The sequence below is a fragment of the Equus quagga genome, chromosome 21 (genome assembly GCF_021613505.1).
Source record: "Equus quagga isolate Etosha38 chromosome 21, UCLA_HA_Equagga_1.0, whole genome shotgun sequence".
In the NCBI taxonomy this organism is placed as follows: domain Eukaryota; kingdom Metazoa; phylum Chordata; class Mammalia; order Perissodactyla; family Equidae; genus Equus; species Equus quagga.
The window spans coordinates 29,434,589-29,496,215 of NC_060287.1; the positions used below are offsets into that span (position 1 = coordinate 29,434,589).

Below are 61,627 nucleotides of genomic sequence, written 5' to 3' on the forward strand. Positions count from 1 at the left end.
ATGGCCCACTAGATACAATGCAATCACAGGAAAACCACAGAGATCGCATTAGAAGAGTCAGCGAAAGGAGTACAAGAAGAAACAGAATAATCATCGAAGGTACCGTGAGAAGAACATCAAAATTATTTATAAAGGATTGGTTCTCAAAGTGTGCTCCCTGAACAATAGTAATCACCTGAAAAGTTATTAGAAATGCAAATTATCTGGTCCCACCCCAGACCCACTGGATCAGAAACTCTAAAGGTGATGCCTGTCTTTTCATCTGCTTTATTTTGGGTTTTCTTTTTGAGGAAGATTAGCCCTGAGCTAACATCTGCTGCCAATCCTCCTCTTTTTGCTGAGGAAGGCTGGCCCTGAGTTGACATTCGTGCCCATCTTCCTCTACTTTATATGTGGGATGCCTCCCACAGCATAGCTTGCCAAGCGGTGCCATGTCCACACCCGGGATCCGAACCGGCGACCCCCGGGCCCCTGAAGCGGAACGTGCAAACTTAACCGCTGCACCACCGGGCCGGCTCCTCATCTGTGTTTCAACAAGTCCTCTGATACACACTAAAGTTTGAGAACCACTGCCTTAAATGACACACAAGTTGTTAACTGAGAACAAAATTTGCAGATTTCTGTGTTACTGTGACTTTCTATTTTTGCAGGAGTAGGAAAGGACCCTATTGCGGGGGAGATAAACGGATATGAAACCCCAACATCAGCAGAAGAGATTCTTTATGACAGCTGGAGCTTACATCCCAACTGGTCTTGCAGGTTTGTGTTCGTTGTGGTTTAACAGTCTCAGAAACAAATCTGCCACATTCAGGGTGCCTGAATTCTTCCTGCCATAAGTAGGGTCAAACACAGTCTAGGAAGCACAAGAGTGGAAATTGGCCCCTCTTCACCAGACTCTCTTAATGAACTTTGGGAGAGGGAAGCGTGGGGCTTTTGGCATAAAGAGGTATGAGAAGGGTGTCAACTTTTGGCCCACATTACTACCTGTCTTAACTGGATTGCCCCCAGAAGGAGATCCAGCGGTGACAATTGAGAGCACATAGTTTTTCTGGGAGGTACAAGGACAGCACCAGAGGAGAGGGGAGATTATACAAGGAAGGGAAGACTTCCAATAAGCCAACTATCAAAGTGGGTGAGTAAATCTTAATCCCAGGGAAAAGCTCAAGAAAATGGTGTAGATCTCATTCCTCGGAAGTATTCTGGCCAAGGGCTGAAGGGGGCTGGGGCATTTATACCCCCACACATCCTTTCCAAGAACTTCTGGCCTGCATCCAGCAAAGGCACAGGTACTTGCCATTAGAAGGGGCAGGCTGACGTACACAGACAAGTAAAAGGGATCCTAGGGGTCACGGATGGATCACGAATAGCACTGGTACATGCAGTCAGATAATAATGTCTAGTCCGGATCCTAGGATTAGAAAATGAGGACTCAGTCCCTGCTTAGGATGGGGTTTTATTTTGGTTTATTTCAGGAGCATCGAATAAGCTTTGCAAATGAGTAAAATGAGAATAAGAAACAGGTGGGTACACCTGGCTCTCCACAGCCTCTCTTAAGCCTCACATCCACAATCCGTGGTCACAGCAGTTGTACTGAGAAGAGGGGCCTACTAGTGTGTGTTCATCACCTTTTATTATCTCCAACCCAGAAAGAACTTATACTACTAAGTAAGACATCAGTTATGATGCTCAAGAATCATTTTAGGGGCTTTTTGAGAAAAAAACCAAACTTTTGATCTTTTAAATATAAATGGATACCCAAGAATGACCAGAAAATGAGAAAATCTAGCAGCATAAAAGAGAAAGACAAACACAACAAATTGATTCTTGAAGAAATAGAATATTGGAACAGAAGAGAATGTTACAAAAATCCAAATCCTAAAAGATTTGAGACGGTAGTGCATCCATAAAACAAGAATAGGATGCTATTTTGGGGCTGGCCTGGTGGCGCAGTGGTTAAAGTTTGCACTTTCCATTTTGGCAGCCTGGGGTTCGCTGGTTCGGATCCTGGGTGCGGACAGGACACTGCTTGGCAAGCCATGCTGTGGCAGGCGTCCCACATAGAAAGTAGAGGAAGCTCAGGGCCAGTCTTCCTCAGCAAAAAGAGGAGGATTGGCAGCAGATGCCAGCTCAGGGCTAATATTCCTCAAAAAAAAAAAAAAAAGAATAGGATGCTATTTTTTAAAAAGAAAAGAATAAGAAAGTGCTTTTGAAAATTAAACGCATAATTGCAGAAATAAAAATTTCATTAGAAGTCAAGTAAATCCTCCAGAACTAAGGGCAAAAATACAGAGAGATAAAAACTGGAGAGAACAGATTGAGAGACATCAAGGGTCATCAAGGAAATACAACTTTCTACTAACAAGGAGAGAGCAGAGAAAATTGAGAGGAGAAAGGATCTAAAAAGTAGTACAATGATGGGAATTCTACTTCTGGAAGAATATATGTATCTAGATTTAGACAAGAGGAAGCTCAGGACAATGATCCCTGAGAGAAGAGAAACAAATGATAAAGGCTCTGGAATTGCCCAAGTTGACTTGCTGGAGAGAATTGCCAGACCTCAGCACAGAGAGGAGGAATCCAGAGCCCTGTGGGTTGAGGAGATGGAACAAGGAGTCCAAGAAGACTGAGGCAGCTGGACTTCACAGGGCAGAGTACTAGGGAGGAGAATGCTGTACAAAGAGAGAAAGCTCTGGAGATCTGTAAAGGGTCACCCTCAAGTATTTGGCTAAATACTGATAAAAGTGTGTGTTGCAAGGAAACTTGAGGCCAGGGAAAGAATCACACACAAAGAAACAAGGGATCAATACTACAGCTCATAATGGGCTGAATGGAAAACCTCATAGTTCATGGAGCATCAGGTAGAGTACTCATATGACCTCAATACTGGGGCAAATTTAGCCACACATTAAACACTTCTCGGGTCCCATCTAACAAAAGCAAGCCTCAGAAGGACCAAAGTATTTCCAAGTAACTTAACCACATCCCAGAACAAACTCAAGCATATTTATAGGAATACAAAAACATCCAGCACCCGACAATGTGAAATTTGCAATGTCTAGCATCCAATCAAAAATTGCCAGGCATGCAAAGAGGCAGGAAAACACAATCCATAAGGAGAAGAAAAATAAATCAATAGAAACCATAGCTAGAATAGCAGATTGGAACACTAAAATCATATTTCTTATGTTCAAGACAGTAGAGGAAAGTATTAGTACGTTAAAGAGAGACATGAAAGATATTTTTAAAAGGACCCAAATCAAACTTCTAGAGGTGAAAAATACAATGTCTGAGATAAAAATATACTCAATTAAGATTGACAGGAGATTAGACACTGAAGAAGAAAAGATCAGTGAACTCGATGACATAGCAATAGAAAGTATCAAAAAATGATAGCCAGAGAGTTTTCTCTTTTTTTAAAGACTGGAAAAAAAAAAAACGAAAAGACTATCAGTAAGCTACAGCTAACTTAAAGCATCCTAATATATGTGTATTTGGAAAGAGAGGGTAGGAAAGAAAAAAATATTTGAAGAAATAATGCTAAATAATTTTCCAAACTTGATAAAAACCATAAACACAGATGCAGGAAACTCAACAAGCCCCATTTCCTTCAGCTGAAGAGAGACACCTGTTTCAAATGGGAAGGTTCTGCTGGATGATATCAAGCAACCCAGGGTGTAGGTAGTCCATCAGGACAAGGGCCAAATGGAAATTAACAAGCAAGCCTTCATTCATTGACTGCCACGGGGCAAGCAAAAGAGGCACTGGCTCCCTTTTCCCCACAGAACTGCTCAGGAGACTCAGGTAGATGCAGCACAGATGGGGAACAATATCTCACCCAAGGGTCCCTGAATAAAAGCCTCCTGAACAAAAGGAGGGTGGGGGGAGAGAGAAAGACTAGGAGTGGAAAAGTATTGAATCAAAGTAGAGCAAAATGCCTCAGCTGAGGCATCTGAATGGAGGTGCCCAGCATGCAGATGTGCATCTGAGCACAGCTGGCCTGGGGGAGCCCAAGCCCTTGACTACAACTCCCTCCGGAAAACTGCAGTGCCCTGCTGAGTGCCCAGGCTGGTGTGGGGAGGGCAGCTTCCTCCCAGGAGGCCTGCCAGATAAAGCTTTGTTATTGCCTGTGGTCCAGACTAAAACATCACACATAGGATTTTGGCCTGGAACTGGACTCCTCAAATGGGGGGCAGGGTAATTGGGGACTATTTCCAATATGCTGACAAGTTTAAAAGCCAGATCTCAGGAGAGAGATCTGGGCTGAAGACAGTTTGAGGAGCCATCAGCATAAATGACAGCCAATGAAGTCACAGAGGGGAAGAGACCATGAGGGGAGATCTACTTAAAATGAGAAGAAGGGGGGACTAGGACAAAGCAGAGAGGGACATCAATATTTAAATGACCAGCAGTGAGTGGGTTTGCAATGCAGATTGAGAAGAATGGCTAGAGAGACAGAAGGAACAGCAAATCAGTGTGAAGTCATGAGACCCTGAGAAGATGCTAATACCAAATGCTATTGAGAAGGCAAGTAAGATAAAGGCTGTAAAGAGTCTAATGAGATTGAATACAAGAAACCGGCTGGTGATCCTGGCAAGAACAGGGTAAGAACTATGGTCAGGACAGAAAACCAGACTTAGTGGGCTGAGGAGCACACGAGAAGTGAGAAAATGAAGATGGGTGTGGACAAATGTAGCTAAATTTGGTTATGGATGGTAGAGGAAAGGACTGATTCTGGGGGGGGGAGGGTAAAAGATATGCCTAATTAAAATGGGAGAGGCTTGAGAATGTTTAATTATTGATGAGAAGGAGGCAAAGTGAGAAGACGAAGCCATGAGGGAAAGGAAAAATAATCAATGGAAAGCCATCTCTACAGAGAGGCTGCTTACAGAACCAGATGGAGAGAGTATCATTCAACTGAGGGGAGCATGTCTTCCAAATACCAGAGGGAAAGAAAGGACGGCTGCAGGTTCAGGTGCGTTTGAGGTTTTGGTGGTGGGAAGCTGAGGTCTGATCTGTTGATTGCTTGAATTTTCCCAGAAAGGGGGAGTGCGGTGGGAGAGCACCTGTTGAAAATGAGAAGTGGTGGGGCAGAGATTTGTAATGAGTGCAGAAGGTTTTAAATTTCAGCCCAGCTGAGGTTGGAGAATGAAGTTTTGCTCGTTGGGCCACGTGATCCTTCAGGTTTTCTCTAGCAGAACCAGCTCTTCCCCCTGAGCCTTTCTGAAGTAGAAAAAACAATAACCGCAATGGTCACGGGAGAAAACAGCCAATATTTATTGAGCATCATATGCCAGATACTGGACTAAACTCTTTACATGCATTAATTAATTTAATCCTCACCACGCCACTATGATGTGCATACTCTGATGGTCCCCACAAGGAAACAAGATTAAATAACTTGCCCAAGGTCTCAGAGTGATGGAGCTGGGATACCCGCCCAGGCCAAGTCAACTTTCGAGCTCATACTCTTAACCAGCAGCCCAGTGGTCTGTTTCAGAGATGCTTAGCTACCAGTTGGGAAGGGCCGTGGCTGTCCTCCATGGTATCATATAGAACCAGATATCTTTCTCTCCCTGTACGCAGTCAGCCTGCAGCCTGCCTCACTCTTTCCTCCAGCTGCACTGAACACAGGCCTTCAGATATGATGTTCCCTTTGCTTGGAACACTGTTCCCCTATTCTTTTCCTAACCATCTCCTACTTAGAATCTTGGTGTCCACTTAAACACCTCTTTCTCCAGGTCGCCTGCCGAAATCCATACCTCTTGCCACCAAACCAATTGAGTGTTCATACTGTTTGCTTTCTTGCTATTTTTTACTTAATTGCCTGCCTGCTGGGATGAGGACAGGAATAAGATGGTAAAGCCCCAAGGTCAAAGGCAATTCTGGAGATTCCTGAGCAGAGCTGGTCAGGTTCTCCTCCCCGAGCATCCTGAGCTAGTGTTTGTACACCCTAAAAGTTTGCTCCACTGGGCTGCTGCTCAGCTGGTGACTCTGAGCTTTCCTCTACCAACCTCCCTGCCCCAAAAGAAGCAAATTAATTCTTCTGGAAGGTTCTAGAACAGGGTTTCTCTACTGAGGACACCCATTCTGGGGTTTGTATTGAAATAAAGGGTCCACCAGGATGCAATGAAATTCACTTTGCGTGGTTAAATAAGAAATCCATTAAGCTTCACCAATATTTGATATTCTTCACTTCTGGAGCTTGTTTAGCTGTTTACTTGGCCAGATCAAGCATGTTTACAGATTACAGAGCCATTTGTAACTAAACTAATGCTCAGGAAACAGATGTAACAAGTATTCCTGCAAATAAACTGGGAATTAAAGATAATGCTATTAACAGAAGCGAATTAGACAATGTCAGAACGGACCCTTCTGTTGCTGGTATGAACTTTTTGTTGCGCCACCTTATGATATAAAAACAATCACAATCGGATTAGAGCCTTCAAGAAGACTATCTGTGAAATGTTTTCACATTCATTGTCATTAACCATTCATCTTCCCCTAAATGATATTGAGCCTTGAGATATTAGCTGCTGACAGTATGAAGCCAGCACGTTAGGAAGACCGTAAAAGCAAAGCTCTACAGGGGCTGGCCCCGTGGCCGAGTGGTTAAGTTCGCGCGCTCCGCTGCAGGCGGCCCAGTGTTTCGTTGGTTCGAATCCTGGGCGCGGACATGGCACTGCTCATCAGACCACGCTGAGGCAGCGTCCCACATGCCACAACTAGAAGGACCCACAACGAAGAATATACAACTATGTACTGGGGGGCTTTGGGGAGAAAAAGGAAAAAATAAAATCTTTAAAAAAAAAGCAAAGCTCTACAAGAGTATTTCAAGAGTGTTTAAGTCATGTGACACGTACTCACTCCAGTTCTTTACAAAATTTCACTACAATCGATGACAGTATTTAAAAGCTGCTTTTGATGCTCGTAAACCTAATGGTGAAAAACAAAAAGCCACATGTCATGGGGAAACACTTGTTCTTCTTGCCACTATACAACGATAAACTAAAGCATACTCCTTTTCCAGCAAAAACTATTGGAAGATGTATAGAAAATATGGCAGAAGATTTGAAGCAACAAGAGTTAAATTTCAGTGTGGGAAGTTTGACATGTAACTACACGGCAACGCGCCATAAAGGCAGCTGTTTCTAACAAGTCCTTTTCAAAAATGAAATACACACAGAACTTTGTCAGCCACCAAGGAACAGACAAGAAACTCCGTTAGCCACCGAGGAACAGACAAGATATACGCACAACATGCATTTACTTCTTTAATTCAAACGAAAAGTTTTAGTACCCAGATCTTGGTTTCTAAATACCATTCCTCCCTAAAAGAAACCAGGGCTGCTTGGAGAAACAGCTGATTTCAGAGCTGGGGCAGGAAAAAACTGAACTGAACCTGGAACATCTATGCCAGGAGGTAAAAGAAGTGCTCAAAAAAAAAAAAAAAAAAGACAGAACTTATCAAAAGGAACAGGAGCCAGCTCAAAATGGCTCCCACTGGCCAAAACTGGGACAATTTGAGCATTCAAACAAATAAAGTGGATGAATAGATGGCGTACAGGGGATTTTTAGAATGGTAAAACTATTCTGTATGATACTGTAATGGTGGATACACGGCATTATGCTTTTGGCAAAACTGATAGAATGTGCAACACAAGGAGTGAACCGTAAATTATGGACTTTAGTTAATAACGTATCAATATAGGATCATTAATTGTAATAAGCGTACCACATCAATGCAAGATGTTAACAATAGGGGAAACTGGGCGGGGTGGGGGACGGGGAGATAAAAGCGGGTATATGGGAACTCTTGGTACTTTCTGCTCAATTTTTCTCTAAACCTAAAACTGCTCTAAAACTGCCGAAATCCATACCCCTTGCCACCAAACTAGTTGAGTGTTCACATTTTCAGGGTGTCTCTCCACAGACTAGTTGCAAGGGGAAAAACAGTAACTATACGGTGGAGAAATCGGATACCACTTCGACCATGCGATCAAAATTAGCATCACCACTGAGGGGCTCTCGAACACAGCGTGCCTGCAGATGAGCTACCTGGGGACACCCTGCAATTTATGCAGCATTCCAGCCAGGAATACATAATCTGAACCTAATCATGAGGAAATATTAGATAAGCCCAAACCGAGAAGCATTCCATAAACTAATTGGCTTATATGAAAAAAAAACAGCCAGTGTTATGAAAAACCAAGGCCAGGTAATTGTTCCAGATTAAAGAAAGCTAAACAAGTTCAGGGAAACTATATACATGTATATATATATATATATAATGTGCGTTTGTATGTATATCTGTGTGTGTATATACACACAGAGACAGAGCACAAGTGTGGCAAAATATTAGCCATTTGGTGAATCTGGGCAAAGGGTATGCAGGAGTTCTCTTACTAGTTTTGCAACTCTTCTGTTAAGTTTGAAATTATTTCAAAATAAAAAGTTAAAAAGAACATGTTTTACGGAAAAACTGCAAGTGGGACCTCTGATGGGTCATTTTGACTTGAATAGAGGGGGTTGGGGAGGGGGGAGGTTCTGGGTTAAGGTTACAGAGCTAGCAACACACAGGAAATTAATTCATGCTTCATCCATAAACAAACTGTTACAGCAAATAATTTGCAAGTGAAATGCATAAAGTGATACCGGGTGTCACATCTACAGTAAATTTTATTAAAACACAATAGAAGTTTATTGAAATACAATCCAATCTGTACAATATATTGTATTAAGATGGGGAAAGACCATGAAAATCTTCTGTGCCCTGCAAATGCTGTCAACTTAGAGATAAATTACATATTTTTTTACAAAAGATATTTAGTGACCCTTTCTTTAACAAGTGGATAACGTTAGCATGTTATATAGCAATACTGAAAAACCAAACCATTGAAGCCCTTATAAAACTGCTCTTATTGTAAGCAAGTAAAAATCAAAAGAAACTATACAGGTACATATTATATACATAACTCTCGCTTTTTTTTTTTTTCATGTGAGGAAGATTGGCCCTGAGCTAACATCTCTGCCAATCTTCCTCTATTTTTTGTGGGATGACAGCACAGAGTGGCTTGATGAGCAGTGCTAGGTTGGTGCCTGGGATCCGAACCTGTGAACCCCAGCTACCCAAGCAGAGCATGAGAACTTAACCAATAGCCACCAGACCAGCCCATAACTCTTGCATTTTTAAATATACTTGGGAATATTTCCATTTGTTTCTGATTTTTGTTGCCTGAAATGTTGCGTGCGTCTACAAAAATTCTAGGTACCCACTAAAGAAAGCGGGGGGGGGGGGGGGGGGGGGGGGAATTGCCAACATATTAAAAAATCTTTCAAGTGAAATGTTTCCGTTTGGAGCCCATTGTTCTAAATATAGAACAGTTTGCAAGAACAACTTGTGGACAGCAGGAAATGAAATTTTAATAAAAACTTTACTCAAAGAATCATTGGAAAGGCTTTCAACACGAGTATGATTGCCACCAGGAATTTCCTTCTTCCATTTGGATCCACATATCCATTCGTGACGTCCTTGAAACAAAACACTGACACACTCGAAATCAAACCTAAAAATAGTCGCAAGGCGATAATCCAAAGTTTTTAAAAATGAGGCCTAACAACTGGGTAGATTGACTAAAACATCACCGCTCACTTAAAAAGGGTGAATTTCATAATATGTAAATTATACCTCAAAGTTGTTTCTAAGGCATAGTCAATTGCGTTGTTCTCTACAAAGATTCATTTTACCATAAAATTGATAATACTACATTGCTTAGTTGTTATAATTAATAGCTAAGCATTTGATGGCTTATTCCGTCTCTCATCCTGCTTATTTTCACAATGTCCATAATCTATTACTAAGGTATTTAAATCACCATTTGGATGGTGGGCTCAAATTGTTTACTCATAAAGGTCGGCGATCACAGCTTAGAGGCCGCCGATCTGGAGCCCACCCCGAGCCCGGCGGCCTCCCGATTCTCCGCCCGGGGCCCGTGCGCCCCCGGCCCAGCCGCCCGGAAAACAAGCGCTCGACGCGTCCTGGTTTGACTCTGGACACCGCCGTCCTTCGCGGCAGCGCTCTGCACGCAGGACTCGGCCGGCCCCGGGCGGAGCTTCCTCATTCCAGCCTCCCTCGCTGCCCCCGCCGCCGCCACCCCTCTTTCCCAAGCCCCCGGGGGCCGCGGCCCGGGCGGGAGAGGGCGACGCCGAGCTCGCGGCAGCGCCGGGGGCCACAGGCAACAGGAAGGGCGGAGGGCCTCCAGAGCCGCGCGGCCTGCGCAGGCGCACTGGCAGCGCACCGAGTGCCTGCCAGGGTCAAGGCCTCCACGTAGGCGCGGTCTTAGGGAATACGAGGGCGGACCGCGAGCTGGCAGTCACTGGCCAGAAGGAGGGGTACCGACGAGGCGGCGCGGCGGCGCTCTGTCGCCCACGCCGCAGGCCCAACACTCGCCAGGCTCGCGGTGCAGCGCGTGCGCGGAGGGGCGGGGCGAGCGAGGGGGAGGGGGAGAGAGCGAAGGGGCGGGGCGAGCGTGGAGGGGCGGGACGAGCGCAGAGGCAGGGAGAGCGGAGGGGCGGGGCGAACTCCGAGGGGCGGGGCGAGCGCGGAGGCTGGGAGAGCGGAGGGGCGGGGCGAACTCCGAGGGGCGGGGCGAGCGCGGAGGTAGGGAGAGCGGAGGGGCGGGGCGAACTCCGAGGGGCGGGGCGAGCGAGGAGGCAGGGAGAGCGGAGGGGCAGGGGCGGGGGCGGGGGCGGGGGCGGAGGCGGAGGGGCGGGGAGAGGCGGCCTGCGAGAAGTGGCTTCTCTCGCGCAGCTGAGCGCTCGCCGGTCGGGGTAGCCGAGGATGTGACTGGCGGAGCCAGCGGCGGTCCGCAGATGATGCTCGCCGTCCTGGGCGCGACGACCCTGGTGCTGGTCGCCGGGGCGCCGTGGGTGTTGCCCGCAGCCGCAGGTGAGAGACGAGGGGTCCCGGCGCAGGCTCGGGCGCGCGAGGCTGGGCGGCGGCGGCGTGGAAGCCTGGGCCCCGGGAGGTGGGTGGGAAGGACAGACGTCCCCTCTGGGAGACCGCCAGTCGTCCGTGGTCGCGGCGTTCAGGTTGAACTGACGGGATCGAAAATCAAACAAGAGAGAGTGGTGTTCGCGTTCTTTGTAGGCCGCTTGCTTGGGGGCCAGTGTAGCGGTCCCCCGGCCGGAGACGCCGTCCTCGCCGCCCCTCCCGCCCTCCCTCCGGCCGCGCCCCGGGCTCCCACCCTCGCGCTGCTGGGTGTGCGAGGGCCTTCGCGTCGGGTTGGTTTGTTTCCGAATAATCCCGCGGCGCGGCTGGGCACGATTGATAACGAACAGGGCTTTAGCTACGAACTGTGTTGCTGTTTCTGAAACGTATTTCCTGAGTTTGGTAAACACTTACTCAGACCCACTTGGGAAGAGGATGAGCATTGCAAGAATTCCTCTGCCCTCAGGATTCGTACAGTCTAATAAAAAGTAATAATAAAAGAAAAGTACACCGGCAAAATACAAAGGCTAGCGGCCATCAGGCGGCTTTGCTGCCTTTTTTAATGCTTAGCCGGGATGCCTCGGGGGAATGGCAACTATTAGAAGGCTGACTTTGTAGTGAGGAGGGGTACCCACAGAGAAACGGGGCCTAGCGACCGAGGGCAGGAATCCCGGAGGTCCCTGCGGCCGCCTGGTGGGTTCAAAATACTTAGCTGTTAGTTTAGAAAACTGTGCCTCGATGTGATACACTGTGTCCTATTTCTCCAACGCTTCCACAGATGTAGTGTGTGGGATGTGGGTTCTAGGGTCCTACTGGAACCCGGTGTCGTTTCTTTGAAATCTTTTGTTCATGAAAATTCTGCATTAAACTCATGTTTGCTTTAACATAAAAAGAATTTTCCGAGAATTTTCAGGTAGAATTGACATTCCAGGAGGATGTACGGGAAGATCCCAATTTTAACCTAGGTTAGAGGAGAGCAGCTAAAATTAAGTTTATGCACACCTGGCATTTATGGCGCTCTTAACTGCCAGGCACTGCTCTAAGTGTTTTGAAGGTATAAATTCCTGTAGCTTTCAGAACAAAGCCAGGCACTGTTATCTTCGTTTTACAGATGAGCTGAAGCCCTGAAAGATTGAGTAGCTTGTCTAAGACTATACAGCTAGCCAGTGCTTGAGTGGGAATCAAACCCTGGGAATCCAGGGACTGGCCTGGTGGCTAAGTTCACGGCCTTTGCTGCAGGCGGCCCAGTGTTTTGTTGGTTTGAATCCTGGGCGCGGACATAGCACTGCTCATCAAACCACGCTGAGGCAGCATCCCACATGCCACAACTAGAAGGACCCACAACGAAGAATATACAACTATGTACTGGGGGGCTTTGGGGAGAAAAAGGAAAAAAATAAAATCTTTAAAACCCTAGGAATCCAGCATGAGAGCCCTGGGCTTTAGACTGGACTGTTTGCCTAAGGGCCAAGCAGTTTAAGTTAGTATCCACCTGTAGTTAAGGGCCCAGTTATCTTTCAATTATCTCATTCATTTTCTTCTCAAAGGAGTAGTAATGTTCAAAACTAAATGAAATGTTAATCCTAACTTGAGATCGTTACATTGATCTATCTTTCAAATTCATAAAAAATATTCATAGTTTTAAACCTAATAAATGCAGTTCTGGGACCCTCGCCTAAGAAAACTAGCCAAAATATGGGAGGAAATTCATATTTGTGTGGATGTAGGTGTTTGAATTTCTGTCGGACTTAAAAAGATAGTAAACCATGTCTGGTCATCAATATGAGTGTGAAAGATTGGAAGCAACCAATTATATAAACAGAAGGATTGGATTAAGTGCCTGTTTATGTATTTTGCATATTAAAAGGGTGAAATGCACTATTATCAAAAGGATGTTGCTAATACTGTAACCAAACTCAGTAGGTCCATCTCTTGGTGAATGCAGAGCCCAAAAGCACAACTAAGGCTGAAGTGAGTGAAGAAAAAACGTTTATTGCTTGCACAAGTAATGGAGGATAGCTCCCACCGCAGTGCGCCCCCACCCCTACCCCCAGCTTGGTGTGGGTGGAGATTTTATACATCAGAGTGCGGAGGATAGGTTGCAACTGCGTAACAACTGGGCCTAATCAGGGTGCATGTGCAGGCGGTTACATACTGAGTTCTATGCCATTACATACGGAGCTCAGTGGGATATGCCAGTACATAACAGGTCCCAGGTAACTTTTGGACGCTTGGAGCTGGAGCAGTTTGCCGGGTCCTGCTGCTACCATGTGAGTTTCACTGTAGGATGGCAAAATCTGCAAAAAGGAGGACACCAGCTTCTGAAAAACAGTACATTTAGTTTTCTCCTTGTCTGTGACAAATAAAAATGGCAAGCAATAGGATATATTGGAGTATATGAGGAAGACATTTGGTGTAAACCTAATTCGGCCTGACTTTGTTTTTTCCAGAAGGGCCTGACTGTGGCTGTTGAGCACGCTTTGTGTATCTGCTTAGACATTTCCTATGGCCGGAACAAAGGCCCTTGAGATAAAGGTGCAACTTCCCCCCTCATTGGCATTTCCTTAGGGATATGCATCTTTCCTTAGGCTAGGAACTGATTGCTGCACTCACCTTTGACCACCCAGCTCACCTGTGACCGCTCAGCTGGAGACAACAGACTGCCACCCTGCAGCGTTCACTGAGACAGAAGACCTGCCTGCTGTGTCCATCAATGGCTGTGCCGATAGAGCAGTCTCACGACTATTGTAAAAGGGACATTTCAGTCCTATGTGAAACATCCTCTCTGGGGGTATATAACCACTCTGTACATCCCACTTCTTTGGTGCCCTTTCTTCCTTTGGGAAGAAAGGCCTCGGGTTATAATCCTCAGATTTCAGCTCAGAATAAACTCACCCAAATTTTCATTTATAGATTGGTTGTGGATTATTTTCATCGACATCTGGAAAACGTTTGATAGACTCTATTTACTTATGGATCAGATTTTCATTAACCCTTTCCTTGCCTGGTTTCTAGTCACAATACTAATAGAACAAAATCTATGAAATCTGCAATCCTGGTTAATAACTGTATTTCCGAGTCCCTGTCCGTTTACCAGCCAGGTGTTTGTTGCTCTCCCATGTGCCGAGATGCCTCTGACTCCAGGATCTCCTTCCTTTAGCAGCAGCAGGATTGCATCCCTGAGGAGGTCCCTGGCTCTACTCCATCAGGTTTCGTCTTCCTAAATCAAGGCCCAGAATTACTGAAATATTCTGGACTGGAGACTACAAATGCCATCAGATCTTCTGTTAACCCCTGTAAACCCCAATCACTGCCCTTTGCCTGCATAGAATCTTATAAAATTCCAAGAAATGGGATGGAAACTAAGTTTCGAAGAGTGGGATAAGAGGAAGTATTCTATTCATTGATGAAGTCTTGGAGAATCTGAGTGTAAAACGGAAAATTGAGAGTGGGGACACTTGATGAGTACCTCCCCAAATTTTAAAAAAAATTCAGAAAATGTTTTCTCAGATGTCTCCCCTTTTGCCTCTATACCATAATATCGCTAACTGGAAAGTAGAAGCGATCCCAGTAAAGAAAGTTCTACGCAAGGACCCTTATGGCAGGAAGTCTACAAGGACGTAACATGTTTGCCCTGAGGGAGAAGGAAAGGCTAGAAATATTGTAGCAACAGGGAATAAATGGAAAAGCTGATCTCTTAAAAACTGTAGCTTACCATAGTGAAAGAAAAGCGCTTTGTAATGAAGTTCTGTGACCCCAACATTACACTGATTATTCTGTAATGAAGTAAAACGAAGATTAAGCGTGAACGTATATAGACCCAGCCCTTCAGGAACTTGTAATCTGGTTGGAGATTTGTGTTTAACATAAAGAAGCAATTTTTTTTAAAGACGTTTTCATTCAACGAGTTTTGAGCGCCCACTAGATGTTAGTACAATGTTAGTGCTGAGGACGTCGACTGTAGCGTGAAACTGAGCAGTACAGATTCATGTGGCAACATGGAAAGGAAGAGCAAGGACAGCACGAGCTGCAGTATTTGAGGAAGTTTTTCTATAAGGGCTCGAACTGGAACTGGTCTAGGAGGATTCAGGTGGTCAGAGAGGAAGAGAAACGCAAATTGGAGGGACCAGAAAGGAAAAATGAGAAGACATCCAAAGGGCGGAAGATTTTACTAGAAGTATAAGAGAGAGAGTAGGTCTCTAGAAAATAAACATAAACATAAATATAAAATAAACATATATAAATACATGTAAATATAAAAATAAAATAAACATAAAAATAAACAGAAGGGTTCAGACTTGATATGCTCAGCAGCCAAGACCTTTGCAGGTTCCGGTCGGGCTTGGCTGACGTGATAAACATTGATAATTCTGTCTACCTCTGAATGTAGAATGTGAAACCAAACTGAGGCTGTAAAACCATTGAACCTTGTGTTCTTTACGTCAGTATCACTTCCAAGACCAAAGAAAAATTCTGTTTTTATACAGACTCTTTTTTTTCCAGTTGAAAGACAGTGCTTACTTTTTTTCTTTATTTTTTTCCAGCTTTACTGAGATATAGTTGACATATAGCACTCACTTTTTATAGGTTAAAAAAACTCGACCCTTTCCCAGCTCTCTCAAATGCAGATATAATTAGCAGTCTCCTTGTGCTGAGAGCAGTCATAGGTTTTTAAAATTTTTTTTATATATTTAATCTTGTTATATTTAAATATTCTTTAATTGTGACGTGAAGGGACAAATATCGTTTTTAAAAATAACTGTAGTGTATGTATAACTATCTCTTTCTTGTTGCCTTTATAGAGGGAACAAACCTAAAATCTCCTCAAAATGTAGAGGTCTACATCGTGGATGACAGCTGTATCCTGAAGTGGAGCGAAAGCGATGAGTTTGTCAGCAATGTGACTTTTTCAGTAGATTATCAAATGTACGTTACTCTACTTATTGATTCGCCAGAATCATCTGAAAAAGTTTTATAATTTGAACACCGTAATTTTTTTCAGATTTGTGAAACATTTGTTTTTTTCATTTTTTTAGAGAAATTTTATGTCTACTTTATGTAGCGTTTATAACTTCATTTCTACAAATAGAGACTTAGTCAAATTCATCTTTGGGCGTTGAAGCAGAAGAGGTTTTGGGGATGAGGATGGCAGACAGCTTCTGTGGTCCACAGCCGTATCGTCTCTGTTCTGGATGCTCCGGCATCTTTAAATATGAATTAGGGTCTGAACTAGAGCATCTCTTGAGGATATGGGAGAGTACCCCAAAAGGCCCGTCCACAGTCTTGGACTAGGCCGCCAGGTCTCATGTGATCCCCACCCCTGCAACCATAGCCCCGGCCTATTGTTCTCCAGGTGATCGCTAATAAAACTGTGGGGTTACTTTAGTAATTTGTGTGTGTATGCATGTATAGATATGTGTACACGTGCACACAGATACATCTATAGTTTTTCTTGGATTTGATAATTTAAGAATTTTTCTCTCTAGAGATTTTTCTTTAAATTCAACTTTGAGTTTTGTTACCAATTTTGTTCTTTGCTTTAGTTCAGAATTTTCTTATTAAAGAACTGGTTTCGGTCTAACAGAGATGATTTCAGATTCCCTTATTGAAAGTTACCCTTATAATACAGAGCAGAGGCACGGACAGGGCTTTCATATTCGTGTCCCTTCACACATTATGTTGTTGTTTTTCCCCTCTTCCATTTGACTTTAGCATCAAATGCCTTATTTCAGTGTGTTCTTACTCTGTTCTGTTCTGCTAGCTTTATAAATAATTGCCTGGTAAAAACATGCCAGGCTGCCAAGTTCGGGGAGACAGCATAGGGCTATGTAGTATGGACTGGAGCCAGGCTGCTTAGCTTTAAATCCGTCCTCTGCCACTTACTCTATCACAGTTTCTTTATCTGTGAAGTAGAGAGAATAACTGATAGGACCATATATAATTTACCATCCAAACCAGGATACTTTTGAGAGTGAAACGAAGCTCTTAATTTTAGATAAGCTGGAACAATAAGCTTAAACCAGGATGGCCCCGGGAAGATGGGGCTGGAAGACCCCAATAATAAAGTGTCTAACTGAGAAGGTGGTTAGGAGTGTGGAACAATTGTATATAAAGTGTTCAGTGGGACAGAGTAAGTGATCCATTGCAGTGTCGTTAATAGCAGCAGCAGACAATTATTTTTTAATATCGTGTTTCTCAGAATGTAGGACATATACCACTGGTGACAAATGATACACAGACACATAAGTAAGCTATTAGGATTCCAGTGCCTGTAGAATGCAGGCTAAGAGATCAGTGTTTGTGCCTTATATCTCAAATTTATTATGCTGTATGTAGTGTGAATATTCATTCTTTTCTTCAATAATTATTGAGTGCTTTTTATGCCAAACACTCTCCTGGGTGCTAAGAATCTATCAGTGAATAGGAGAGAGAAAGATGGCATGTAGTTATATTATGAAGCTGTTTTTATGAAATGAATTTTGTTTTGGTTACATATTGGTTACATGTTCATTTTCAAATTATATTCTGTTATGATGTAAATATTCTAGATGACAAAGTTGGGGGTTTTTTAAGAAAATATAAAAGTAGCTACCACTGCCGTAGCTCTCTTATATGCAAAAGCAGTTGTAATATTGTGTGTGGCTGCATCTCCTGGAGCAGGCAAGACAGATGTAAAGAGTGAGGGTGGGTTGAAACCATATCAAGGCTTAGTTTTAAATTTTTTAAAGATTTTTGTTTTTTAATTTTTCCTTTTTCTTCCCAAATCCCCCTGGTACATAGTTATATAGTTTTAGTTGTGGGTCCTTTAGTTGTGGCATGTGGGATGCCACCTCAACATGGCCTGATGAGCGGCGCCATGTCTGCGCCCAGGATCCGAACCTGCGAAACCCTGGGCCCTGAAAGCAGAGTGTGTGGACTTAACGACTCGGCCATGCGGCTGGCCCCCTAAATTTTTTATAAGTTTTTCTGTTTATAATAAGAGTCTCTGGGGTTTTTTTTGTTTTGTTTTGTTTTGGTGAGGAAGGTTCGCCCTGAGCTAACATCTATTGCCAACCTTCCTCTTCATTGTTTTTTTTCACTTGAGGAAGATTAGCCCCCAGCTAGCATCTGTGCCAATCTTCCTCTATTTTGTACTCGGGACACCTCCACGGTGTGGCTGATGAGTCAAGTAGGTCCACATCCAGGATCTGAACCTGCAAACCCAAGCCCCCGAAGCAGAGCTTTAACCACTCGGCCACAGGGCCAGCCTCTGGAGTCGCTGGATTTTTAAAAATAGATTCTGATGTGGAGCTGTTTCTCAGGAACGGTATCATTAAATGCCAGCTTTAATCTCAGATAGGTTTCAACTTAGAAAGCAAATTTGCCTGTTGCTTTATCTCAAAATGAGTTTATTCGGGAATAGCCAAGATGTTCGGGATGTGCATGCTATGGCAAGCCAGAGGAAATCCAGAAAAGAAAGGAGGAGAGCTGCTTTTAGAGAGAAAAAGGCAGAGTAGGGAGGGGCTGTTCTAAAGAAAGTCCACCGGGCAAAGTAGTAGTTCAGGGCGGAAACAGCTTCCCATTGGCTGAGCTTCAGCGTTTCTCATTGGCTGGCTATTGCTGAATGGGATGAGAGATCTCCCTTCAGCAGTACTTTTACTCCCTGTCCAAGATTTAAGGGTAGGTCTCCTGGTTGGTGTAACTGACGTGTATTACAGAGCCTGAGAGCTCCCCCTACAGGCCTTCCCAACTCCGATTTAGTTAGAGTTTCTTAATTTCCCCAGAGGTAAAGTGGAAGGGGAGACTGGCCAGGAATGAAGTGTTCCATATGCTTGTATACATTTTTTGGTAATTTTTTTAAATGTTTCCTTTTTGAAAAATAAGGAAGACTTGTCTTTGGGTCAGCACAAAAATTATTTCAGTATCATCGCTGGCTTCTATTATCTTAAAGCATCTTTAAAATGAAGTCTACAATATTACCCCCAAAAAAGCTGATGCTGGAACCATGAATCAGGCTTGACAAAAATGCCTTCTGAGAGAACAGTTTCTCTGCCTGGTTTTAGGGAGACAGGGCCTAACGTAGGCAGCCGTTTTGAAACCTAATGTTTGTTTTCTGGTCCTCACCTCCTTAGTCTCTTCTCCTGCTTTGTAGCAATATGTCTTTTCTGTTTTAGGGTCTCCGTGCCATTGAATTTCTTCATGTGTTTGAAGAATCTATCATCAATCACTTAAACTTTTTGATGGAGTAAATTCACCTTGAGGAATTTGTTAGTTTATGTTAACATTTTCAGTTCTTTGTTTCTAGTGAAGTAAGAGAAGAAATTATAGAGAGCAGAAAGTGGAAGGGCTGGTTTGATTTTGAGAAGGGCAGAAGAAATTCTCAAACCATACTGATTCTGAGGTCTTTCTTAGGGCTAGTAAATCTATTCGTAGGAGCAGGTCAGAAAGGAATCATCAAATCCAGTTCTCAGATTTTTTTTTTTTTTTAAAGATTTTATTTTTTTCCTTTTTCTCCCCAACGCCCCCCGGTACATAGTTGTGTATTCTTCGTTGTGGGTTCTTCTAGTTGTGGCATGTGGGACGCTGCCTCAGCGTGGTCTGATGAGCAGTGCCATGTCCGCACCCAGGATTCGAACCAACGAAACACGGGGCCGCCTGCAGCGCAGCGCACGAACTTAACCACTCGGCCACGGGGCCAGCCCCCCAGTTCTCAGATTTTTCAGTGAGGAAGAGAAGATCCAGAAATACAAAGTAGTTGGCCAAGAGGCCAGCCCAGTGGCATTGTGGTTAAGTTCACGTGCTCCACTTTGGTGGCCCAGGGTTTGCGGGTGTGGATCCCAGGCGTGGACCTACAAACCACTCATCAGCCATGCTGTGGCGGCATCCCACATACAAAACAGAGGAAGATTGGCACAGATGTTAGCTCAGCAACTATCCTTCTCAAGCAAAAAGAGGAAGATTGGCAACAGATGTTAGCTTGGGGCCAGTTTCCCCCCCCCCCCCCCAAGAAAGATAATTGGCCAGAGGTCACACAACTATTTTTAACAAAGCCAACGCTAAGTCCACTTTTGCATTATGGATCATTTCTCTCTCAGCTTCTTTTAAATCCTAATGCAACCACCCACAAAATTCTAGAACGGTATTAAATTAACTGTGTCAAAATTGTTCCATTTTATAAATAATAACTTGGAATTTATGCATTGAAAAAGAGTGGAATGTTACACACTCAAGTGTTACCAGGACATTAACTCAAGTGGAAGAAATAGCTCCTTAAACTAGCTTTATAATGTTAGTAAACAGAAAATGTGTTTGACGCTCTTTTGTAGTTATACATTTGCTCATTCATTCATTTGCTTTTTAATTTTAAAGACCTGAGATCGATGACTGGATAAAATTACCTGGATGTCAATATGTTACTAGTACCCAATGCGACTTTTCTTCACTCCAGCTAAATGTTTACGACGAAGTTAAATTGCGTGTAAGAGCAGAAAAAGGGAATGACACTTCTCCATGGTATGAGGTCGACTCATTTATACCCTTTCAAAAAGGTAAGAAAAAGTTACCAGCTGAATTACATTATATTCTTTGTAAAATATAGCCAAAACAGCTCACTTACTATGCCTACTTGTTTGCATAATGTAAAATCTCCCATCTTAAAAAGGAAAAAAAAGAAAAAAGATTCTCTTAAATCTTTATCTTCTTCCTGGTGTGGCCTCATTTTTCTGCTTTCCCTGTGGTAGCTGTTCTCAAAGAGTGGTCCCCAAGACTCTTTCAGGAGGTCTGTAAAGTCAAAGCTTTTTTCATAATAATTCTAAGACTTAGGTGCCTTTTTCATTTTCGTTCCCTCTCGAGTGTCTAGTGGAATTTTCAAGGGGCTGTTTGCTGTGTGTTATGGTGACTGAATGAGGGAGTAGGTGTGAGAGACATCCGTCGTCTTTATTAAGCCAGACATCAGAGAGATTTGCACAAAATGTGAAACAGCACCCCTCTTCCCACTAAGTTTTTTTGTTTGTTTTGGGAAATATAGTTATTTTTTATAGCAAATATTTGTTACCATGTAAAGGGTTTGTCATTATTGTTTTATTATGAATTAATAAATATTTTAAGCTTTTTATCAGTTTTAATGTTTAATATGCTAACTGTCGTAAGACATGACCCGTATAAACAGAAGCTCTTTGGGACCCTCCATTTCTTTAAGAGTCTCAAGGGATCTTGAGACCAAGAAGTGTGAGAACCACTGCCCTATACCAGAACTCAAAGAATTACCCATAGCGCCCCTCTCTACTTCTTTTCCTCCCACTCCCTCTTCAGCCTACTCCATTCGAGCTTCGTTCCTCATCGCTTTGCTAAAACCACTCTTGTCAAGGTCGCAGTGACCTCCATGATGCCAAGTGAATTCCCAGGCCTCTTCTGGTTCATTTCTTTTGTAGCATCAACATGGGTATCACTGTCTTTTTCTTGAAACTTCCATCTCTGGATCTCTAGGCTACTGCCCTTTCCTGGCTCTCCTCTTGCTCACTGGTCACTCCTTCACCAGTTTCTCCTCATCTCCCAAACCTTAAATGTTGGTGGGTCGTCAAACCTCTTCTCTTTCTGCACTCACTCCCTGGTAATCTTACGGTTTCCAATACCATCTGTATGCTCTTGACTCCCGAAATGATGTCTCCAGCCCCATTCCTTCTCCTTACCTTTAGTCTGGAATCGCTAACTCTCCATTCAACACCTCTACTTAGACGTCTAAATGTCATCTCAGATTTAAAACGGCCAAACAATGCTCTTGATTTTCCCCCTCAAAACTGGCGTTTCTTGTAGTTTTTGCCAGTTCTCTTAGGGCCATTAACTATTTGTTTGCTCAGGCCAAGAGGCTTGGAGTCCTCTTTGACATCTCCTTTCCTCACACCCTTCATCCCATCCATCCACAGGTTCTGAAGGATGAGCCTTCAGAGTCTGTCCTGAATCCGGTCCCCTCTCACTCCCACCGCGGCCACCCGCCTCCAACAAGCCACTCATTTATCACTTAGCTACTGCAGGAGCTTCCTCCTGGTCTCCCTGCTTCCGCGTGCATTAACCAGGATGATCTTTCCAGAATGAAGGTCAGGTCGTGGCATCATCCGATCTCAGCCCTCCCGTGACTTCACGGACTAGTTAACTGCTAAGTTCTTCCTTCATTATCTGGCTGCTGGCGACCTCTCTGAGCCCGTTTTCAGCCACTCAGCCGTTCATTACCCCTTACTGTCCCTCGAAAATGTTCAGCACATTCCCATGTTAGAGGCTCTGACCTGACGGACCCTCAGCCTGGAAGATCTTTCCCCTCGATATTCACATGATTTACTCCCTCAGTTTATTCAGGTCTCAGCTCAAATGTCTCAGACAGGCTTTTCCCGACTCACTTATCTAAAACAGCTCTTCCTACTGTTCTCTGTCCCTTTAGATTACTTCATGTTTCCTTAGAGCACACAGGACATTATATGTATCTGTTTATTTGGGGTTTCTGCAGCATCCCCCACTGGACTGTAGGCTCCATGAGGAACTCTCTCTGTTGGACTATGCCAGGCGCATCCTCAGTGCTCGGAAGTACCTGTTGAATGAATGTTTTGGAATTGTATTAATAAAGTTGTATAGCAAACATTTCTGTTTTTACAGCTCAGATTGGTCCTCCAGAAGTACATTTAGAAGCTGAAGATAGGGCAGTAATACTGAACATCTCTCCTCCTGGAACACAAGATAGCGTCATGTGGGCCATGGATAGTTCCAGCTTTACATATAGCTTAGTCATCTGGAAAAACTCTTCAAGCGGAGAAGTAAGCATTATTTTTACCTTTGTTTGAGCTGAGGAAAAAGTGACATGAATTAGTTCTAAAATTTGACCTACACTTTTTTAAAGAACAAACTTCTATTTTTTTTTCATTATAGAAAAGGACTGAAACTGTCTATCCCAGAGATAAAATTTATAAACTCTCCCCAGAGACTACTTATTGTTTAAAAGTTAGAGCAAGACTACGTGTGCAGCGGAAAGTTGGTTTGTATAGCCCGGTGTCCTGTATAAACACCACAGGTAAGGACCAAGTTTTGCTTTAGATTCAATAACTATGTAGACAGATTCGCAAACTATTAATTTTGGCATTTTTCCCCTTAGCTGCTGAAGTTTATAGGATGGTTTATTAGATACTAAAAGAAAAGCATTATAACTGCGTTTATATAAGCAAAAAAAATGTTATTTGGGTTTTTTTGTCTCAAGTAGATAGTAATGAAAATTAATTCTGCTTAAAAGTCCAAATGTTTTCTAATGACGAAAACTGTTATTATTTGTTCAGAATCCACAAAAAGGAGGAGGTAGTTGCTAGAAGAATAGTCAGTCTTGCAAAAAGTCTACTTTTATAAGTGAGATGTAAAAACAGGAAAGCATCCGGATATGTTTAATCACTGACATCTTGCCGACAGTTAAGGTCAAGGGTGGGAGCTTGGCTTTATTACTTTAATTGTAAATTTAATATGCGTTGTTTTTGAAATCAGACAATACAGAAGAGTTTAAAGTAAAGTTTGTCTCACCTGCGTCCTTACCCGCGAGTCCGTTTAGCAGAGATGAGTATGGCTGGGAGTTTGTGTGTATCCTTTCCTACTTTCTCAGGGCTTATAGAACATAGACACAGACATACAGTTTTTTGGGTTTTGTTTTTTAAATTAAAAAATAGGATCCTGCTAGGTATATTTTATGACTTGCTTGTTTAACCTAATGTTTGAGGACCTCCTGTATGTCGGTGCATATAAATAGATCACGTTCTTTTGAGTGGCTGCGTGGTATTACGTAGTCTGAATGTTAACCATCACTTACTTAACTATTCTCTCATAAGGATAAAATGTAAGCCTTTTATCTGCTTGCCCACGCTGTTAAGAATTCTTACCATATGCTATGTCCCTAGAGTAAAAATGTTTGCATTTTTGTGTATTCTTTGTCTTCTAGTTGAAAATAAACTGCCTCCGCCAGAAAATATACAAATCGATAGTAATAATTGGAACTATATTATTAAATGGGATTACAAATATGAAAACATGACTTTTCAAGCTCAGTGGCTCTAGTAAGTTGTATTCCATAAATTTCCTTTTGCCTAGTTTAGTTTGCCCTGTTTATCATGCTTCTTTTCTCCTTCTTTTCACTCTACTTCAGACACCTGCCACTCCTTGCACGCATGTTGACCGATCAAGAGGCAGCTATGATATATTGGAAACACGAGATTTAATTCTAGTCCCAGCTCTGCCAGATGCCATTGAGCTAATCACTTAACCTTTTTTGGCCTCAGTTTCTTTATTTGTTGTAAAATGAATGTATTCTAATAATACCTAGTGTTCTTACCTGCTCTTTTTTAAAACAGCGTGATTCCAGTTGTGCGGGTTATTTCCCCAGTCTGGAGTACTTGGCAGGTGCCCCTGATCTTGTCTTCCAGATTCACTTTTTCCATGAGTCCTTGAAATGGTCTCAGTCCAGTCACTCTGCCTTGTTCAATTCAAGTTAGCCTTCCCATTTTCTTGATTATTTCAGTGCGTTTGATAGATTTTTTAGTGATTGCTTTACTAGGAAATTAAGAAAGTTGGAGAGAACTCTGTTCTATGTGGTTGAGTAGAGATTAGCTAGATATGGATGAAGTCTGAGCACCCTACCTGGAAGAGAACTGTGTCTACTTCATATTGACTGGAAAATTGTAGGGGATAAAGAGAGAGAAGAGGAAAATCAAGTGGAAGAAGTGGATTATGGGGAGAAAAGGAATGGGGAAAACAGATTTATTGAGGGCAGAGGAATAGAGGGGTCAAAGACAAGTATAGCTAAGGCAGGAAAGGAAGAGTGAGAAGACAGAGATGAGAAAGAAACAGAAAAACGAGAGAGAAGGGTCGTTGATACTCCTGTGATCCTTTAATGTTAGTTTTAAACCAAGAACAGTTTGCATAATGGAAACATGTTCATGTGCCTACATGCCCCTCAATATATATATAAACTCACACACTGATCGGGAAACTGAGCAGTAATCTTTTATGTATACTTCACTTTCAGGAGTATGTTAAATAATAGGGCCACAGACTGGAGAGGGATAAGAGTTTCTAATGGCTGGTCTCTGAGTTTCTTTCTTTCTTTCTTTCCTTTTTTTTTTTTTTTTTTTTGCTGAGGAAGACTCACCCTGAGCTAACATATGTGCGAGTCTTCCTCTATTTTGTATGTGAGTTGCTGCCACAGCATGGCCACAGATGAATGGTGTGGGTCCATGCCTGGGAACTAAACCCAGGTCACTGAAGTGGAGCATGCCAAACTTAACCACCAGGCCACAGGGCCAGCCCCCTCTGAGTTTCTTTTGGGTTCTTGGCACACTGTACAAAGCACTGAAGGAATTGTAAAGATAAGCAAAATAAAACACATGGTTCTGGAAATCCGAAGCAGTTTGCTGACATGGCATAGCAAAGGGTGATTTAGCACTGAGGAGTGGTGTGCAGATTATAAGGGTTGTAGAAATCGAAACTGTGAAGGTGGATGGGGCTGGAGAGACCAAAGAGGACATTTGGAAGGAGATGAGATGTGGACAAGGCCTTTGTTGTTGAATCAGCCATTTCGGAGTGGACAACTCTTGTTGTTGACGTCCTGGTGCATCCTAGGCAGGGGCCACAGCACAGGGGAAAGCTCAGGGTATGAAGACTTAAAATGAGGTGGGGGCAAGGGGGAGGTATTCATTCTCTGTTGCCCTGTAACAAATTACCGCAAACTTAGCAGCTTAAAAAACACCTTTTTTGTCTCTCAGTGAATTCTGGTCAGGAGTCCAGACATGGCTTAGCTGGGTCTTCTGCTCAGGGTCTCACAAGTCTGCAATCGAGATGTCACCCGGGGCTGTGATCTCACGCCAGGCTCACGGTCCTCTCTAAGCCCCTGTGGTTGTTGGCAGAATTCATTTCTTGCAACTGTAGAGCTCATGGTGGCCTGCTTCTTGGAGACCATCAGGAGAGGGCATCTCTGACCTCTAGATCCTCTTTTAAAGGGCTCATCTGATTAGGTCAGGCCCACCCAGGATAGGCTCTCTTTTGATTAACTCCAAGTCAACTGATTGGGGACCTTAATTTCGTTTGTAAAATCCCTTCACCCCTTTGCCATATCATGTAACCTAGTCAGGAGTTCATGGTTGCTGCCCATACTCAAGGGGAGGGGATTCTGTAGGACGTGGGCACCAGGGGGCAGAATCCTGGGGGCCATCTTGGAATTTTGCCTACCACAACCAAGAAGGCCTGCTCCGAGAGGAGCAGAGCATCTGGGCGTGGGAGAGCAATGAGAGAGAAAGTTGAATAAGTAGAATGGGATAAGGTTAGGCTTAGTCTCGGACTATGCTACAGGCATTGGGTGCCACTGGGAATCTCGTGTTGAGGGGTGAGGTAACACGAGGTGTGGACTCGAGGAGGGTGAAGATGGGTGCATTCTCTGTGGTGCAATGGACTAAGGGGACGCTAAAGACGAGGGAGCCAGTTGGGAGGCTGTTGTAATCCCAGGCTTGAAATGGGGGGCTCTGAGCTGTTGGTTTCTGAGCAACTGGCTTGACCTCTCCAGGCTCTGTTAGGCGCCCATGTTCTGTTGAGACTTGCTCTTACAACACTGGTGTGTCTCTCTGTTACAGCCCTTCCCCACGGATGTGCTGGTACATGTTTAGCAACTGGCTTTCCAGAAGGGAAAAGCCTTATTTGTAGTGTTTGCTAGTTTTCATGCTACAGGTACTCCCACCATGGCCACTTGGAAGCCACCAACGTGGTGTCGGTGAATATGGAGTTGGGAAGAGCAGCACAGTAGCATCTCCATTATGTAATATTTCCACCCACGAGATACAACAGACATAGGCTTGAGTGTAGATAATAAAATGTAGTCAAATAATTCGGACAGAATTGAGTTTTGAGTACTTATTACTTTTTAATACGATTTGTTTTAAGTTTATACAATTTAATTTTTAATAATGGCTGTGTTTAACAACTGGCTGACAGCATTCCTGAGAATTTGATGGTTGTTTTTGTGCACTGGTGCGAGCCAACTCCAGCACACCACTCCTTTATCACACTCTGGAGCAGGATCTTTGCTCGTCTTTTGTGTTGTATACATGTGTCTTCCACTGTTCTGTGAGTTTTCTGAGGGTGTGGACTGTTTTTCTCTGTAACCTTAGCCCCTAACAGAGTCTAATGTATTCTGGGTACTCAGTAAATATTTGTTGAATTAATGTGTTTGGAATAAAAAAATTTTTTTGTCTTGAAAGTGGCTATTTAAAAAAGTTTCCCGGGAAACATGAAGATAAATGGAAACAACTACCAGACTGTGAAAATGTCAAGACTACCCAGTGTGTCTTTCCTCGAAGTACTTTCTCAAGAGGAATTTACTTTGTCCGTGTACAAGCGTCTAATGGAAATAACACATCTCTTTGGTCTGAAGAGAAAAGATTTGATACTGAAATACAAAGTAAGCCAGTAGTTTTTTGCCTTAGATATGATTCTTCAATTTGGTGTAAATTCTTAAAATCGTTTTTCTTGTCGGAATTGAACATTGCGTCTTCACAATTTTTTTCTAGCTATCATCCTTCCCCCACTTATTAACCTGAAATCCGTTAATGGTTCTCTGCGTGTCTATATCGGTGCTCCAAAAGAGTCTGAAAACAAGTCTGTGGACCAGCCTTACCGACTAACTTATGAAATTAATTTTTGGGAAAACACTTCAGATACTAAGGTAAAAAGACGGTGTAGTATAAATTTGCAGTTTAGAGTTATAACTATGATTTGGGTAAACAAAGCTTGAAGTTAAAATTTTAGGAAAGTTTTTAAACTTTCAGACCATGTGATTAACTCAGATATTTACAAGATGAAGAATATTAGCATCTTTCCATGTCAAAACATCGTAAAGTCATGGATCCCCTGCACCTGGGCCCCAGTGTGTTTTTAAAATTCAGATCCCTCAGCCTGTTCCTACTCTGTCTGAATCTCTGGGGGTAGAACTCAGGAATTTGCCTTTTTAACATGATTCCCAGGTATTCATCCAAACCAGGGTTTCTCAACACTATTCACATTTGGACTAGATAGTTCTTTGAGCTGTCTTGCACGTTATAGGATGCTTAGCAACATCTCTGGCCTCTGCTCACTAGATGCCAGTAGCACTCCCTCCTGGTTATGACACCAAAAATACCTCCAGACATTGCCAAATACCCCCTGGGGCAGGGCACCTCCGATGGGGCAGAAATTGGTTCTTAGGGGGCAAAAGAATCTTAGATTATGATGGTTGTGGCCCTCCAGGAGGAAAGCATGCCTCCAGAGTTCAACTTTGCCCAACAACATATTATTCCTCAGTATTCAACTTTTTGGTGAGGGAGAGATTAGAAAAAAATCATCTTAAAAGGCTCCTTAGGGAGGTGGAATGGAAGAAAAGATTGAGAAACACTAAAATTCAAAACCCGCTGAGAAAGATTAGACACAACGTCGGTTAAGCTGTATTACTCCTATTTCCCCGTCGAATTACAATCAAGGAATCAACCTGTAAAAACTGTGTGCAGTTGAGTTGGTAAATTCTGTAAGTTTATTTCATTTTCTGTTGGAAAGCTAAGGCCATTCCAGTGGCTTGGCGACTTTCATTGTAACTATCTGAACACACTGTAACCATAGCATAATTTAGCCCATTGAGAGTTATGGTCACTTCTCAGTTGTCCCCAGATCAGGAAAACCTAAATTTGGTCTCAAGCTACCATATTGTGTAGCCTTAGGTAAGGTACTTTAGCTCTCTGAGACTTTGTTCCTCTTCTCTAAAGTGGTGGTAGTCATAGTAACTAAGTTTTTTGGAAAGGCTGTTTATAAGCTTTAAAATGAGGTGAGATCTAGGAAAATACCTAGCACGTTGTTTGACCAATAATAGAGATTCAGTACCTTTTAGTCGCCATCCTGTCTTATTCTGGATAATACATCAATAATTACAGTCCTAGTAGCAACTCATATTTATCGAATGCTCATTATTTATCAGGTCCTGTGCTAAGTTTTTTCCGTGAATTGTCTCATTCTTCAAAACAGCCCTGCCAGACAGTACGATTGATTAAACGACTGCGCAGCAAATACTTGGGCTGGAGTGTTCATTACTGCTTCAGTCATGCTGGGCTTTAGACGGTAGAACGTGAGTGGAGGCGATGTGAGCAGAGGCCTGAAATGCGCCTGCGGGGTTCAGTTTGGCCGTCATGCTTCTCTTGTTGCCGAGAGGAAAGCATGCTCCGCATGGTCTCTGGCCAAGGAGGAAGACAGATTCGTGGAGCAGACCTAGACCCGATCCACAGCCGCAGTCTGAGCTCCCCCAGCCAATAGGGACGCTCATGAGTGAGGAAAATAAATATGTTTTGAGCCATGGAATGTTTTGTTACACAATTATTTTGTCGTAATTATTTGTGGTGATGTGTTATATAATGTGATTATGGCGATAGCAGACTAATACAGATACGAGCAGTCATTGTCCTCGTTTACAGATCTGGAAATAGGGCCCAGAGAAATTAAATAACTTGCCTGAGGCTGCAGAGCTGTAAGTGATACCTTAATACAGCCAGTTTGAGGCCAGAACCCCTGCCCTAAACCATTCTGCCACTAAGCAGAGTCATAGGACGGCGATTAAACCAAATCAGCATGTACTTATAAATTAGAGTTGTCTTAGGAATATGTCATATTCTTTTCTGGCAGCAGCATTTTTCATTTTCCGATTGGGTTATTATGTGTTGCCCAAAACGAATTTATATTTCTTAAACATATACCGACCAAGTGTTTGGGAGAGACCAGCCTTAGATTGAATATCTAAAGAACTCAGAAAATAGATATTTGCTATCTGATTTCGTGAGGCGGCTAAATTTTATTAATGATTTACCTTTTTTTTTTAATAGAGTAAAATTCTACAGAAAAAAACTGATTTTACTTTTCTTAACTTGAAACCGCTGACTGTCTATTGTGTCAAGGCCAGAGCGCTCATCCTTGAGGAAAAGTGGAATAAAAGCAGTGATTTTAGTGACACTGCGTGTGAGAAGACAAAACCAGGTCAGAATCTTTCATTATGTCTCTTTTGAAAAAAATGTAACTAGACAGTAAAAATAACTGAATTCGTTGAAAATTATAAAATATTTCCTTTTTACTGAAAAAGAGAATATTTTCTTCATGAACGATGAGTCGAAAGTAGACCTCCAAGCTAAGTCTCACAGTTTTAGAAAATACTGTTAATACTCAGCTCAATTCAGTATTTTTAATGCTTTATATTTCATCCAATATCCACAATTAATTCCCTTTAATTACTATTCTTTAGCATTTAATGGAAGACTATTTTAAATTTTTTTTACATAATGCTTAATATAGTTGTCATGCAGAAAGCACTTAATTAGTTCAAGTGCAAATTTTTGTATAAGGGAGTGAATTCCTTCCATTTGGTATTTTACAGCTTGTAGGGCTGACCTGTGGGAGCTTAGTCACAGGGTGTGTTTACTTGTGCTAGCCGTGTGTTTCAGAAGAAGGGCTGGAGAATACTGAGTGTGCTTGGAGCTCTGTGTCAATATTGTGTCCTTCACTAAGGACCTCTCATTCACTGGCCTGGGCCACTCCTTAAATGTAGATACCATTGCCTGCACCTGTGGTGTGTGCCGGGCTGGCAGAAGTATTCCTAAGGGTATTATTTAATAGGTTTTGTATTTCCTTTCACATAGCTAATCTTACACACAGACGTCAGCACTATTAATGTATTTGTGTGTCCAAACATGTGTTGATGCTAAACAGCATTTATTTTGTTTTTAGGAAATACTTCCAGAACCTTGCTTATAGCTGGGATTTGCATTGCATTACTTATTCTCGCAGCTGTCGTTTATGTTGTGAGAGTCCTCTGGAGATGTATCAATTATGTGTTCTTTCCATCAAGTAAACCTCCTTCTGCTGTAGATGAGGTATGTTCTTTTTTTTGATCAACATCTGGGTTTTTCTTAAAATGGGAAATATATATATTTTTTTTGGTGAAGGAGATTGGCCTTAAGCTAACATCTGTTGCCAATCTTCCTCTTTTTTTTTTCTCCCCAAAGCCCCAGTACATAGTTGTATATCCTGGTTGTAAGTCCTTCTAGTTCTTCTATGTGGGACGCTGCCACAGCATGGCTTGATGAGCGGTGCGTAGGTCCCCACCCAGAATCTGAACTGGTAAAACCCTGGGCTGCCAAAGCAGAGTACATGAACTTAACCAATCAGCCATGGGGCTGGCCCTGGGAAATATATTTGATTTCAACAGAATGTATATGTTTCCTTGATAGTCAGAAAATAATACAGATTGATTTGGGTGTTTTCTTCAAAGTTTCCGTACATTAGCTTTAGATATGGTCATTTAATGTAGTACAACACAGATTAGTAAAGTTTATCCTTAATCTCATATTTTTCTGGCAGTTTACTGTGGCATTTGTTGTGCCATTGGAAGTCTTTATATTAACAAAAAGGCTAAAACGTTATCATCAGTGCGGAAACTGTGTTCACTGGAAGAAATGACAGAAAATGAAATAACGCAACTTGAGTTTTCTCTCATGACACCTCACAGGTTTTTGTGTGACCCTCCTGTGAGGTCAGCATATTTAACGAGGTCATCATTTAGAGCTTACACGATGACAGTGATGAAGACCTGAGCAGGGACTCTGCCCTGGGGATGTATGTCCCTGTGGGGGCGGGGCTGCAGGTTGCCTGCCTTGGGAGTATGGTCAAGAGCTCAGGCGCTGCGGCTAGAGGGCCTGAAAGTGAATTGTTGATAAGCTGTTATTAGCTCTGTGAACTTGAGCAAATCACGGAAGAGTGCTTGAGCGGGTACCCTTAGGCTATACGATGCAGCCAATGCTCCTCCTCCATGGAGGTGTGCGCAGGTCCCCCATAAAGGCTTAGCACTGTGAAAATGCTCCGTGAATCCTATTTCACTCTCACCCTGAGTTTTTAGATATCCTTCCTGTATACTCTAATACTCAGCTGTCATTCAAAGAACTTCAAACTAGCTTGTTACAACATCTAATTAATCTTAGCTGCACAGGGAAAAATTAGTTTATCACTTGTGCTTCTTCTGGATATTTGTGGATTGGATGCAAGAATTTTTATTATTTCAAAATAAAATTTGCACAGTCCCAGTGCTCTCCTCTCTCCTGCCTCTTCCGTGCTCTTCCACCCCCTGCCCTGTCTTAGGTCCTCTTCATGTACTCACCAAAAGCAATATTAAGATGTAAGTGACCTCACTAGTGATGCTTCTGTTCTAAACATTACAATGCAATTGATATGCTCCGAGCTGACTTTCTAATATGCATGCCTAACATGGCTTTCCTAGATAATGGACTTAGGAAACTGAAGCTATAAGGACTAGAAAACTAGTTTTCGTTATTTTAAATAATCTCTTTCTATTTTTTTTCCTTTTTTACATTAGTATTTCTCTGAACATTTACTAAAGAATCTACTCCTTTCTACTTCTGCGGAACAAATTGAAAGATGTTTTGTAATTGAAAATACCAACACTGTTAGCGCAGCAGAAGAAACTAATCACGCTGGTGAAGATTACAAAAAATATGGCTCCCAAACTAGTCAGGATTCAGGAAACTATTCTAATGAAGATGAAAATAGTGGAAGTGGACTAAGTGAAGAAGTTCTGCTACAGGGAGCTGTGTGACCGGAAACCAACTCTCAAATGGTAGGGAGTTTTGTGGGAGTTTACCGGGAGCCTGACCTCTTTGCTTCTCTCAGTAAGTATCAAGAAGATTTTCGGTTTCTGGGGAAGAAAAAACATCTTCAAGTCATAGATCCTAAAAATATAGTCAAGCACTTAACTGTTTACAAGCAGAATTACAGGAATTTGGAGAAAAGTTCCCTACATTCTTTGCTACGTGTAAAGGCTTGGAAGACCTGTCTGGGCTGAGATGAGTTAAATCCGGAAGATGTCGACTGTCTTTCTGATGGTATCTTAAGTACCACTGTGCTGACTGTTTGTGGCTAAGGGCAGTACGTGTGTTCCTGTCAGTTAATACTGTCACGGGGCTGCTGGTTGCTCTGTGTCATTGGTTCATTCTCCATTCCCAGTATTATAGTGCATTATTTTTCAAGAGATGTTTAGAACATCTGGTCTTTTCTTTTGACACCGAAGCAGGCCCTTTGGAAATTTCTTTAGAAAAGCTGAATACCGCCACCGCTGGTTTTCTAAAAAATCGCTTTCTCTAAAAAACATCCACAGATACCAGAAACGTGATCCTTAAAATTTTTCAGGGGAATTCTGTCCACTAATCCCAAGGACATTGGCTCCAACATCACAGTTGCCTTTCCCTGCCGCAGTTTAGGATTAAAACCAGGTAATCTTTTCCATACATTAAGAGTTCCTGATTCATAACTTATTAGAACAGTGGCTTCTGACTAGAATTTGCATTCACAAAAGTTGTAGAGAAATGGAGAGCTATCTGACTAGCAGAGTCCCTATTATTTTTTAAGATATGGGAGTCTGTGGAGGTTAGGCACAAATGCACGCAAGAAGCCTTGGGACCAGAAAATGCTACTGATGGACCAGACAGAGTAAGAAGTAGAATAATTCAGTAGGAAAGAAGCGGGTGACTTTAGTGACAATGAAGCATAATGTGTATAACCAGCTTTTAATTTTCAACATACCTTGGGGTTGTTTAGCCCGCCCTGGTGGTCTAGTGGTTAAGATTCGGGGCGTTTACCGTGATGGCCCAAGTCCATTTCCTGGTCAGGGACCCACACTACCCATCTGTCGGTTGTCATGCTGCAGTGGCCACATGTTGCTGTGATGCTGAAAGCTAGGCCACTGGTATTTAAAATGCCAGCAGGGTCACCCGTGGTGGACAGGATTCAGCAGAGCTTCCAGCCTAGACAGACCAGGAAAAAGGACCTGGCCACCCACTTCTAAAAAAATTGAAGACCCGTGAATAGCAGCGGCAAATGGGTTTGTTCGTTTGTATGGCTTCCCTGGGTCTTTTTTCATACCAGGCCGGCTTCTCTACCATGGCAGTCAGTATTCATGGATCCCCTCAGCTCAGCCTGCGTATACTCAAGAAAATGCAAATTATTTATTATCAAAGTGAGGGGCAAATGTAACTGGAAAGAAAACCTAATTTTAAAAATTGTATACTGCTTTTCAAAGGCACCTCTAGCTTATGTTTAAGTTGGTTTGGTGTTTGGGATTATTCCTGGAGATCCTTTGCAGGAAAGGAGTCTAGGAGTTCTGGCAGCCTCTAAGGCGAAACCCTCTACCTGACTCCTGCAGCCGGGAGGGACCAGTGAGGGGAAAGGAGAGGAAGCCACCCAGCGCCTGCCTATGCGTAACAGTCTTCCTTATGTAGTGTGTCTGCCAAGATGACAGCTTCACCTGGGTGGGAGGAGAGGCTGAGGCAGCTGCCCAGGGCGGGGCTTGACACTCAGCACGCCCTTGGCATGGGCACAGCTCCGCAGAGCATTCCATGTGCTTTCCTGGGTCTGCGGTCCCAGCTTGTGGCAGAGTATGGCAGGGATCAGGGCGGCCCAGGAACCCCCTGAGACACAGCTCTCTGCTGGAGAATCCCTCAGTGACCCCAGCACACCTTTTGAGAGCAGGTCTTTGGGGTCAGCCTCCATTCGTAAAGCCCCGTCTGTGGAAATTTGCCTCTTTGAGGGTAGGTTAGGAGCCTGGCGTGACCCCCTGCCACCACTGCTTTCATACTCTGCCCATCCAGCGGTCCCCTCCAGTGCTCGGGCCCCAGATTTCCCACAGGAGAAAGCGGCTGTGGACTGGATTTCCTAAAAAGAAACAGTGTCTTGTGGGACGTGGAGGAGGGAAAACTCAGACACTAAAAGGAAAAGACACCGATGAAATGGTCGGGTCCCTAAGATGTGGGACTGCAGGTCTTTACGTGGTAAGACCCTCTGTGGGCCTCGATGAACAAGCCTGGGGGCATCAGCAGCAGCATACAGAAACACCCTCATTTCTCCCTTGTCCTCTAGACGTGAGAATGCACTCCTGTTCCATCCTTCATCACGGTCCGCATGTAGTGTTTCCAGGCTGTGCTCACTTGGAAGGTGCTAAGTATTTTTTCTGAAGAATGATGTACTTGAAAATACCATATACTTGGGAGCACCAATAAACTGGCTCAGAATTGCAATGTTGATAGTTCTTGGAGAGGCTGAATGTAATCTAAGAGTTTGTGTAAAAGATTTGTATCGTCACAGCCAGAAATAATAGTATATTAATACATACGTGAATAGCGACATGCGCCTGTCAACGTGTACATGCCTACTTACAGCAACACACACACACATATGTGATGGGGGCCGCATTCCATTAGTATGGCCGTAAAGGATTTATTAGGAGAGATTCTAATTAGAAAATTAGAAATGCTGCTCAGAACCCTAAACTTTTAGGATCTGACCAGAAATTTGCAACCTGTAAAAAAGTTATTTTAAAAATATTATTTAGGGTTTGTATCTTCTCCCCAAGCTGTGACTTCTAAAGTAGCCTCAGATCCCTCTTCAGAATGTGGAGTGGACAGAAACTTTCCTACCTCTCTTTTCCTCCCCGTTACGCTGTGACTCCCTGACATGTTGTGTTTTTGTTTCATCTGGTGTGTGTCTGTCCCCAGGAGACTGGAAGCTCCATGAGAGCAGGGGCTGACTTTTATGCATTACTGTACCCCCAGCATCTATGGCAGTGCGCTGCCTTGCACATAGAAGATGCGCAGAAAATAAGTACAAATGAATGAAATCTAAAATTTGAACCAAGTCGGTGTTTGTGACCAATTTCGTATGTTTTATTGAGTTATGGAAGGACGTAACCATGTCGTCAATGTTTTTATACAATAAGCTTTTGTGTTTTTCATTTGTAGTTTTGTCTTAAACCCTATTACTGTAAATAATTTTATATAATAAACACTGAGGCCAAAAATCTTTGATTTTTTTTGTTGTGCTTGAACTTAATAAACATTTCTGCGCCAAATGTGCTTCAACTGGTGCCTTCATGAGGCATTCATAATAGAGGTGCTGTGCCCCCACCGAATGTTCCGATGTCCAGCATGGGGTATCGTGAAAGAGCCACCACTTCTGTCACTGTCCCATGGAGCTCCTGAACAGGTAGCCCTTTTGCTTGCTCCTTTCTTTTCCATGATCTCAACTTAAGACTTGGCTGGAGGAATTGAATAAATGAGTTTGCAGTAGTGTTGCGTGCTCTGCCTTCTTGAACTAAACTATTTTCCTTTTACCGGTATTTCTTCTCAGGATAAGCTCTTTCTAAGGAGTCTCTGTAGTCCTATATGTAACTACGTCTCTCCTGAGGTAGCCGCATTCAAATCTGAAGTTGAACACAATTGATATTCAAGCTGGAAACTCTTCTATATTTGTGTTTGTTTTTTTCTGTGAGGAAGATTGGCCCTGGGCTAACATCTGTTGCCAATCTTCCTCTTTTTGCTTGAAGAAGATTGTCGCTGAGCCAACATCTGTACAATCTTCCTCTATTTTATGTGGGATGCCGCCACAGTGTGGCTTAACAAGCTGTGCTAGGTTCGCGCCTGGGATCCGAACCTGTGAAACCCGAGCCACCGAAGCGGAGTGCACAAACCCAACCACTACGCCACCAGGCCGGCTCTATATTTGTGTTTTTAATGGGCTTCCTCAAATTTTTTTCAAAATGGATGGGGAAGCAAATATTAACAGATTCTTCTCTAATGCCCAAGAGATGGCCTGTTACTTAACAGTAGTGAGAAGTACCAATAGCACCCAGTTTTTTCTCGCTACCTTTTCTCTTGGGATTAGGAGATGACAGAATTATAGGTCTTGTGGGCCACATAAATACATGTGGATATTTGTGGCGGGACATTGATATTGATGGAGGAAAAATAGGATTATTTTCTACCTGACCTGAGAGAAAAAAAGCAAGGAGAGAATTTGATATGTTTTTAATGAAAAGGATATACAAGTGTTCTACCCTTCCTGTGGTGTGTCCCCACTCGGAACTCTTGTTTTAGCAGAGGCTGTCTTGTGAATGAGGAAGTAGCCATTGATGAAGATGAAGAAAAAAAGTTGACAGATCAGATATTCTGGCTTGGAAGATAAAAAGTCTTGAGAAGGTAGGGAAATAGAAAAATTACACCTCTCAACAGTCGGTTGAAATTAAGCATTTCTCCTCACATGACTCTCACCACCCCACCCCACCTCACCCCACCCCCATCCTCCTCCTCAAAATTTCTTAGACCCATCAGAGAAGAAGAAGCTGAGGGGAAAGTGAATGAATGAATAAGAAGGAAGAGATTTTCCTCTTTCTCCAATAGAAAGATGGTCCCTTTTTTCAAAAGATTGAATTAGTCCTTAAGTATATAAAAAATAGTGTCTGTGTGTGTACTCGACTCTATTGTTTATTTCCAAATTTTATAATGCTTTAATACTCTGGAATTTTACTCATAAAAAGATAATTATGAATTTTATGGAATAAAGGTAAATCATCCACTCTGATCTTCCTAAAGGAGCTCCCACCATGCGCACGTGGAGGAGTCATCTTTGTGCCCATCTCTACCTGCACATCTGTCTCCTGTGCTCCCTGGGAGAGTTTATAGCATTTGCCAACATAGATCCTTTTCTGTTAGATGGCAAGTCCCACGAAAGCAAGGGCTATCTGGTTTTTTAACTTTGTAGCTGACACTTGGTGAGTGTTTACTAAGTAGTTAGGCAGGGCGTTGAAGGCACATCCGTTGACTGGATTCACCAGTAGGGGCAGACAGGTTACCCTGTTCAGATTCACAACTGGCTGGTCTTCTAGAAATTGGTTCCTAAATGAGTGGGTCATGAGGAAACAAGAAGGCAGTGTGTAGCTGAAGGCTGTGTATGTCACTCAGAGTCACTAGGTTTAGCAAACAAAAATACAGGACACCCAGTTGAATTTGAATTAAATTTGAATTTCAGGTAAATAATGAATAGTTTTTTTAGTGTAAGTGTGTCTTAAATATTGCATGGGACATACTTAGACTAAAAATTTTTTTGTTGTATAATGCTTTGGCTACTCTGGCATTTTACTTAGGGAAAGAGATGATTATGAATTTTTTAGTATAAAAATATATCATTCCCTCTGTGAAATCTTTTAAATGACTTCTACCGCATAAACATGAAGTTGTCTTTGTGCCCCATCTGTCATTTCAGATAAACAACAAATAACCTTTTAATTTATGCCCTGTGAAATATTTGGGACATATTTATACTAAAACATTATTCATTTGTTCATCTGAAATTCATGTATAACTGGGGGTCCTGTATTTTCATCTGGCAACCCTGGTAATGTTAAGTTTCAAACATCCTCTTAGACCCTGCCAAACCCCCAAACCAGTACAAATAATGCTGTATACTGAAGTTTATACTAGCTACATTACGCATAACATTTTATTTACAATTTAGAACAATGGTTAAGAGAGCTAATATTGCAAACATTATATATCCAGAAAAATAAATTCCAATCTAATTCTGCCCCAAGGAGGAGGCGCTGAGGGGGGCATCCCCATCCTATGGGGGTGCAGGCCTTTGGGCGGAATCTGACCTGCTGCCCACCTCTCCTCATTTCTCACCTGGCTCTGATCACATTGTCTCATACCACAGTTACTTTTATGCTTATTTTTTCCTTTCCAATGAACTGTGGGCAACTTGAGGTCAGGTTCATTCGTCTTTGATTCCTCAGGCCAAATGGCACCTGGTGTATTGTGAGTAGTTGCTCCAGAAAGGGTGTGTTGAATTGAAATGGATTCACCATTTTCTTTAGAGTTATTTCCTTCAGATCACTCTCCAGGAGTTGGATTACTTGGTCAAAAATCAGTAAGATTTTTGACAGTGCAATCTACAGGATTGCATTTATTTGTGGACATTTCTTCTTTGCCCCCTAGACTGCGCCCTCTTCGGGGCAGGGACAGCCTTTTACTCATCCCTCGACTTTCCTCCACATCTCCACTGATTGATCTCTTACTAGGACATCAATCAATGGAGATGATAAATGAACCTCCAGACTCCCCTCCCCTCCGCTCTCTGCATCTTGGGAAATGCATCCTTTTGCTCAGACCAGAAACCTTCATGATCTCTCTGACCCTCCCCTCTTCCTCACTCCTTATGCAATCCTTCACCAAGCCCTGTTCCTTCTACCTTCTAAATAGCTCTTGAATCTTTCCCTTTACCCCGTGGCCCCCACCCTTGCCTACACCACCATCTGGTCGGCCGCACACCAGCTCCTAAATGGCAGCCCTGCTCCTCGCTCGTCCTTCTCCAAGTCATTCTCCTCACAGGATAGAGTGGCCCTTTAAAGGCAACATTCAGGACATACCAGATGTTTTTCCATCATCCTCAGGTTAAGCCCCAAGTCTTTCCCATGCCTAATAAGGCTCCTTCTTCCAGCCCAGTTGCCCCCGCCTCACTTCCGTTCCTTGAATGTTTCATGCTCTTTCCCACCTCAGATCCATGGCGCATTCTTTCTGCCTGGAAGACTCCCCCTCCCCAGCCCAGCCCCCACCCCATCCTCCTGGCTAAGTTCTCAGCCTAGACGCTTTTCAGAGAAGACTCTGCGACTCTTGTGATGACCCCTCCTCTCCTGACTAGGCTAGGTCCTCCTTTTGCAGTTCCCACAGCACTGTGTCCTTCCACATCTCCCTAGAAATTACTCATCTAATACCTTTCCCCTGCTAGACTCTCAGCTCCAAGAAGGCAGGGATGGTGACAGTGACAGTCTCGCTCACTGTGGTGATCCCAGTGCTCAGCATCATGCCTGGCACAAGGTAGTGCTTAATACATGTTTTTAAATGAATGGTGAATTGCATGCCTTCCTTGTACCCATGAACTCAAATGGGTGACAGGAATGGCTGTGGGCCTGGAATGAGAGAAGTTGGAATATCAGGGACACAGAGTTCTGGGCAAGAGGCAGGTCTTTATGACTTCTGCCAGTGCTCACCAGAGAGCATTCCCCCAGGGAGGAGGCACTGGACCACCAGACGGACAGGCCCACTCGTCTCATGGAGGTCAGCCGGCCGCCATCTTCAGTCCCCTCCATGTTTGCACAGTGGACTCGTGACTGGAATAGCCATGAAGGAACCTATTCACGGACCCAGCAGCATGGGCTCCCTGTCACTAAGGCTGACTGTCCAACCCCACAGTAGCCTAGACTAGTGCTAAGCCTGACACAGTAACACCTTTTGCCCATCTTGAAATGAAATTCCCTCTATGTTTATCTTGTACCCTGCAAACTCACTGAACTTGTACATTAGCTCTTACAGTGTTGGTTTTGTGTGTGTGTGTGTGTGTGTGGATTCCTTAGGATTTTCTATATACAAGATTATATCATTTGTAAACAGAGATAGTTTTAATTTTCCCTTTCCAATATAGATGCCTTTTATTTGCTTTTCTTGCCTAATTGCCCCAACTGGAAGCCCCAGTAGAAAGTTGAATAAAAATGATAAGGTGTCTTCTTCCTGATCTTAGGGGCAAAGCCTGCTGTCTTTCACCACTAACTATGATGTTAGCTGTGGGGTTTTTCGTAGATGTCCTTTATCAGATTAAAGAAGTTCCTTTCTATTTCTAGTTTGCTTAGTGTTTTTACCAGGAGACGGTGTTGGATTTTTGTCAAGTACTTTTTCTGTGTCTACTGAGATGATCTTTTTTGTCCTTTATTCTATTAAAATGGTGTATCACATTGATTGGTTTTTGTATGTTAAACCAACCTGCATTCCTGGGATAAATCTCACTTGACCATGGTGTATAATTCTTTTTACATGTTGCTGGATTCAGTTTGCTAGTATTTTGTTGAGGATTTTTGCATTGATATTCATAAAGGATATTGGTCTGCAGTTTTCTTCTCCTGTTGTCTGGTTTTGGTATCAGGGTAATGCTGGCCTTGTAGAATGAGTTGGGAAAGGTTTCCTTCTCCTCTATTTTTTGGAAGAGTTTGTGAAGAATTGGTGTTAATTTCTCTTTAAATGTTTGTAAACTTCAGCAGTGGAACCATGCTGATTTGGGCTTTACTTTGTGGGAAATTGGATTCTAATGGTACTGGATTACTAATTCAATCTCTTTACTTGCTATAGGTCTGTTTAGATTTTCCATTTCTTCTTGAGTCAGTTTTTGTAGTTTGTGTCTTTCTAGAAATTTATCCATTTCATCTAGGTTATCTAATTTTTTGGCATACAACTATTTACAGTATTCCTATATAGTCCTTTTATGTCTGTAAGATTGATAGCAATATCTCCTCTTTCATTCCTGATTTTAATAATTTCAGTCTTTCTTTTTTCTTGGTCAGTCTAGCTAAAGGTCTGTCAATTTTATTCATCTTTACAAAGAACCAGCTTTTGGTTTGGTTGATTTTCTCTATTATTTTTATATTTTCTATTTCACTTATTTATTTATTTTTAAAGATTTTATGTTTCCTTCTTCTCCCCAAAGCTCTCCAGTACATAGTTGTATATTTTAGTCGTGGGTCCTTCTAGTTGTGGCATGTGGGATGCCGCCTCAGCATGGCTGGATGAGCCATGCCATGTCCGCGCCTGGGATCCAAACCGGTGAAACCCTGGGCCACCAAAGCAGAGCTCGTGAACTTAACCACTTGGCCATAGGGCTGGCCCCTATTTCATTTATTTTTTTACTCCGCTATTTATTATTTACTTCCTTCTGCTTCTTTGGTTTAGTTTGCTCTTCTTCTGCTAGTTTCTTAACATAGAAGATTGGGTTATTGATTTGAGATCTTTCTTCTTTCTTAATTTAGGCATTTTAGCTGTAAATTTCCCTCTAAGCACTGCTTTAGCTGCATCCCATAGTTTTGGTATGTTTTCCCCTTTTTTCATCTCTAAGTATTTCTAATTTCCTTTGTGATTTCTTCTTTGACCCACTAGTTGTTTATGAGCATGTTGTTTAATTTCCACATATTTTTGAATGTGCCAAATTTCCTTCTGTTATTGATTTCTAATTTCATTCCATTGTGGTCAGAGAGCATACTTTAAAAATCCTTTAAAAATTATTGAGACTTTTTGCATGGCCTAACATATGATCTATCCTGGAGAATGTTCCATGTGCACTTGGGAAGACTGTGTATTCTGTTGTTGTTAGATGGAGCACTCTATAGATGCCCATTAAGTCTAGTTGTTTTACAGTATCGTTCAAGTCTTCTATTTCCTTGTTGATTTTATGCCTAGTTCTATCCATCTTTGAAAGTGGGATATTGAAGTCTTCAACTATTATCATTGAATTTTCTAGTTCTCCCTTCAATTCTATCCATCTTGCTTCATGTATTTGGAGGTTCTATTGGTATGTGCATATATGTTTATAATTTTTATTTCTCCTGGTGTATTCACCCTTACTACTTTTGTTTGTAGTAACAACTTTTGTCTTAAAAATCCATTTCATTTGATATTTGTGTGTGTGTGTGTGTGTGTGTGTGTGTGTTTTATTGAGTTATTGATAGGTTACAATCTTGTGAAATTTCAATTGTACATTAATGTTTGTCAGCCATGTTGTAGGTGCACCACTTCACCCTTTGTGCCCCCCCCCCCCCCCCACCTTTCCCCTGGTATCCACTAAACTGTTCTTGGTCCATAGTTTTAAATTCCTCATATGAGTGGAGTCATACACAGATTATCTTTCTCTTGCTGGCTTATTTCACTTAACATAATTCCCTCAAGGTCCAGCCATGTTATTGCAAATGGAATGATTTTGTTCTGTTTTGCAGCTGAGTAGTATTCCATTGTATATATGTACCACATCTTCTTTATCCATTCGTCTGTTGATGGGCACTTAGGTTGCTTCCACGTCTTGGCTATTGTAAACAGTGCTGCAACATTTCATTTGATATTATCCCAGCTACTCCAGCTCTCTTTTAGTTACTGTTTGCATGGCATATCTTTTCCCATCCTCTTAGGGTGGGTATTGTTTTTTTAAGCTCCTCAGTTGATCCTGAAGTGTGGTCAGGGTTGAGAACCACCAGAACAAATACCTTAAGCTAGGAGAGCAAGAGGGACAATCTTGCATCATGAGACCTGTCTATTTAGCAGAATGTTTCTAAAACTTGAGAAATGTTTGGACCTCTTTAAAGAAAAAGCTCTTTTGGCACCTCCCAATGTTAAAGTATTATATAAATACATGTGAATATAAAACTAAATATAATCTTCAGTTTTTAGGTCTCATACAACCACAAACCAAATCCAATTTATAAATGAATTATACTCAAAACTACAAAACAATAAAAGCAAAAAACGTTAGTTCAATATTTAGGATACTGTTATTTTGTTGAAATTGAATTGCCCCTGGCAGAATGAATCTGGTCAGAGTGAAGGTTCTTTTGAGTACAGCATGGCTTGTCTACCACGCACCCAGCAATGAACCAATTTAGCCATTACTTTTTTTAAATCAAACTGTGATGAGTTGCTGATTGTACAGTACACGGACAGTTAATATCATTTGATCACCTTTGGCTGGAATAGATCATATTAAGTCCACCTCTGTTTAGGTCCCATTACCTGGAAATGATCAAAATAGTGCTGCTATGCCCCAAGGAAACCCTAAACACAAACACACATAGGTTCATTCTGATGATTCCAGAATATGCTTATATTAGTTTTTTAAAGATTACCATCAAAGTGAAAGCAAATTTTTAAATTTCTGGAAGACAGTTACTGTACCCCACAAATAAATCTGCAATTTGAAAAACACTGGCTTGGAGTTTTTCTTTAATAGTGTGCCCCAATCCTTTCCAAAGGGTTCCACATGAATCCTTAGGCATCGTTACCCTCAGAAGATACTTACTCAAAGTGTAGTTACACGGTGAGTTTCTTGACATTCTATTTGTGAATCTCATCTTGAGCATCGAAGAAAGAAAAGCAAAAGTAAGAATCTTGTGCTGGTCACCACGACCTGACCTAGAAATTGTTTGGTTATTGGTTTTAGTCAGTAAGATAAGGCAGTCGAGCAAATACTTATCCACCGCCTCCTCTACTACAACCACCTTTGCCTTTTAATAAGCATGACTTTCTAGTAAATGAGTCATTGAAAAGAAAGCTCCACATCCACAGTGATAGACTCAGACAGGATGGGAAGAAGTAGACCCTGCTTCGGAGCCAAGTTTGACCTAAAAGGAGACAGCCCCGGCACAGGGAACCATCACAGCACTGCACACCCTGCTGGCTGAGATGACTCAGTAAGCTCTGACTAACCCCCTTACTCTCACCTGTTGAACAAACAACTGAAAATGCCAGTACAGAGCAGTCAGAGCCGTGACCCAAGAGAGATGACTAACACTGCAGTGTGTGCTGCCCCATCCAGCCCCAGGGAGAGACCAGACCATGCTGGGTACCACCTTGAGGTTATGGCTACAGTGGAGTGGGAGCACACTGTTTGGAATCACTTCTTCCTTCTTTGTCCACTGAACCTAATAAACAGCCTATAAATGGTCTATGAGGTCTCCTCTTTCTATGGAACATGGTATAACGTGTTTAGTTGAACTGACTCATATGGGAAAGCTTTGCAAGGACCCGAATGGAATGCTTTCCTTTCATCTTAATTCAACTAGTTAACTCAGTGGCCCTATGGAACCATGGTTAAGCTCTGTCAGAAGATGAAAAAGAACAAAAATAACTTTTCCCAAAGTGATAGGCAAATTAGCTTGTTAGGTATACTCTAAAATTCTCTGAAAAATTTCTTCTTGACAAACCAAGAAACTGAGTATCTCCATAGGTTTTATTTGAAGGGTTTATGTTAGGCCCAATTTTCCTGTTACTGAAAAGTACTCTGCTTGCATCTCCTTGGCAGTCTGTTCAGAGTTATGTTAGGGTTTTTGTGCAGTGTTTACTGAACTCTCTGACTGCACGGCATGATAAGAGGAACATGAGATAGCTTTCTAACAGGGGAGGGACACAAGTCAGGTCCTTAATTTTCACCATCTGGTGTCTCTTTTCTCCCAGTCACACAGCACTCCTATAGTTCAGGCTCTCCCAGAGAGCTCAGCCTGAGAAGAATTTCTTTCTACCTTGTCTAAGCATGGTTGAGAGCATGGCAAAGTATTGGAGAGAGCTCATCGAACCATTCACTTTTCTGAACATAGAACGCAGTATGTGGACTTCAAAATACCCTATGAATTCTCCTTTGTTAAACTACAATTCAGTATCATTCCTTGGACTTTTCAAGGGACATGACCTCTGACCTCTCCCACCTGCATCTCCTGCCTTTTTTCTCCTCGCCTACTACACTCAAGCTGTAATGGCCTCCTTTTTGTTTCTCGAAGCTCTTTCCCTCCTCAGAGCCTTTATAAACAGGGGCCTCTCCCTTGATGGTTGACCCACCATCCCTCCCCATCCATGCTCAGTGGTGGTCTGCTTCTCCCAGGTCTCAGCTTTCATGTCACCTCCCCAGAGAGACCTCTCTGTAGTTCCGGACCTGACTCCTGGACCATTTTCTTCATGGTTCTTATCACCATTTGTTACTGTTTTTATTTGTTTGGTTACCAGAATCTAGACTCAATGAAGCAAAGACTAAGTATGCTTAATCTGTCAATTGTACCCAGATCCAAGCATGGTGCCTGAAATGTGTAGGCACTTAGTTCATATCTGGCAATGAAAGAGCAAATAAAAGAAATGACTATAAAAATACTTCTTTATTTTCTGAAGAATATGGCTGAGGATGTCATCCATTATATTACCCAATAATGTTCCAGCAAAGATTAATGAAGTAAAATTCTCCATGAAAAAGTTTATATTTCCACAGTGCTAAATTTAGGGCAGACAAATTCAGCAGCGTTGCAGGATATATAATCAATACATGAAAATCAGTTGCATTTCTATATACTAACAATGAACAATTCCAAAAGGAATTTAAGAAAACAATCCCCATTGAGGATAGCATCAAAAGAATTAAATACTTAGGAATAAACTTAACCAAGGAGGTGAAAGATTTGTACACTGAAAACTACAAAACATTGCTGAAAGAAATTAAAGATGACATAGGTAAGTGGAAAGACATCCCTTGTTCATTGATTGGAAGACTTAAGATGTGGTTAAAACGTTTCATACTACCCAAAGCGGTCTACAGATTCAATGCAATCGCTATCCAAATCCCAGGGACATTTTTGCAGAAATATGAAAAAAAATCCTAAAATTCATATGGAGTCTCAAGGGACCCCCATATAGCCAAAACAATCTCGAAAAAGAATAAAGTTGGAGGCCTTACACTTCCTGGTTTCAAAACATGTTACAAGACTACGGCAGTCAAAACAGTGTGGTATTGGGATAAAATCGGACACATTGATCAACGGAATGGAATAGAGAGCCCAGCAATAAACCTTCTAGTGTATGGTCAAATGATCTTCAACAAGGATGCCAACACAACACAATGGGGAAAGGACAGCCTCCTCAACAAATAGTATTGGGAAAATTGAATATCCACATACAAAAAAAAAAAAATGAACACTTATCTTATACCATATACTAACTCAAAATGAATTAAAGACCTAATTGTAAGACCTAAAGCCATAAAACTCCTAGAAGAAAACATAAGGGAAAAGTTTCATGACATTGGATTTGGCAATGATTTTTCTGGATATGACAGCAAAAACACAAGCAACAAAAACAAAAATATACAACTTGGACTGTACCAAACTTAAAAACATCTGTGCATCAAAGGAAAAAGTCAACAGAGTGAAAAGGCAACCTACAGAAAGGAGAAAATATTTGCAAATCATATATCTGTTAAAGGGTTAATTCGAGAATATATAAGAAACTCCTACAACTCAACAACAAGAAAACAAATAACCTGATTAAAAAATGGACAAAGACTTGAATATACATTTCTCCAATGAGTACATACAAATGACCAACAAGCATATGAAAAGATGCACAGCATCACTAAACATTAGAGAAATGCAAATCAAAACCACAACAAGATATCACCTCACATCCATTAGGATGGCCACGACTGAAAAAACAGAAAATAGCAAGTGTTAGCAAGGATGTGGAGAAATTGGAACTCTGTGCACTGTTGGTGGGAATGTAAAATGGTACAGCTGCTATGGAAAACAATACAGAGTTTCCTCAAAAAATTAAAAATAGAACTATCAAATGATCCAGTAATCCCATTTCTGGGTATATATCCAAAAGAATTGAAAACAGGATCTTGGAGAGATATTAGTACACCCATGCTCATTTCAGCACTATTCGCAATAGCCAGGAGGTGGAAGCAACCCAAATGTCCATTGATGGATGAAGGGATAAAGAAAATGTATACACATACAATGGAATATTAGTTAGCCTTGAAAAAGAAAGAAATCCTATGACATGCTGCAGCATGGATGAACCTTGAGAACATTATGCTAGGTGAAATAAGCCAGTCACAAAAAGACAAATACTTTATGATCCCACTCATATGAGGTATCTAAATTAGTCCAACTCATAAAAACAGAAAGAATGGTGCTTCCCAGGTAATGGGGGTAGGGGGAAATGGGAAGTTGTTCAATAGACATAGAGTTTCAGTTTTGCAAGATGATAAAGTTCTAGAGATCTGTTGCCCAACAATGTGAATATAGTTAATGCTACTGAACTATACACTTAAAAATGATCAATGGTAAATCTTAATAAAAAATTAAAAAATTTTAAAAAATGATCAATGGTAAATTTTATGATATGTGTTTTTTACCACAATATTTTAAAAAGGAAGTATCTACTTATGTTTTTTTAAAGTCTATAATTCATTGTTTTGGAAAAGAATAGAAGAATTTAGAATTTTGATTTGTGTGTTTATTTCTTATTTAAAAGATTTCAACCACAGTTTAGCAGTTTTACAGTCTGGATTTTCATATTTTGGCTTTTGCTGGTAAGAGCAAACTTTCATGTTATTACATGTTTTCCATGGAAGGTTTCTTTGTATTTTATTTCTTTCTGGCAGTGGGATTAAAGACTCAGGTTTTGGTGTTCGATGATCTCATTGAAAACACTGGGGAAAAAAATCAAGTTGTACGCGAATTGAGGAAAAATAGATTGAGAGGAAACAAACCCAGATATTTCAAGTTTAAAGGCTAATAAATGATAAAAGTGAGTCATGATTTTAGTAAAAAAAGAAATTCAGGACAGACTTAGAGTAACTGCTTCATCCTTGGTTCTGGAGGCATTATTTCCTGCTTTCTGTAAAAGGAGTTCTTTTACCTCTCATTATTTTAGCTGCCAAAAATACAAGCATAGAAATGTTTTATTATTGAGCAAAGGCTGTCTCCACCCATGCACACAGAAGCTGATACTGTGGTACACCAGCCTTTAAGGGAAGAAAGTTTATTACACAATCAATTGGTAAGGAGACAGAAGGAAAGCCTCTCAATTCTGTCTCCCCGACCCAGGGTCTGGGGTAAGGTTTAAGGGATCAGACAGGGCAGGCTGGTATGTGGAAGCACTGGCAGGATGGGTTTCAATTGGCAGATCAAAATTTTCTCTTCTGCTCATGCTCCTGGCTGGCTCACCACCCATGAAAAATAGCCTTAACATTCTCCGGTTAAGATGAGATCAGCACAGTAAACAAAGGTAAAGTTGCTATGTAGATTTTAGTCATTGCTTCTCTATTGATAAGAGTGTCTAGAGACTCAGTCATCCTCTCCTTCCTGGTACAGAGAGGGAGGCACCCTCACAAACGGAGATTTCTCTTATAAATGTCAATTTCCCTTACAAATGGATAACTTCTACTAGGTTGGAACAGAGTTTTTCCTTGTGTCTGCTGTTGTTTAAAAATAATCAGCCTATGGCCCCGTGGCCGAGTGGTTGAGTTTGCGCGCTCCGCTGCAGGCGGCCCAGTGTTTCGTTGGTTCGAATCCTGGGCGCGGACGTGGCACTGCTCTTCAGACCACGCTGAGGCAGCGTCCCACATACCACAACTAGAAAGACCCACAATGAAGAATATACAACTATGTACCAGGGGGGCTTTGGGGAGAAAAAGGAAAAAATAAAATCTTTAAAAAAATAAAAAATAAAAAAAAAATAATCAGCCTAAAATAATTCTTATGCCAAAAAGGCATAATTTGAGGTGACAAATTCTGTTCCTGGTCCTGTGGTTACAAATCCCCCTTTTTGGTTGTTGCTTCCTCCATCTTGAGAGATACGGGGTAGCCATTCTAGCTGCTTCCTACTGGTGAGTGGCATAGGCCTAAGAAGGGCTGGAGGGATGAAATTCTTTAGCACTCATTTGGAAATATTCCCTTTCTCCTGGTTTTGGGTTGACACTTTACATTATTAGAATTTTTGCACGTTACCCCATCTCCACAACAAAGGTGGTCCAGAGGAACATCTGGCAGTGTCCAGTTTCTTAATTCAAATTCCCTCCAGGTCGCCTGATCAACAGGAAGTGTCTCCCAAAATTAGGTATATACAGTGTAAGCAAGCGGTGGGGAGGAAGAAAACTTCCTCTACCCATTCTAGGTCCTTCTGACTGGTCTAAGAATTAAATTGACATGAGACAGAATAACAGAAGAAAATCAAACAAAGCTTTATAAAATGTATACATGGGAGAAACCCAGGAAAACTGAGTACCTCACCAGAATGGCTGAGGTTGCCACCTTAAATACCATCTTCAGCTAAAGACAAAAGGAGGATGTTGGGGTGGCAGAAGTCAATTATGGGAGATTACCAGAAAAGGACAGTAAATAAGATTAAGGTAATTATGCAGATTTAAGTCCTTGCCATCTGCATTGGTAAGAATTTCTAGAGATAAGGTCATCTCCCTCTTCCTGGTACAGAGAGGGAGACACTTGTATAAATGGAGATTTCCCTTACAAATGTAAATGTCTATTACAAAGGGTGACTTCTACTTGGTTTTCAGAGCTTCTCCCCTGACTGCAGCTTCTTAAAAGTAAACTGCCCAAAATAATCCTCATTCCACAGAGATGCATCTTGAGGTGACAAATTCTGCTTCCCTACACAAGTAACCAGGTTTACTTGTGTATTTAATAAAAAGCATTTCTAGAGAAACAAAAAGAAAAACAAGGTTAATGGTCATGGCAAATTATAAATCAGTTTTGGAGCCCAGGGGGCAACCAGTCAAAAAGATTTCTAGATGTCAGGGTCAAAGGATCTTTTGTAGTTTGAATTGTCTCTGATGGTATCACCAGGTGTTCAGGTGTCTTTTTGAGTGGCTTACACAGCAACAGACATGAACGTCTCTTAAGTTTCTATCAAGTTGTCCAGCATTAGTTTGCAGGGCTCCAGGAAAAAGATTGTTTTCAGTTCTCAATGATTCCAAAAGAAAATGATGGGGAAAAAAATTGAAAACATTAGCTTGGACATTTGTAGCCAGATATTTCAGGAGACTAGGAAAATTCAGGATCTAGTTCAGTTTACAGATAGAAAACAAAAAAAACCTCAAACACAACAGGTCTAGAATCTAATATCCACAAGTGTGTATTATAGTTTCTACTGAAACATAATTTTTCTCTCTAAAATCACCCTCATTTTTACTAAAGATAGACAAATAAAGACTAATTGGTTGGTAAAATAAGTCTGGTTTCAATAAACTTGGCCCAGTTATTTACATAAGTATGGCAAGAATAGTAATTGATCATATGGGCTCTTTTAAATCTGCTTTGCTGGAACTTTTTATAAGGAATCTCAGATTGAACATTAAAGGCCTCTTGAGGACAGGAAAGCCAAGGCAAGGACTTTTCATCAGATTCCACCTGCAATGCCTATAGATTTTGGTGAATTCCTCTCTTCCCTCGAGGTTCCCCAAAATACCCCAACTTCTTTGCACCTGCCAGGGAAGTGACCTTCTTTACTTACCCAGTAAGGTTGCTTGGAAGCCTGTAAGAAAGGTACCAGGCCAAATTCCAAATTGCTTTATTTGATAAAGTCAATCTTTGTTTCTTAGCTGTCTGGTCATATCTGAGTCTGCATGTTTCTCTCTAATATGACATTCCAGTCGAAGCTTTGGTAATATAACCAATGTTTCCCATTGTGTCCTACTATAAGGAGAAAAGATTCTTATTGAACTTATGTAAATAAGTATATTGCCATGAAAATAAGAATTTTACTCACCAAGAGTCTCCAAAGTCTGGAGGAATCAGGTAGGGATAAAAAGACAAATTTATCAATTCTGTTTACAAAGGTATCATTTACTAAATTGCTATAAGTCACATTTAGCTTAAGAGAAAAGAGAAAAGGTTTCCTTAAATCAGAAAAACCAAAACACTAAAAAATCAGCAATATTTCAGATGAGAAGTCATAAAAATTATAATCATCCTCATCAGTTCATTCAGTCCTGTGTAACCAATTCTCCATCTTAGTCTTTTGTTAGCAGTTTTATGAAGCCATCAATTTCTCAGTTAGAGTTGTATAATTTCATACCCAGCTCAGTTTTATAATCTGAAAGTTTATCAGAAGCTTGTATTCTACAGTAAGTGTCAGAGTCCTTTCCATGAATCTCTCTGAAGATGAAACATTTGCAAATGCATCAGAGTAAAACAATAACTCTCTGTAAATGACAGAAGACTCAAAAATGGCAACTGACAAAGAAACCCAGCTATTTCTGTGACACACAACACTTTAAGACACTAACTAGAATTATGATTGGTAATTGGGACAGATAAGAATTTTAGGAACTTTATATAATTTTTAAAACACGTATTAATAACATTCACCCACACAACATAACCTAAGAAGGTTTATCATCATTTGTTTGACAATGTTTCCCATGTAATTTTAGGAAACTGTTTTGACAAAAGTTAGAATTTATGTGCTTTAGGTAGACTTACTTAAAAATAAAGAAAACTTTTTTATAATCTTTATATCAAGAACACACTAAAAGTTGAAGAAAATTATCTTTTTAAGAGAGAGAGAAAACCAAATTCTAACTTCATATCATCTTACTTTTGATATTAAAACTTATTCACTTGAGTAAATTCATTTTAATCTTAGCCAACTTGACCATGCACAAAACTCTTTTTTTCAGATTTCTTCTTCCACAAACCTTCTACAACTTTCTTTTTACATTCAGAATTTATCCCATGCCTCCTTTTCCCCTAGTACTTTAGGACAAGTTTATCTTTCTTAACAATACAAACAAACAAAAATTTCTATTTTTGAGCCAGCCCTGATGGCCTAGTGGTTAAAATTTGGTGCTTTCATCACTTTGGCAGCCTGGGTTCAGTTCCCAGTCACAGAACCACACCACTTGTCTGTCAGTTGCCATGCTGTGGTGGCAGCTCACATAGAAGTAGAATGACTTACAACTAGCATATACAACCATGCATTGGGGCTTTGAGGAGAAAAAAAAAGAGGAAGATCGGCAACAGATGTTAGCTCAGGGTGAATCTTTCCCTGCAAAAAGAAAAAAAATCTATTTTGTATACCTTCTTTACTAAAAACATACATTTTACTTTCCCTGAATACAAGTATGTTTCCCTTATTAATTTTAGAAGCTTTAATCACATATATTAATTAGAATTTTAACTCTTACAGACTCCTTAATTCTTAGTGAAAACTAATAAGTGAGCAACTCTGAACTGTCTTTTACATCAGCATTCTGTGGTTTTGCAAATTTATAAATACTTTTCATAATTTCTAGAAACATGCTACTTCATTGTACAACTTTTAAATAAAATACAATAGATGTTTACTAATGAACTCAAACATCTTTTCTTTTCTGTGTAATAAAAAGGCAAAAATAGATAAACCCGTATTTAGTAATTGATGTCTAATATTTTATCTTATTGATAAATGATCTAGATAGTTAAAGAATTTCCCATCATTTAATTTAACGTGGCAAAACTTCAAAGTCTCAAGTTACCAAGAAATTTTGGAAATTATTTTAAATATGCATCATATAGTGCATAATAATTACTTTTTAAAAGTTTACCCAAAAACTTTTATCTTACTTATATCTATTTAGTTTTGTTTCCAGTGATTATACTTAGATGTCCTATGAGAACTTCATGAGACATTAGACAACATCAGCTATCAGTCTATGCTATTATTTTGTTGACAAAGACGGTATGAGCTTATTTCACTAGTAAATCCAGGCTGCACGTCTGCATCGTATCCGATGTTGATAACTCAGAAGATATGCCTATTTCAACCAAACTAACAAACTTAAATAAGCTTTTATCTACCAAAGACTAATTTACATCATGTTAGCTTGAAAAACATTTGGGTTAGTTTCTATTACATTTAGGAGTAATTTATATAAGTGCTTACCTTAAGCCAATTAAATAGAGCTCTTAATTTTGGCCATGCCATCCGGAGGTAGAAAAATATCTCACATTTACAACATATACCTGTAGACACACATGAGCACACAGGCAGACACGGGCAGAGACCTCACAGCTTCCATTAAATTTTTGCTGTGAATCAGGTGCAATACAAAACTCACTAGTTTATGAGAAACATTTGCATTTCAAAGAATGGCTCTCAGGTCCTAGAGAAGATGGGAGCAGAAAATCTACATCATAAAGTCATAAACATTCAAGTTTTCTCTAAGATGGAGTTTCTGGGGCATATTTGCCTGATCAGTTTCTAATGTCTCAATATCTATGAGCATTTTGAGAGGAACAGGGGAGGCTTTGGGGTTGGCAAAAAGACAAGTGAACTTTAGACCTCTTTCTGGAGTCATACTGCTGGCCCTGCAGGGATTTGCAAGACAAAGATGGTTGTTTCCAGTTCCCCAAAGAACTGGATTACAGTCTGAATGATAAAAGATGTTGATCCACCCTTTCAGCTACATTTTTCCAATTGCTTCTTTATAGCAGGGAGATTTCTAGTTTAAGAGGTGAATCAAAATATTTTATGTTCTAAAACTTCAGGACAATATTTGCACCTTTTAAAAAGTCTGTACAAAGTGTTTAATAAAAGCCCTCTTTCCAAGAGCACAGTTCAACTCTAGACCAATTTACCCTGGGGTTGGGGGTCAGGTGGGGCTTTCATTAGCATCTGTAAGACCGTGAGAGGAAGCTGAGACCCCAAGTCTGATTAAGTTCTTAAGACTAGTCATTACAAGAGCTCTCTAAGAATTTTTCCAATTTGGAAGTTTTTCCAATTTAAGGATCCGTTGTCTGGCCATTTTCTCCGGAGTCTAAAGAATACTGTGGCCATCTGGTGTTATAAAAGAATATCATCTCTTTCCTTTCTCATGGGATTATAGCTAAAAGTCATCCACTTTTAGAGAATGTAGCCCAGGGGGCTACAGGCAAGGATCGAATTAGTGTTTCCCGTTGTTTCAAAATTTAGACACAGCCAGTCAAAAGTATATTTGTGCTGCAGCTAGAACCAGATCTCAAAAAATATCGAGCATCCCCGAAACCAAGACCCTTACTCACAATGAAGGCCAAACCAAGGCTTCCTCCTAATGGCCAATGCGACTCCCTGAGGCTGATGGCAGTTTGGTAGGACCCTTGGCTGCAAAAGGGGTGCAAGCCACATTTCTGCCTGACCATCTCTGACTGCAAAATAAGCATCACATTTTTGTCCGAGTGTATTTTGGGGACCTCCAACCTGACAATTATTAAGCCAAGCCCTCAGGACACAAAACAAGCTTAGTAAAATCTTACAGTACTTTGTAAATATTTACAGCTTCTGGAACCTTCAGGTTTTAAGCAATTGTGGCTCACTCCATATTAAAGATTTTCCTTGTTCTTCAGTTTGGAGGCTCAAAAGGAGCCCACAGTGGCCACTGTCATTTAAGATTATCCCAGGTTGTCTTGCCAGTGTTTACAGTTATTCCCATTTTAGAAGGTTTTTTCCAAGGTGGATGCAACAAACAAGGTTTTTCTAGGGGATAGTGTTTAATGTCTGATAGTGTGCTTTGTGGGAACAGCTCCCTCAAGAATAAGGGTGGGGTTGACTTTTTCCCTTATGTGCTTTGAAACCCACAAAGTTCAGGTGATTTGAGCCCTGGATGAGCTGCCACTACTAAATGCCTCACCTCACACAATGAGGGCCCAATAAGATATGTTCTTCAGACAGGGGCCCTATGAAGCCATTGCATGTCATGAGCAGATGCCCCAACACCTCTGTAAGGTCCCTATTCACCTGGGAACATCCCAAAGGAACAGAGGGAACAGCCCCTCTTCTTTGGAGTCAGAAGACCCTCATAAGGTTAACTTCTCAAGGGCGTTTGTTACTGTGGCTGAGAAACTCAGTCCCCAAATAGCCAATTCTATTCAGACAAAGCATTAACATGCAATACAATTCTATGTATAACATAGACCAGAATACTGGCTAGTTTGCCAGGAGTATCTCAGAACCAGTGCCAGGAGCTACCCAAAACCAGACTACCAAGGGCAAGTCAGAACCAGAGCTGGGAGTTGCCGAGATCCAGAAGCAACTTCACCAGTGAACTTTGTATCCTTCCTCTAATTACCTTGGATGGTTCAGGCCCAAGGTTCAGGACTCAGCCCACCAGGATTCCCCAGAATACAAGCTAAACCTACACTCCCAGGAAATCAAACCAGAGAGATGAGGCAAGGCATGGTCATTTTCTTAAAGTTACTCACCCAGAACCCAGAAACATCTAGATTGAAAAACTGTCCCTTCCCTCAAAGAGAAAAGCACCATGGCACCCAGAGCGTCACAGCTGGGAAACGGGAATCCAGTCAGCCAAGGCTCTAGACAAAACTGTCTAGGCAGCCGCTTAGGGTCGACAAAAGGCCTGTGCCCCACCGAGGGCTCCAGAGCCTCATGCAGGCAGTCACAGGACCTTGTGCCTTTGTGGTCGCCAGAATTGTTACCAAGCAAGGGCTCTCTCCAGCCTGGTGCACAGAAGCCAATACTGTGGTATACTAGTCTTTGAGAAAAGAAACTGTTTATTACACAATTGAATGGTAAAGAGACAGAAGGAAAGGCTCTCAACTCTGTCTCCCAAACCCAGGGTCTGGGGTAAGGTTTAAGGATCAGACAGGGCAGGCTGGTATGTGGATGCACTGGCAGGATGAGTTTCAATTGGCAGATCAAAATTTTCTCTTCTGCTCATGCTCCTGGCTGGCTCACCACCCATGAAAAATAGCCTTAACATTGTCCGGTTAAGGTGAGGTCAGCACAGTAAACAAAGGTAAAGTTGCTATGTGGATTTTAGTCATTGCTTCTCTATTGATAAGAGTGTCTAGAGACTCAGTCATCCTCTCCTTCCTGGTACAGAGAGGGAGGCACCCTCACAAACGGAGATTTCTCTTATAAATGTCAATTTCCCTTACAAATGGGTAACTTCTACTAGATATTTGGGTTTCTCTTTGTGTCTGATGTTTCTTAAAAATAATCAGCCTAAAATAATTCTTATGCCAAAGATGCATGTTTTGGGGTGACAAATTCTTTTCATGTTCCTGTGGTTACAGATTTATTATAAACTTTTATGACCTGCAAATCTCTTTTGAAAGCAAGCGTGCAATTAGTCACACAGGCTTTTGTTTATGTTAATGTAAAGTGAGTACTTCCTCATTGCTCTTAAATAGTGAAGGAAGGGGAATGCCAACGTCTAGACTGAGAAGGAGGGCAGGTAAGTCGGATGCTGGAAGACAGTAGTTTTTAAACATTTTGCTTGTGTACCACTAAAAGAATTTCCTAAGTCCGTAAATTAGCACTGCCAAATTAGCTGAGATAGATGTAGTCAAAAGTTAGTGTGGGGGACTGGAACTGTCCAGGATATGTCTCTTTGGCACGAGGATTATTTTGGGCTGGTTACTTTTAAAAACTGCAGACATGAGAAAAACTCTGAAAAGTAGAATTTACTTACCCTTTGTTAAGAGACATTTACATTTGTAAAGGAAATCTCCATCTGTAAAGGTGTCTCCCTCTCTGCACCAGGAACAAGGGGGGATGACCTTATATCTAGAAACTCTTAATCAATGTGGAAGGCAAGGACTTAAATCTGCATAATCTGGTAATCTCCCATAACTGACTCCCCCCATCCCCAACATCCTCCTTTGTCTTTAGCTGAGGAGGGTATTTAAGGTGAGAGCTTCTGCCGTTTTGGCAAGTTACTCACTTTTTCTGGGTCTCTCCCATGTATACATGTTATAAAGCTTTGTTTAATTTTCTCCTGTTATTCTGTCTCATGTGAATTTAATTCATTGTCTGGCCAGAAGGAACCAGAGTGGATAGAGGAAATGTCTTCCTTCCCCACATTAGCATAAGGGAAGCCATCTTATGGAAGAAAGTCATGTTGGAATTATAAATGACCCTGACTCAGCAGAGCCCCCTTCCCTGCCTTATTCTTGCATCGTGCTTTGGAAAAATGCTTAGAACTGCAGGTAGGCAAGCCAATTAGCAGCCAGTCAGTAACCAGTAGAGAGAATGACTTGTTGGCCAAAGATTTAAATCCTCTGCCCAAACTATTCCTTCTCTTCCTGATAAGAAAATAACTAATGTTTCCTTGGATTCCTCAGGAATGTCACGTTCAGCAGATCTGAAACTTCTGTCTACAGAGAGGCAGCCAAGGGTCTGTGGTCATCCGACACTTGGCAGTCCTGAGCCTCCTCCCCCTTCCCCGCTTCTTTAGGTACATTCTTATGTAAATATCAGTTTCTTTAACCTTTAGCTTCACATGTGCATGAAGCTAATGTTGAAATTACGGCAAACAGGAGTTACAAATTGTTAAAAGCCCAGGTGGCCTCATGCTGGGCTCACACTAGAATCTTGGCTAATTTGGGTCCTGAAAGTTTTACTACAGGGAAACTGATGTCCAGAGGATATCAAGACCCTGAAGCTTCCCAGACCCCAACTCCTGTGCTTCCTGGGGCCAAAATCCACCAGCCATCACTGAGGCAGACAACCAAGAACAGCCACCTTTTGATTCCCTTATCTAGCTATCCACCTCTCTGCAAGCAGCCTCACAAGGCCCAACACAGGCTGGCGGGAAGGTACCAACCTGCAATGCCACATACTCCTCCTCTCCAACCCAAAACCTCAAATAAAAACCCCTATCTTTTTTCCTTCCAGGAGGTGGATCTGAGCTCTAACTCCCATGTCTTCATCTGGCTGCCTTTGATAGTAAACTTCTTTCCTTGCCACATGCCTGACGTTTCAGTTATCGGCCCTACTGTGTGGCAGGTAAAAGAACCTGTGTTTGTGTTCAGTAACACATATACTGCCTTATGCATTTCAATTGACATCTAAAATATTTCCTGACAAGTTTAAATGGTTGCAAAGGATGTACTTTCCAGTAGGTTGTAAATATTAACATTTAAAGATCAACTTGCTTTATAACTCTTATAAAGGCACTGATGGAATCGAATACAAAAGCAATTGATCCCCACCATCACCTACTTTGAAATGACAGAAACTCTTCTTATTGGTTCTGAAATTTTGCATCATTCCTTTTCCTCCTTGAATTCATATTCTTCTTCCCAGGGATATTTATCTTAATGTAAAATATATGTGGATCACACATCTTTGCAACAAAAGAGTATATAAATTGATATGATTTTTTAAAAAATTTTCTATGACCATACAGTCTTTAAATGTTAAAAAAAAAACAAAAAAAAAATTCTTCTGGATTGAATTATCATTGCAATTATTAGTAGTATACACTTGATCCAAACATAAATACTATTTATACATAAATATTATTTAAGTTTATACATAAATATTATTTAAACAAGTTTTTCACAACTTTTGATAAATAATTTTTAAGCATAAGAAGTAAAATCTCATTAAAAATACATCTCTTAATGAAATGAATGGAGCCTCTTCCTTTAATTAGTGCAGGTATCTGCAAATGATTATCACTTTCTTGTGAAATTAAGACAGGCTCCAACATGTCCAGTGGTCCTGTTTTCTGTACTTTTGATGAAGCTTTGCGATGGGCCAGGAAGGAGTTTTGATAGGTCACTGTAGCTTGAGTCTTTGAATTTTTTCTGAGTCGTAGGTCAAGGGCTACTTAGTGAACTTTCATCAAAAATTATTTCTGTTTAGATGGTAATCGTCAATAGCTAACATCGTAAAAAGAGGCACTGCCCCACATTGCGCACCTCCTGATGGAGGAACACGTCACCGTCTGTGGAGTAGTCTTGCCAAAAAATCAGTCCTGATATGATCAAGCCTTAGATCCAGTTACCAACTTACAGGAGATAGGGGGACAAAGAAACGTGCTACGTGATGTCATTCAGACACAATTAACCAACTCCAGACTGTGAGCTGTCTCCAAGACAAATGATCTGGTTTCATTAGCAAGTCAAATGCAAGGAAAAATGGAGAGAATTCATTTATTTTCAATTTTGATTTAAACAAGTGTAGGGGAGGAAGACATTTTCTCTACCCACTCTACGTCCTTCTGGCCGGACAATGAATTAAATTCACGTGAGACAGAATAACAGGAGAAAATTAAACAAAGATTTATAACATGTATACATGGGAGAAGCCCAGGCAAACTGAATAACTCACCAAAATGGCAGAAGCCACCATCCTAAATACAATCCTCAGCTAAAGACAAAAGAGGATGTTGGGGGTGGGAGGAGACAGTAATGGGAGATTACCAGAAAAACACAGTAAACAGGAGTCAGGTTAGTATGCAGATTTACGTCATTGACTTCTGCATTGATTAAGAGTTTCTAGAGATAAGGTCATCCCCCCTTCTTCCTGGTACAAAGAGGGAGACACCTCTACAGATGGAGATTTCCCTTACAAATAAATGTCTCTTGCAAAGGGTAACTTCTGCTTTTCAGAGTTTCTCTCATGTCTGCAGTTTTTAAAAGTAACCAGCCCAAAATAATCCTCATACCAAAGAGACAAATCTTGGGGTGGCCAATTCCAGTTCCCCAGACAAGCAAACTACAGAGAAACAGACAGAGAGAAAGTTATGACATTTATGAGACAATTTAAAATTTTGGCACTAAGTGCATTTTTTTTTTTAAGATTTTATTTTTTTCCTTTTTCTCCCCAAGGCTCCCTGGTACATAGTTATATATTCTTGGTTGTGGGTCCTTCTAGTTGTGGCATGTGGGACGCCACCTCAGCGTGGTTTGATGAGCAGTGCCATGTCCACACCCGCGCCAATGAAACACTGGGCTGCCTGCAGCGGAGCGTGCCAACTTAACCACTCGGCCACGGGGCCAGCGCCTGCATTTTTATTTATTTTTTTAATTTCGGGTGTACATCATTACATTTCAATTTCTTGTAGACCACCTTGGGTTCACCACCCAAAGTCTAATTGCCATCTGTAGCTGCATTTTTATAATATGAATTATTAATTTAATTTGGGTGAGATAATGATACCATAGTTCTTTGTATTTTGAAGGCACATACTGAAATGTTTATAGATGAAGTAATATGATGTCTGGGATTTAATTCAAAATGTTGCTGGATGAGTGGAAGTGAGAGGGGTATAGAAGGGCAGTGCCATGCAATCGCTGTCATGTACCCATCAGAAATGAGAAGATTACCCCCTCACCTGCTGATGTGTGGCCAAGAGACGCCCTGTCTCTGTCAGTACCCTCAGGGAGTACCTGACCCTCAGTGAACCCCTGCCTGGAGCAGCCCACATCCAGGGTTTTGTCCATGTAGAGTTGCCCACCTTGGGACACGTTTGAAGGACCATCCCAGCTTCAGAGCTCCCTCTTCCCCATCCTGCTTCCTTCTCCTCCCTTGCCCAAAGGTGATCCTCAAGTCACTCCCACTATACTTCCTGCAAGCTAACCTTCATCTCAGAGCCTGCTTCCCAGGGAACCCATCCTGCAACAAAATGAAACAAGATGGGCCATGGGTTGATAACTCTTGAGGCTGAGTGTGGTAGGCAGAATTCAAAGCTGTTCCCCAAGGTCCCCATGCTTAGTGTAAACACACTGTATAATCCCCAGGACTGCGAATATGATGGATTTTACTCCCACGACTAGGTTACATTACATAGTACAGCTGACCTTCAGATAGAGAGATTATCCTGGTGGGCCTGACCGAATCACGTGAGCTCTTTAAAAGCAAAGAGTTTTCTCTGGCTCATCGCAGAAGAGGAAGACAGAAATTTGGAGCATGAGGATTCAGCATACCACTGCAGGCTTGAAGATGGAGGAAGTCACATGGCAAGGAATTCGGGCAGCCTGTAGCCACTGGCTGACAGTCAGCATGTAAATAACATTCAGGTCCTCAGTCTTAGAGCTCAAGGAACTGAATTCTGCCAACAATAAGAACAAGCTTCAAGGAGGGTTTTTTTCCCCTACAGCCTCCAGATGAGAACTCAGTTCAGCCAACACCTTGATTTCAACCTTCTGATATGCTAGCAGAGACCCTAGCCACGCCTACATGGTGTGGTCAACAAATCTGTAGGCTTAGAAATGGAAAGAATTTCTCTCAAATGACTGATTTGTTTTGGGTTTTGAGCACATATTTACTCTGAGCAAGAAGAGCTCATTCAATTTCATTAAAATCGTAACTGATTTTTTTTAAGAGAGAAATTGGTAACATGAAGTATTTGCCTTGTGTATTTGTTTTCCTCTAAAATTAAACTGAGGTTGTACCCTAAAGCTTCCTTCTGCAACTGGCCCTGCACCAGCTGTGACTGGCATCCACTTCCTGTAACTCACATCTTTGTGACGATAACCGTGAACTGAAGCCTCGGTCTTCCTAGTTCTGTCGCTGTTTGTCATTTCAGGGAAAGGAAGTTGAAAAAAAGAAGAAGGCCAAGCACAAGCCATTTGTCCTACAAACCTTGATGTGTACTGTCTGCCCCAGACCACAAAGG

General features: G+C 41.6%; 1 protein-coding gene across 2 annotated transcripts; it reads left to right on the forward strand.

The window, feature by feature from the left end:
* Positions 1 to 10,308: 10,308 nt before the first annotated feature.
* Positions 10,309 to 35,915, forward strand: LOC124231381 (interferon alpha/beta receptor 1-like). 2 transcript variants are annotated; one of them, XM_046648166.1, is made up of 12 exons: positions 10,309 to 10,324; positions 10,808 to 10,945; positions 15,790 to 15,913; positions 20,336 to 20,514; positions 22,610 to 22,767; positions 22,880 to 23,021; positions 23,928 to 24,042; positions 27,232 to 27,431; positions 27,541 to 27,695; positions 29,869 to 30,019; positions 30,764 to 30,909; positions 32,406 to 35,915. In XM_046648166.1, the coding sequence occupies exons 2-12, from the start codon at positions 10,870 to 10,872 to the stop codon at positions 32,643 to 32,645; spliced, it is 1,686 nt and encodes a 561-aa protein (XP_046504122.1). In that variant the 5' UTR covers positions 10,309 to 10,324; positions 10,808 to 10,869; the 3' UTR covers positions 32,646 to 35,915. The 2 variants fall into 2 exon arrangements, with proteins under 2 accessions (XP_046504122.1, XP_046504121.1); XM_046648165.1 differs by lacking the exon at positions 10,309 to 10,324 and adding an exon at positions 10,364 to 10,466.
* The last annotated feature ends 25,712 nt before the right edge of the window (positions 35,916 to 61,627 follow it).

What these genes read in the sequence shown, in the direction of transcription:
- LOC124231381 (XM_046648166.1), top strand. Translation starts at nt 10,870, where the DNA reads ATGATGCTCGCCGTCCTGGGCGCGACGACCCTGGTGCTGGTCGCCGGG. An exon ending in ATTTATACCCTTTCAAAAAG is followed by an intron (nt 20,515 to 22,609) that starts GTAAGAAAAAGT and finishes CTGTTTTTACAG; the next exon opens with CTCAGATTGGTCCTCCAGAA. An exon ending in GTGTGAGAAGACAAAACCAG is followed by an intron (nt 30,020 to 30,763) that starts GTCAGAATCTTT and finishes TTTTGTTTTTAG; the next exon opens with GAAATACTTCCAGAACCTTG.